This window comes from Globicephala melas, chromosome 8, assembly GCF_963455315.2.
Source record: "Globicephala melas chromosome 8, mGloMel1.2, whole genome shotgun sequence".
NCBI lineage: Eukaryota > Metazoa > Chordata > Mammalia > Artiodactyla > Delphinidae > Globicephala > Globicephala melas.
In genome coordinates this window covers 48,614,562-48,686,479 of record NC_083321.1, presented here as the reverse complement: position 1 = coordinate 48,686,479, position 71,918 = coordinate 48,614,562, and the positions used below count along the sequence as shown (strand labels likewise).

The following is a 71,918-nucleotide window of genomic DNA, read 5'->3' as shown; positions in this document are numbered from 1 at the left end:
ATAGGAATAAAAAATCCTCACATATCCTATGATTTAGTTAAGTGACTTGTCTAAGCTTTTGTTTAGTGATTGGCTCTCCAGGTCTTCATGTGAATGTCTCTGCAGGGTCGAAGGCAGAGGCAGGTTCTAGGCTGGAAATGTCTTAGGAGAGTTTGGACAGAGCTTTCTGAAGAACAGTACACCTTAACAACCAGGGAGCAATTGTGCTTGTATCTTGATCTGGGTAGTGGCCATGAGGGTGTGTCCTTATGCTCACTTTATAAAACTTTATCAACTATACACCTTCTGTGCATTTTACACAGTATATATTGATATGTTATACTTCAATCAAAAAGTTAACCAAAAAATAAGCTTCAAGGTGCTGAATGAGTAAGATATGGGGATCACCTTCCTCCCCACAAATACATTAAAAAATACATCTACATGTGGAACAACTACAGAACACCTACTGAACACTGGGAGAAGACCTCAGACTTCCCAAAAGGCAAGAAACTCCCCACGTACCTGGCCGTGTGGCTCACAGGGTCTTGGTGATCTGGTTGAGTGTCAGATCTGAGCCTCTGAAGTGGGAGAGCCAAGTTCAGGACATTGGTCCACCAGAGACCTTGCAGCCCCTCATAATATCAATCGGTGAGAGCTCTCCCAGAGATCTCAATCTCAACACAAAGACCCAGCTCCACTCAACGACCAGCAAGCTAGAGTGCTGGATACCCCATGCCAAACAACTAGCAAGACAGGAGCACAACCCCACCCATTAGCAGAGAGGCTGCCTAAAATCATAATAAGTCCACAGACACTCCCAAACACACCACTGGAAGCAGTCCTGCCCACCAGAAAGACAAGATCCAGCCGCATCCATCAGAACACATGCACCAGTCCCCTCCACCAGGAAGCCTACACAACCCATGGAACCAACATAACCCAATTGGGGCAGACACCAAAAACAACGGGAACTAAGAACTTGCAGCCTGCAAAAATGAGACCCCAAACAGAGTAAGTTAAGCAAAATGAGAAGACAGAGAAATATGCAGCAGATGAAGGAGCAAGGTAAAAGCCCAAGAGACCAAACAAATGAACAGGAAATAGGCAGTCTACCTGAAAAAGAATTCAGAGTAATGATACTAAGATGATCCAAAATCTTGGAAATAGAATGGAGAAAATACAAGGAACATTTAACAAGGATCTAGAAGAACTAAGGAGCAAACAAACAATGATGAACAATATAATAAATGAAATTTAAAAATCTCTAGAAGGAATCAATAGCAGAATAACAGAGGCAGAAGAACGGATAAGTGACCTGGAAGATAAAATAGTGGAAATAACTACTGCAGAGCACAATAAAGAAAAAAGAATGAAAAAAATTGAGGACAGTCTCAGAGACCTCTGCGACAATATTAAACTCACCAACATTCAAATTATAGAGGTCAGAGAAGAAGAGAAAGAGAAAGGGACTGAGAAAATATTTGAAGAGATTATAGTTAAAAGCTTCCCTAATATGGGAAAGGAAATAATCAATCAAATCCAGGAAGTGCAGAGAGTCCCATACAGAATAAATCCAAGAAGAAACATGCCAAGACACATATTAATCAAACTATCAAAAATTAAATAGAAAGAACAAATATTAAAAGCAGCAAGGGAAAATGCAACAAATAACGAACAAGGGAATTCCCATAAGGCGAACAGCTGATCTTTCAGCAGAAACTCTGCAAGCCAGAAGGGTGTGGCAGGACATATTTAAAATGATGAAAGGGAAAAACCTACAATGAAGGCTACTCTACCTAGCAAGGATCTCATTCAGAAATTAAAACCTTTACAGACAAGCAAAAGCTAAAAGAATTCAGCACCACAAAACCAGTTTTACAACAAACGCTAAATGAACTTCTCTAGGCAGGAAATACAGGGGAAGGACAAGACCTACAATAACAAACCCAAAACAATTAAGAAAATGGTAATAGGAACATACATATTGATAATTACCTTAAATGTAAATGGATTAAATGCTCCAACCAAAAGACACAGACTGGCTGAACGGACACAAAAACAAGACCTGTATATATGCTGTCCACAAGAGACCCACTTCAGACCTAGGGACACATACAGAGTGAAAGTGAGGGGATGGAAAAAGATGCAAAAGGAAATCAAAAGAAAACTGGAGTAGCAATTCTCATGTCAGACAAAATACTTTAAAATAAACACCATTACAAGAGACAAAGACAGACACTACATAATGATCAAGGTATCAATCTAAGAAGAAGATATAACAATTGTAAATATTTATGCACCCAACACAGGAGCACCTCAATACATAAGGGAAATTCTAACAGCTGTAAAAGGGGAAATTGACAGTAACACAATAATAGTAGGGGACTTTAACACCCTACTTTCACCAATGACAGATCATCCAAAATGAAAATAAATAAGGAAACACAAGCTTTAAATAACACATTAAACAAGATGGGCTTAGTTAATATTTATGGGACATTCCATCCAAAAACAACAGAATACACTTTCTTCTCAAGTGCTCATGGACCATTCTCCAGGATAGATCATATCTTGGGCCACAAATAAAGCTTTCGTAAATGTAAGAAAATTGAAATCATATCAAGTATCTTTTCCAACCACAACACTATGAGACTAGATATCAACTACAGGAAAAAAAAAACTGTAAAAAATACAAACACATGGAGGCTAAACAATACACTACTAAGTAACTAAGAGATCACTGAAGATATCAAAGAGGAAATCAAAATATACCTAGAAACAAATGACAATGAAAACATGATGACCCAAAACCTATGGGATGCAGCAAAAGCAGTTCTAAGAGGGAAGTTTATAGCAATACAACCCTACCTCAAGAAACAACTCAAATAAACAAACTAACCTTACACCTAAAACAATTAGAGAAAAAAGAACAAAAAAAAAACCCAAAGTTAGCAGAAGGAAAGAAATCATAAAGATCAGATCAGAAATAAATGAAAAAGAATTGAAGGAAATGATAACAAAGATCAATAAAACTAAAAGCTGGTTCTTTGAGAAGGTAAACAAAACAGATAAGCCATAAACAAAATGGATAAGCCATTAGGCAGACTTATCAAGAAAAAAGGGGAGAAGACTCAAATCAGTTGAATTAGAAATGAAAAAGGAGAAGTAACAACTGACACTAAAGAAATACATAGGATCATGAGAGATTACTACAAGCAACTATATACCAATAAAATGGACAACCTGGAAGAAATGGACATTTTCTTAGAAAAGCACAACCTACAGAGACTGAACCAGGAAGAAATAGAAAATATAAACAGACCAATCACAAGCACTGAAGTTGAAACTGTGATTAAAAATCTTCCAACAAACAAAAGCCCATGATCATATGGATTCACAGGCAAATTCTATCAAACATTTAGAGAAGATCTAACACCTATCCTTCTCAAACTCTTCCAAAATATAGTAGAGGGAGGAACACACCCAAACTCATTCTACAAGGCCACCGTCAGCCTGACACCAAAACCACACAAAGATGTCACAAAGGAAGAAAACTACAGGCCAATATCACTGTTGAATATAGATGCAAAAATCCTCAACAAAGGGACTTCCCTGGTGGCACAGTGGTTGAGAATCCACCTGCCAAGGCAGGGAACATGGGTTCAAGCCCTTGTCCGGGAAGATCCCACATGCTGTGGAGCAACTAAGCCCATGCGCCACAACTACTAAGCCTGTGCTCTAGAGCCCGCAAGCCACAACTACTGAGCTCACGTGCCACAGCTACTGAAGCCCGTGCACCTAGAGCCCATGCTCCACAACAAGAGAAGCGACTGCAGTCAGAAGCCCAACACCGCAACGAAGAGTAGCCCCTGCTCGCCGCAACAAGAGAAAGCCCATGTGCAGCAACGAAGACCCAATGCAGCCATAAGTAAATAAATAACTAAATAAAATTTACAAAAATAAATCTTCATCAAAATACTAGCAAACAGAATCCAACAGCACATTAAAAGGATCATACACCATGATCAAGTGGGGTTTTTCCCAGGAATGCGAGGATTCTTCAATATACGCAAATCAATCAATGTGATAAACCACATTAACAAATTGAAGGAGAAAAACCATATGATCATCTCAATAGATGCAGAAAAAGCTTTCGACAAAATTCTTCACTGATTTATGATAAAAACCCTCCAGAAAGTAGGCATAGAGGGAACTTACCTCAACATAATAAAGGCCATGTATGACAAACCCACAGCCAACATCATCCTCAATGGTGAAAAACTGAAACCATTTCCACTGAGATCAGGAAAAAGACAAGGCTGCCCACTCTCACCACTATTATTCAACATAGTTTTGGAAGTTTTAGCCACAGCAATCAGAGAAGAAAAAGAAATAAAAGGAATCCAACTTGGAAAGGAAGAAGTAAACTGTCACTGTTTGCAGATGACATGATACTATTCATAGAGAATCTTAAAGATGCTACCAGAAAACTAGTAGAGCTAATCAATGAATTTGGTAAAGTAGCAGGATACAAAATTAATGCACAGAAATCTCTGGCATTCCTATACACTAATGATAAAATATCTGAAAGAGAAATTAAGGAAACACTCCCATTTACCACTGCAACAAAAAGAATAAAATATCTAGAAATAAACTACCTAAGGAGACAAAAGACCTGTATGCAGAAAACTATAAGACAGTGATGAAAGAAATTAAAGATGATACCAACAGATGGAGAGATATACCATGTTCTTGGATTGGAAGAATCAACATTGTGAAAATGACTATAATACACAAAGCAATCTACAGTTTCAGTGCAATCCCTATCAAACTACCAATGAAAGGCATTTTTCACAGAACTAGAACAAGAAATTTCACAATTTGTATGGAAACACAAAAGACCCTGAATAACCAAAGCAATCTTGAGAAAGAAAAACAGAGCTGTGGAATCAGGCTGCCTGGACCTCAGACTATGCTACAGAGCTACAGTAGTCAAGACAGTATGGTACTGGCACAAAAACAGAAATATAGATCAATGGAACAGGATAGAAAGCCAAGAGATAAACCCACGCACCTATGGTCAATTAATCTATGACAAAGGAGGCAAGGATATACAATGGAGAAAGGACAGTCTCTTCAATAAGTGGTGCTGGGAAAACTGGACAGGTACATGTAAAAGAATGAAATTAGAACACTCCCTAACACTATACACAAAAATAAACTCGAAATGGATTAGAGACCTAAATGTAAGACCGGACACTATCAAACTCTTAGAGGAAAACATAGGAAGAACATTCCTTGACATAAATCACAGCAAGATCTTTTTTGATCCACCTCCTAGAGTAATGGAAATAAAAACAAAAATAAACAAGGGGGACCTAATGACACTTATAAGCTTTTGCACAGCAAAGGAAACCGTAAACAAGACCAAAAGACAACCCTCAGAATGGGAGAAGATATTTGCAAATGAATCAATGGACAAAGGATTAAGCTCCAAAATATATAAACAGCTCATGCAGCTCAATATTAAAATAACGAACAACCTAATCCAAAAATGGGCAGAAGACCTAAATAGGCATTTCTCCAAAGAAGATATACAGATTGCCAGCAAACACATGAAAGGATGCTCAACATCACTAATCATTAGAGAAATGCAAATCAAAACCACACACCGGTCACAATGGCCATCATCAAAAAATCTACAAACAATAAATGCTGGAGAGGGTGTGGAGAAAAGGGAACCCTCTTGCACTGTTGGTGGGAATGTAAATTGATACAGCCACTATGGAGAACAGTATGGAGGTTCCTTAAAAAGCTAAAACTAGAACTACCATACAACCCAGCAATCCCACTACTGGGCATATACATGGAGAAAAATCATAATTCAAAAAAGAGTAATGTATCACAATGTTCATTGCAGCTCTATTTACAATAGCCAGGACATGTAAGCAACTTAAGTGTCCATCATCGGATGAATGGATAAAGAAGATGTGGCACATATATACAATGGAATATTACTCAGCCATAAAAAGAAAGGAAATTGAGTTATTTGTAGTGAGATGGATGGACCTAGAGTCTGTCATACAGAGTGAAGTAAGTCAGAGACAGAAAAACAAATACTGTATGCTAACACATATATATGGAATCTAAGGAAAAAAATGGTCATGGAGAATCTAGGGGCAAGATGGGAATAAAGACACAGACCTACTAGAGAATGGACTTGAGGATATGGGGAGGGGGAAGGGTAAGCTGTGACAAAGTGAGAGAGTGGCATGGACATATATACATTACCAAACGTAAAATAGATAGCTAATGGGAAGCAGCCGCATAGCACAGGGAGATCAGCTCGGTGATTTGTGACCACCTAGAGGGGTGGGATAGGGAGGGTTTGAGGGAGGGAGACGCAAGAGGGAAGAGATATGGGAACAGATGTATATGTATAACTGATTCACTTTATTATAAAACAGAAAGTAACACATCATTGTAAAGCAATTATACACCAATAAAGTTGTTAAAAGAAAAAAAAGATGTGGCACATATATACAATGGAATATTACTGAGCCACAAAAAGAAACGAAATTGAGTTATTTGTAGTGAGATGGATGGACCTAGAGTCTGTCATACAGAGTGAAGTGAGACAGAGAAAAACAAATACTGTATGCTAACACATATATATGGAATATATTAAAAAAGAAAAAGGTTCTGAAGAACCTAGGGGCAGGACAGGAATAAAGACGCAGACGTAGAGAGTCGACTTGAGGACACGGGAAGGGGGAAGGGTAAGCTGCAAGGAAGTGAGAGAGTGGCATGGACGTATATACACTACCATATATAAAATGCATAGCTAGTGGGAAGCAGCCGTATAGTACAGGGAGATCAGCTCTGTGCTTCGTGACCACATAGATGGGTGGGATAGGGAGGGTGGGAGGGAGACACAAGAAGAAGGGGTTATGGGGTTATATGTATACGTATAGCTGCTTCACTTTGTGATATGGCAGAAACTAATACACCATTGTAAAGCAATTATACTCCAATAAAGATGTTAAAAAAATTTTAACCAAAAAAAATGAGAGACCAAGTAGTAATGTTAAATGTTTGGGATAGGTCAAGTAAAATAAAGAATGAAAAGAAAACGCTGGATTGGCAGCATGTTATTGATGGAGATCATCGTTGGTCTTAGCAAGAAAATTTTTAGTAGCAATAGACTGAAGAGTGAAAAAGAAAAAAAAAAAGACCAACCAAACTGTCCAGTCATTTGAAAGCACTAATAAGATATGTAAACCTTTAGCAGTGCTAATCGAGAAGAAAAAGGAATGAGGGGGAAAAAATGAGGGGGAAAAAAAATCTCTCAAGAGAATGAAAGGTATGACTAGTTACAACTTGCGAGGGCTAGAGAGAGGAGGGATGGGCAGGCACCGGCTGAGACTGCCCTCAGAAGAAACGTGATTTTATACAGGGCAGAGATGCAGAGAGGAAGATCTTGGATCAGAGGTGAGTGGGGGGAGGAGGCATTCTGGTTCCTTAGACTCTTCTTCGACTTTTTAAGGAATGATGCTTAACCCTGAGTTTGTGGCATTCAGGAAACACACAGTTGTCTTAAGGATATATATGTTTTCACTCTGCACTATCATTCTACTTCAAAAAGTTTTCCCGCATCTTCTCATGACCTATCACTGAAGATGTTTCACTCATCACAGCAAGGTCCTCTGACCATCAAACAGAGCTCGTTAGTTTATTCAGTCTGTTCCGTTATAAGGCATTTCTTATGTTTAGGGTTTTTTTTGTTTGTTTCAATAAAGACCACAGATTGTAATCATATCCCAGAAATTTGGCTTTTTAGAAAACTTCTGAGGACTCTCATCAAGGCTGCTTTGGTACCTGGGTGTGGCGTCAATTAGTGGTAGGCTCTCCAGGGGTAAATGGAAGGGGCAAATGTATGTCACTTGATTAGCATTGAGAACCAGGTAAATTTTTGTCTCATCCTTGGTTAAAAGAGAAAATGCTACTGTAGCTGATGGGATTCTGTGGCCAGTACTCCATCAATCTGATCTACTCAATTTTTTAGGGAGGAGCCAGGCCTGATGAGAAATCCAAGAAGGGTCAAGTGAAGGCAGTGTCCAAGGATATGGAAAGTTCTTAGCCTTAAAAAACTCCTGACTGAGGGGAGGGACGGGGTGATAATTAATAGCATGCTAGTCTCCAGGCTTGGCAAATAAGCACTCTTCATTTAAGATTGCCTGGACACCTGGGAAACAGTTCTCGGGCTATATATGACTATCGTAAAGTCAACATAGTCACACAATTGGTGTGGTGACCCACTAGCTGGAGGCCTTGAGAGATGCAATATTAGGGAAGTGAGAGATTGAAGAAGGAGAAGATGCACAATGTGACATGTTCAATCTCACAAAGTTTCATTCAACAATTATTAAATATTAGGAACTGAACATACAAAAATAAAAGAAAAACTCTTTCCTTTGTTTTCTCATTCATTCATTCAACTGTTTGCTATAATGAGTACACATATCTTCTTTTAATGGACTTGTGCACCACAGCTATGGGTGCACACAGTTGGTATAAGGTATAAGGCCATGAACAAGACACATATGATTGAATACAATAAAGTCACAGGTAGAGTATTGGAATTGTCAATTTAGGTCCCTCAGAGGTCAGCATGGATGAGAGTCCATAAAAGCTCTGAAGGTACCTAATTTAGTTTCCGCATGGGATGGGGCAGGAGGCAGAGAAGGCTTCCTGAAGGACGTAACTCATGATATTTGAACGATGAACAGAAGTTAGTAAGGCACAGTACTGAGGAGGATGGAAGGTGGAGCAGGAAAACTTTGTCAGATGTCACTTCCTTAATCCTGTGGTCCACTGAGTTAAGAATACCACCAGGCTCTCCTAACACCATAGCTGGGAACAAGTCTTACAGGATTGCATCCTTTTACATCATTTTATATATTAACAGGAAAGCAGTCTCATCTGTGATGCTGGGGCCACCCTACAACCATACAATGGAACCCCCTGCCACCTTGTCCTGGTGGGTATTCCAGGTTTGCAATCTTCACATCTTTGGCTGGTTACCTCACTGAACATCATGTATACCATAGCCCTGTTAGAAAACACCCTCATAGTGACTGTAATTTGGATGGATTCCACCCTACAAGAGCCCATGTACTGCTCCCTGTATATTCTGGCTGCTGTGGACATTGTTATGGCCTCCTCGGTAGTGCCCAAGATGGTGAGCATTTTCTCCTTAGGAGACAGCTTCATCAACTTTAATGCTTGTTTCACTCAGATGTATTTTGTCCATGCAGCCACAGCTGTGGAGACAGGGCTGCTACTGGCCATGGCTTTTTGCTATGTGGCCATCTGTAAGCCCCTGCACTACAAGAGAATTCTCACACCTCAAGTGATACTGGGAATGAATGTGATCATCACCATCAGAGCTATCATATTCATGACTCCATTGAGTTGGATGGTGAGTCATCTGCCTTTCTGTGGCTCCAATGTGGTTCTCCATTCCTACTGTGAGCACATAGCTGTGGCCAAGTTGGCATATGCCCACCCCATGCCCAGTAGTCTCTACAGCTTGATTGGTTCCATTACTGTGAAAACCCACAGAACCTCCATTACTGTGGGTTCTGATGTGGCCTTTATCGCTGCCTCCTATAACTTGATTCTTCAGGCAGTATTTGGTCTCTCCGCAAAGAATGCTCAGTTGAAAGCATTAAGCACATGCGGCTCCCATGTCGGGGTTATGGCTCTGTACTACCTACCTGGGATGGCATCCATCTATGTGGCCTGGCTAGGGAAGGACACAGTGCCTTTGCACATCCAGGTGCTGGTAGCTGACTTGTACCTGATCATCCCACCAACCTCAAACCCCATCATCTATGCCCTGAGAACCAAACAAATAAGGGAGCGAACATGGAGCTTGCTGACGCACTGCCTCTTTAACCACTCCAACCTGGGTTCACGAACACAAAGTCTGTTCAGACCTTGAGCATTCCAGCCAAGTTCAAAGATGCCTGAGAGGTCTGTGGAGCTGGTTTGGTTCACCTGGTACCTGGTACTTCTAAGATGAAGCTGTAAAGGGTAACTTTGCCTAACTTTTCAATTTTTAGCAAGGATATAAAAGAAATAATTTTCTGACAGTGGTTTTATGGTTTCAATTAACTAGTATCTGAATCAGACGTAAGTTTGGGAAGAGAATATAGATTTGGGATTTTCCCTTCCTGACCTACACTTCCAACTTAGTATCCTACCAGTCCCTCTGCAGAAGAAACCAACTGTTAGGTACCCCTATACCTGACTGATTTTCTCACAACTGTTCATCTCCTTATGTTATTATATGGAAGCTACTGTTAATATATGTGACCCTGACCTCTGGCCCATTGATGAGTCCACTCAACTTGGGTCATGTGCTCACACCTGGACCAGAGTCTGTCTCCAGTCAAAATGGATCCCAGTTTATCTGAGGAGATACAAACTTGGGGTCACTGATGGTGGCCATTTTCCAACACACGAACTTGGAAAGAGAAATCTGTTCCACAGCAAGAGAAACAGATTAGCAAAATGGGATGAAGAAACTGAGTCTCTGGTTCCAATTCATTTTGAACACCTAGGTACACCCCTGTTATTAAGTTCTGTAAGATATACCTCTATAGCCTTTTAATATCCCCACTATTGTTAAGCTAGTTGTAATCAGTATACTAATCACCAGCTTTTTGTTTCTAAGCCACAGAAGCTAAAGCAACGTGAGTTTGGTTTTGACATCTATCTCTTTGCTTCTTAGTCCTGCCTGTGTAACTAAACTGTAAGATACAAAATAGAGGGATCAAATATAACACAGGTCTTTCTTCTTTTGGACATCTCTAAGGAGGTATGCTCTGGGATAAAAAGTTAATAGAGAACAATAATAATAATGAAGTTGAAATATCACCACTCTTTCCAGGTCATCAGATAATTCATTGGTTTTTGTTTTTATTTTTCCCCTTTCAGAAAGTCTTAAACTGAATAATCAGTATATGTTAAAAGAAAGAGATTTTATATGTAAGAGATACATATATTTGACCCTGGTATATTTGAAAATCTTAAGATAATTTCCCAGTAAGTGTTGACAGCAAGTTATTGTATTTGAGTCTTAATATCTCCTTTCTACTGATGAGGAAACAACACTAATTCATAGAGGATATTGAAGATAAAATAATGAATGGAAAGCACATAAAACAATACCTGAATTACTGTATATACTTTAAAAATATACCCAGTAAATTTCTAATTCCATAATTTTAAAGGGTAGCCCTAGGCACTATTGAAACTGTATTCCTGCGTAGATCAGCATTCATGTAGTAACTGTTCCAGAGGGATCTCATGCTTAACAACTTAGCATCCATACTCTTTGCTAATATTGATATTTACCTACCTAGAATGTATTCTATTTCTGAATATCAGAGAAGTAGGAATCAACCTCTCAAGATCAGATAACAATGCACTGAGTTCCCAAAGAGTAGAAAAAAGAAACTCTCCTTCAACCCCATAACATAAAACCAAATCAAGATCGTGAGATGGTTAAGCGTATTTGATAAGATTTCAATTTAGTCACACTATTCTTTCTCTACAAGCAACCCAATGATTTGGCTATGCCCATTTAATCAACGAGTTATCAGACGCATTAAAGCATCTGATGGAAAGTGACAAAGGGATAGTCCAGCCTGCATTCAAAACAGAAATTTCTTTTCGGCATTTCAATCAGAAGCCTGCCCTGCCAGCTTTGTGTTTCATTCACGCCAGTACTCACTGAAACTAGCTGAGACCCACCGTTGGTACTCAAATATTGAACTTCATACTTCCCAAAATGGACTGGTTCTCTGCCATGGCTGCCCCAAACAGAAAAACCTGCGCTTCTCCCAATATATTCAGATACGACCCCTGCCCAGCACGTGAAGCAACGTGTTCTCATTTAACTAGAGCCTGGGAGCAACAGTGGACTCTGTTAGGATTCTTGAGATTACAGCCAATCCTCCTTGGAAAAAAGAGAGATTGGATTTCCTGTGGGGAGTTGCTACCCCAAGGTTTGCCCGCTGTATCCACCTTTCGCAGGACCCAAGCATTTTACCCTTTGAATAGCCTTTCCCCTCAAGGCTCAGGCATTGCACCCCTTGGTTTCTTTGCCAGCAAAACAAGGATGGGCAAAGTTCACCCCTGCCTTGTAGTGAATTATCACACCAAGTTGGAGGTACAACCCTAGGCATTCCAGGGAGCGGTGCAGGCACTCTGCCCTCCACATGGCTACCTGCCTTGTCCCCTTCAGGACCACTTTTGTAATTAGCCATCAAATCAGTTTCTGAACAGGACTGTAATTAAATAACATCCAGTCTTTCATGCCCCTATGAGGCAAGAAGATCTTATTTTCGTTTTGATTCTAGGTATATGAATGAAAGTTCCCTCACTTAAATATGTAGACATGCACACACACACACACACACACACACAATGCTAGACTTGGGCTACAATGGTGAAGCAGACAAATAAGGTTCTTGTTCTTAGAAAGGAAGTGTAAGCAACTACCCTAGAGAAAAGGATTTTCATACACTTAAGACCTTTTATCTTTTTGCCTGGTCTTAAAAATCAGACATTATGATAACACATAATATATTTAACCTTGTAATTCTTTTAACAAGTAATCACAGCACCCAAATCAGCTTATAAATGTAAAAACAAAAACAAAAACCCAAAGAGCACATTACAAATAATGCCATTCCACTCCTTAATTCATTCTAGGTTTGAATGAATTTATCACCTAATAATTCTCTTTTTTAGGAAACTTCCAAGATTTGGCCTAATAAAACCACAGAAAAGAACACTGATGCAGTTCCTAGACTCTCTGTTAAGTTTCCATGGACATAGCTGGAAGCACTTCCTAAAGATCTATTTCTCAAGTCTATACACACTTCCCCAGGGAGTCCCCGTGCCCTGCCCTGCTCCCCTACACACACAAAGATATATGGTCCCTCTAATGTAGGTCTGTTCAACCCTTTGCCAATACCAGGTCTGTGACTTACCAGTTCATTTCCCTCCAGGCGGATGATAGCAAGTTCTCCCCTTCTACTGCTAACGCTCAAGGAGCAACTTGGAAGCATGGTGGGAGGAATGAGTTCATTTCTCCACTTTGGCCTGTCTCACCTCCTTCATATGTGAACCACCAACACAATTAAGGTGGAAAGACAATTTTTGCTATTCTTTATTACAGGAATGATTTTGCTTCTGCCTGTACCTAACCTAGGATCTACTTTGCTGCCCAATCCTAACTCAACAGTCACTACTTTCAAGCTTAGACTACATCAGAGGTTGTGTTACACAGCATCACAGTGACAATACATAATGTATATATTGTAGCCCCTCACAACAGGCAAAACCCATAGTTCTCATATGCTTGCTTTACAGTTTGTTTCCAGCACAATCATTCCCACATCACACTTTTAAGACCGGTAATGAATTATTTTCGTCACACACAACAATCACTCTGAAGGGCCAATAGCCCAGATATACAGTCTTAATTCCCTTTCATTAGCATATATGGCTTTTTCTGCCTAGTCCTATTCTTCCTCCCCACACCTCCCTCCTGCTTTATTCCTTCTGTCACAGATTTAGGGAAGAGAAAGGCAGAATATTTACCAGAACCATGAAGATTCCCTTGGTGACAAACAAAGATCCAAACTTTAGCCCAATGAGCTTGTGGGTGAGCCTTCCTTTCAGTGCATTTGTTTTACTTTTGTCTTTGTATTATTTCCATTCTCTACCCTAATGTCACAGTCCCTGTTCTAACCCAAAGACAAACACATATAATAGACGCTCAATATATTACCGTGGCCCGGAGTTGGCCAGGGCATGGGTATCTTTTGGTCTAAAAGGACAGGACTGTCAGGAGAGGCCCTAAGAAGCTAAGGCAGTGCTGCAAAGATGCTGTAAAAAGGTGAGATGGGAAGGTTGCCACCACAGGCAAAATTCATGGCTTGCCTTCCCTGTCCCTGAGAAAGGAACAAAAGTACGGGATGGAACTGAGATCTTCACAACAATCCTGCGAGGTAGGAGAGTATGCAGTTACTATACCCATTTTCCCATTGAGGACACTTAAAATCTTTCAAACATTGGGGTGTTTCAGACCTGAATGTAATGAATGATATGCAGACATGTGACCTGAGAAGTGAGTTTGTCAGTCTGGTTTCATTTGAATGTGAGAAATACTTTATGATCTATACACTCTTCTTTCCATCAGCTTTGTTAGAAATAACTGACTGCGCTAAGGCCATTTCAGTCTCTTCATCCATGAAGTGAAAATAGAAACAAGGCGCACAGGTTTTCCGATTCTGACATTTAGAGAAAAGGGCAGGACCAGGACACAGCTCTCATTACAGTCTGAGATTAGTGACTTGCCCAGCTTGTGCTCAGAGAGGAGATGGCCACTGGGGCGGTCTGGGCAATTGGTGATGCATTTCTCTAGCTGGGAGGTCAGAGAGTTGGGGTGAAATATGGGTGCTCAGAGGCACCTCAGTACACCTCAGGTGAAGCATCCTCCTGCTGCTATCAGCACAGCAACCAGCTCTGGACACGGACAGTATTCTTCTGGCTTGTCGGTAAACCTGACCCAATGGGTTTCCTGAAGATCGGATCTAATTCATCACCCTCACTGAATTATGGCACTGACAGGGACGGGGAAGAGGGGCGTGACCTGCAGAAAGCACTATCCTGGTCCTTAGAGCCGCTGTGATCCTCACCAAAAGCCTTGTCATACTTCCCGCGGGGGTGCGATGCTCCTTTTGCCGAGCCTCAGCTTTTTAACATGAGTGGTTTAGTGGGAGACTGGCCCGGTAGCGACACACCACTGGGTCAGGCAGAGGAATCCCTGGGTTCCAGGCTCAGCTCAGTTCCAGGGGACACTCATCAGGGGCAGGGTCCTCCAAGACCCCTGCGGGCCAGGCGACATTCCAAGGCCTCTGGGTAAAATGGTGGCTCTCTTAGTCGTCCCCGTCCAGGGAGCAGATGGCCAGGGGAGCGGTGTTGTTGGCTCCGATGCTGTAGCAAGGACTGAAATAGGGCAGGAGGCGCCCAGGGAAGGGATAGTGGGGGAAAGTGAAAATGTGGGAGCCGCTGTCAGTCACGTTGTAGAAGGAGATATCATGGGCCTCATAATCCAGGAAGACTCCCACCCGGCGGGGAGGGACGGGCAAGGACAGGAGTGGGTATTCGTCGGTGCCTGCCCGGTACTCATCGCCCTTCCTCAGCCTGATCACCCAGAATCCGTAGTGGGGGGATAAATAGACCACCTCCTTCCGGTCTACATTTTCCTTACACACTCCCAGGCCCCATTCAGACCTGTCTCCCACCTCCACCTCCCAGTAGTGCCGACCCGAGGAGATGCACTGACTGCCCAGGACGATATTGTAGCGGTAAAATCTCTCAGGATTGTCGGGCAGCTTCTGCTTGGTGTCTCCATAGCGCACGCATTTTCTGTCCTCAGACACGATGAGGCGAGAATAAGCAGTGTCTGGATCCAGCCGCACATCCGCTAGGGAAAAAGATCCTGGTTGGTACCCTGACACAGAGCGAGGGGGCCTGGGCGAGGTCTCTGCGATAGATACAGCCAGCGATTTCCTCAGTGGCGGGTGGGCGATGGGCATCCAGAGGGCACTGAGCCATTTCATTTCTCCGGGAGGGGTCCCGCCCCCCGCTCATCACAATCCCGCCGAGCGTTCATTACCTGCATACGTCTTCAGGATCTCTCTGAGCCCCAGCACACGGCAGTCCGTCTTCAGCTCCAGCGAGACTGGTTCTGGTCTCTGCAGGCTCCAAGACTTGCTCCTGATAGAGAGGGGTAGGCCTTGGGGCCAGAAGTCCTGGCTCTGCCACACGGGCCTTCCCTTAGTACAGGGAAGGGGGCTTGGCCAGGGACGGGGTCAGCGAGGTGCCCCTCCCCAGCGATACCAGGCAGAGCAGAGATGTGATGATTATTTGACTGAGCTGAACGGCTTGTGGCACAGAGAGAATATTCACATACCTAGGCCATGGGAAGGGTTAGGTGTGAATCTGACACTGGGAGAGGAAGAGGTGTACTGCAGAGGAGAAGGGCCCATATGCAGACTCAGAGCACCGATGCTACTGGAGACAGCTGCAGTCTTCTCCCCTCCTTGGGCCATCTACTTGAAACCATACATTATAGCTCTACCTGAAACTCTTATTGGTAATGCTTGAAATGAATTTGGCCAAGCACAAAGAAGAAAAAAGAAAGATGCTGAAAGCTTCCTTAGCCAATACAATGGAAGGGGCAGAAGATTACGAACCAGCACCCACTTTTCTGTAGGTACTTGGTCTACGTTCCTTCCCCACTTCTGGCTCTGGCCAGGACCCACTTTCTCTTACAGGGCTGTCGAGGGGCTCCAGAGATGGAAACATACCTGTTTAAGACTTCCTGAATACCCTAGAAGGAGAAAAAGATATGCAGCACATGAGTATGCCCCATTCCTTGGAGGGACCAGACAGACACAGAGCTGTAGGAGGGAGTTTCTCCGAGGGAAGGGGAAGGCAGAGAGCAAAGCTGGAGAGAAGGCGTGTAGAGGGAGCGGGAGAGAAGCCTACAGGAGGCAGGCAGGGCAGGCTGAGCCCTGGCTTCACTGGCCAACTTCGGGCTCCATCTCAACTCTCTGGCCAGAGGGAGGGACGGGTATGATGTGAGGGCCGCCTAGACAATGTCCCTCTAGGAGGCCATGAGGTCATCCACCCAACCAGGGGTAGGGGAACAGCCGGCCTTAGCAGCGGGTATACGGAATCCATATCTGGCAGGCTGAGTGCTGACAGGTCCCACTGAAGACGAGGTCCCCCCTCTCCTACAGTCCCAGGCCACCCTCAGCTCTTGCTCAGACTTCCCAGGAAAGCCTGCCCCTCACCTGCAGCATCCAGCGGACAGGCCTCTGAGACCTTTCTTCCAGCTCTGCGATCATCCTCCACAGGACCCGGCTCTGCTGGATGAGTGCGTTGTGACTCACCCCCAGTTTCTGCGTGGTCTCCCCTTCCTCCTGCTCCAGGCTGGCCAGAGCGGCGGCGGCCTCTACTTCCAGCCGCCGACCTGGTGGCTGTTTTTTCTTTAGTAATCGCCGGTACTTCTCAAACTCCCATATGATGCTCTGCTTTCGGGTTTCCACCTGTATCTGTAAAGCCAAGATCAGAAATCAGCACGGATACTGGTCGTGTAAGGGCCACCCAGGATTGAGGACGCTGGTATGTGCACACACACACGCACTCTGGAATGTCCTGGTACCAACTGTGTGCCAGGCACTGTAGAGGCACAGACAAAGGATATGATTTTTCCTAACTTCCTGTTCCCACAGCTCCAGTACATGCTCCTCAGTCCCTATTACTAACTCTTGTTGACCCCAGGAGGGCCCAGGATATTACCTTTGCACTATATATTCCAGACTATTTTCCATTTTCAGAATAATATATTCTATTTTCAGAATAATGACCAGGCAGTGTAACAACTACACTGTCAGATGACTTTGCTTCTTACTGGTATTGTATCAATTCTATATGCTGTTTTAGACTGATTCAGTGTTACCTTCCATCGATCACAAGTTCTGATAGTTTGATATTTGTGGGCCTTGAGTTTATTTCTGAAGTGATTTTCCACTATTTTAATAACTTAACTTTTAGTAAATATGCTTTAGCTGAGGAAAGAGAAACAGAAGCTATGCTTTACTAAGCATTATACAAGTCATGCCTCTGTGAGCTAAAGCATATGTAAGGTGTGTACTTTTCCTTTCTCACATATGAGGAGAGCCCAGAAGTTATCTCTACATCACATTCAAGAAACTGGAAGTGAGTGGTCCCAAGGCCAGCTGAAGGCCACACACCTAGTAGAGAAAGCGGGCATGAGGACCCCAGGCTCTCTGACCTCAAACCCCACATTCTGCCTCACAGAGATGAGGAAGGTGCCATGGGCCAGCTTCAGGACAACACAGGGACCACACGTCTGTGCCTCCTTTCCCCAGGGGGCAACTTGCCTTCCAGTTTGCAGTTCGTTTCCTCTCACCAACTTCCAGCTTCCAGGCCTCTTCTTGCTCTTTCCTCAGATGTTCCAAAGCCTCATGGAGTTTCCACTGAAGGAGACAAAAACCTCATGAGGACACCTCGGGCAGCCTGGGTGGATAGCCAGGCTTCCTAGCATTGGTAGGTGATGGGAAAACAAGCATCCCTCAGGGGGTGGGCCAGAATGCATGCTGGGAGAAAAGGGAACACCACAGAGGGAGCAGATTCCTGCCCAGATTACATCCAAGGTCTCTCAATCTGAGAATCATTTCAACTCCCACAGTCTCTAAGTTTCTGTAAAGCAGAAGAAAAGGTCCATTTCCAACCTGGCCAGAAAACTATCTCGGACTTTTCCTATCCATGCCTCTTTTTATCCTTATCTGCTTTGTTATCCTACAGCCTCCTAAACCTTGTTATTCAAAGTGTGGTCCACGTGTGTCAGCAGCATCAACATCACCTGGGAGCTTGTTAGCAATGCAGGATCTTGGGCTTCACCCCAGACCTCCTGAATTTTAGCAAGACCCTTGTGTGGTTCATATGCACCCTAAAGATAAGAAGTACCATCCTAGACTCTAATGCAAGAGATGACTACTGGGAAGCATAGAGTAATCTCATAATAATATGGACCATTTTATTAAAGATGTACCAACAAAACTGAGGCTTAGAGAGTGACCTACGCAAAGTCACTCATCTAGTAAATGGTTGGGCTGGGATTTAACCCAGCTCTTTAACTCTTATGCCTATGGTATACTGCCTCCCTATTCTAATACTTGCAAAACAAAATAAATAAATACTTTTAATTTTTCAGAAATTCTTTTTGCATAGGAAAACAGCTAATTCAGGGGATTCATCTTACAATTTTACCTTCTAATCTCAACTTCAAGAAAGAGAATTAAGACCAGTACAGGATCAATGGATCACAGAATCATTGGGATAGTGATTCCAATAAAGATATGTCAGCATGGACATCTACGGAAAATATAAGAAGTTAGAAGTTGATAGGATAGCTATAAAAAAGGAGCAGTGGGTGTCAGAGATGGCTCCCCCTATTGCCCCCAATAAATAGAAGGTAAGGAGAAGAGAAAGCACAGTGGCTGAAGAGTAAGAAGGCCTTTGATCTTCCTTTAATTAACTTAAGTCAGAAGGGTCCCTACAACATTAGATTAGACAATCTCACTCAATCCTAAATGACTCAGCCACGGTCCCTTCTAGCTCTAAAACCAATGATCATGATCTCAAATTTCTAAGCCTTTGTTTTGTCTATAAAATGAGGAGTTTAAAGTGACTCACCTGATGTTCAATGATTATCTGTGGCATTGCTAGGAGGAGTTTGCACGTTCTGATAGGTACAGACTTGACCACCTCATCCAAGGCGCCCAGAACCCCAACTAGACCAAAATGGTCTCCCTCAAATTCTTAGTAAGGAAAGCAAGTTTGGGTTAGGCATTAAACCTGTTGGGACTGGGGTGAGGTGTGAAAGTGGGAAAGAAGGAAGTCAAAGGAGGTCACAAACGTAAGGAGAGGTACAGCTCACGGGTCCCTGGGATCTGGGGGTGCGAGAAGCCAAAGGAATCAGCTCTCATTTTGTCTCTGGGGTCCCTGGTCAAGTTCTTGATCTACAGATAGCCAAGTGAAGGGCAGGGGAGAGACTGGGGGGAGCTGGCCTTAATCTCCCACCTTATAATCCCAGGCGACATCCTCCATGGGCACGACACTGTGGGCCTCGTGCTCGGGGGACCGGCCACAGGCCTCGCACACGATCAGGCCATCCTCTTTGCAGAACATCTTTAGCTGCTCCTCGTGGGTCTCGCACACGTCGCCCTTCAGCCCCATTCCTGGATGCAGCCCTAGCCGTCGGACTTTTTCTACAACGTTGGCCAGCTGCCAATTAGGCCGCAGGTTCCTTGGCTGGACGGGAGCCCGGCAGAGGGGACACGAGTAACCCCAGTTCTGGGATTCTCCTGGGACCTCCCAGAGTCCAGAGAGACAGTTGTGGCAGAAGCTGTGGCCACAGTCGATGCTCACGGGCTCTTTCAGGAAGGTCATGCAGATGGGACAGGCCACTTCTTCTACAACGGCTTCCACCAATGCTGCAGGATCCATGGCTCCTGTCACACCCTCCTCAGAATATGAATAAAACCAGGCGGAGCCACTGAAGGCTGAGAAGAAGGAAAGAAACCCAAATAAGGGATAAAAGAGCAGAAGAGCAGAGGGATAGGTAAAAGGGATAAGTAGTGACTGAAAAAAATAACTTCCTCTTTTGGATCCTTTATGAACCCTGTTTAATAAGCTCTGGCCTTCCCAACTGAATCCACTGGGTCACGTTTCTCACGCCACGGAAGGGACATCTGGGGATGCCTGAATGTTGGGATGCTGGGAATTCTCAGTTCCCATTCACCTGGTCATCTCTGACCCTCCTGTGGGTTCGCTCGCCAGCCCATTCTCACTCCACCTCCATTGTGCTCTCGAAATCAGCACTGTTTCTCTTGAACTTTGTGTGGTTTCACTCTCCAAAATAAGGCCAGAAATACCCACCTTCCTCACTCTCTAGGATGTTTCTATGTATATTTATGTATGTCAAGGTGCAGAAAAGGTAATATGCCAGAAGCCCATGGCCTATATGCTCAATTTGTTTTCTTGTGTTGCACACTGAAGTGTAAGGTATAAGGGAACCAGCAACTCTCCCCAGTCCTGTAAACCTCTGCCCACTTCTCCAGCACTAACAACCGCTAAGATGCCAAGACACTCTCCTCAGTGATACATTAGAAGCAGATATGGACAAACAGCCCTTGGAAGATAAAAACAAAGGTCATCTGATGATAATTAAACCCATATTGATGAATCCACTACTCCAGCAAGAAACCTGAGATTTCTGCTAGGGCCATATGCGGGCACAGAACTTGAATGACCAATGGCAGGCTCTTGGTACAGTTGACAATGTTTATTTGTTCACCATGCAAGTCTGTGTTACCAGTTAGTCTATAAAGGGAAAAGCCCTGATGGTCTTAGTCATCATTGTATCCTTAGGACCTAAAAAGTGCCTGTCATGCAGTTATTGCTGAATAAGCATTTGCTGAAGGAATAAATGAGCTAGACACAGAAAACAGTTCTAAAACCCAAAATGCTTTTATAATTAAGTTAGGGAGTTGAGAGCATATTATACATTAATAATAAAAGCGAGCACTCCTTGAGTACACTATATGCCAGGCACTCTTCTGAGCATTTTACATGGATTGGCTCAATGTATTTCAAAACCCTAAGTAGAAACCATTATTCTACCCTCCCCTCATTTAGCAGATGCTTGGTCCTGGGCTCTGCCATTCTATCTTGGGCAAAGTACTTAACCTCTCCAGCTGCAAAGTATAATAAAAATTCAAGAGGAGAGAGAAATCACTGTGGTTTAATGGTAGTCCTGTGAGGTTTCCTGAAGGAAGTGGGGCAGTAGGTAGATTTTGCAGAACTGTCTGTTACAGGTCATCAGCAGGTCCTGCCTTCTCACTGGCCTCCCTGTCTCTTACTTTTCCTCCTCCCACTGTCACTACCAAACTGTAGGACCAATATCCTAAAACCTTGTTTTACTAAATCACTAACCTACTGAAGAGCCTATCCTGGTTCCCCAGCCCTCAGTCCAAGAAGCTCTCTCTTCACCCTGAAACAGCCCAGTCAAAGGAGGAACTTCCACATTTTCTCGCAGACCCCATGTCCATTCATTCCACCCACTTGGATTCCTGCTGTCCTCCCAGCTTGAAATGACTTCTCCAAATTCCTGCTCTTAATGTCATTTGACACATATGTGTTTATTGTCTTACTTCCCACAGTAGAAGTTTCATGAGGATACTGACATACTCTATTTTGTTCACGACCATATCCCTAAGGCCAGAAACAGTGCTCAAATATTTCTGAATACAGAGTATTAAATGTAAATGTTAAGGTCTAGCTGATAGTAGGCTGGATATGGACGAAATGTCAATATCCTCATCTACCACCACGGAGGGGCCCCAAGAACTACTACCTAAGGCTGACACAACAGAGGCTGATATCTATGATTTAAAGCTACAGAGATTAACAAAGAATTGAAAATAGCTACTGAAAAACTGAGAAGATGGTGGAGAAGGGAAGTGAGGTAAAGAAATATCAAAATGATTAATCAAGAAATGCGATGGAAGCACATTATTTAGATTTAGTAGGGTCATGAAAAGCTCTAAACATGAACAAGTTAAATGTAGTGGCCTCTGCAAAAGAGGATTTAGGGGCGGGCATCTATTGCCTTATTGTTTTGTTTTCATGATACACAGATTACTTTGACAAAACTTTAATTATTAAACATTTAATTGCTTCAATCGTGCATTTGGCACAGTGGGAAGCCTTCTAGGAAAGACATTTGCGGGGGGTGGGGGGGGGCGAAGCCGGGAAGAGACTCGAGAGGAGGGGCCAAAGTGGGAAGTGAGGAGGCGGTGACCTCCGGGGTTCGGGAGGAGAGAGGGGGAGGGTAACCTCCGGGCCACAGGACGCCGGGCAGGGCCCGAGGGTCCCGGGCGGGTGGGGGCAGAGTGAGGCTGACGGCCTGCAGGACCTCTGAAGAGGCACCACTGTCTACCCACCTCCCTTCTCAGCCGGGAGTAGCGCCCCGAGGCTGAAACCAAACGTGGAGACGCCCGCTTGGTTCCCACGGCCGAGTGTCCGCAGCTTCCGAACCGACTGGCCCAGCCAGCCCGGCACTTACCGCCGGCTCGGAGACCTAGGCCTCAGCAGCACCCAGCTCCTTGGTTTCTCCTGCAGGATTCCGAGGCCCCGCCCACAGGGCCGGAGCCAATGAGCTCGCCGGCGGCATCTTTGTGGGAGCAGCCAATCACAGACAGGGAACAGGACACCCCTAGCCAATCGGAGGAGGGGACAGGGCCCCGCACACCTCTTGGCCGGACGGCGTATTTTCTCTTCGGTTTTTCTGGCCTCTTCCCCCACTCAGAACCCTCTAAACTGTAAGAGGGCCCAGGAGCCAGTCGAGGACGGGTCGAAGGGGTGAGGCCCTTGGATAAAGCCCCTCGGGCCATGCAGTAACAGAGGCCTAGCTGGCCCTCGGCTCAAAGAACCCCTTGCGCCTCACGCTTACGCTCTGGATGACTAGTGGCTCTTCAGAGCGAACCTTGTTCCTTCCGGGTCGTAGCCCCGGACCTAATGCTGTTCCTTTGCCAGTTTTCCACGTTAAACTCAGCAGCCTATGAGATCAGCCATGTCTGATTCTGAGACCCAATTTAGTGCGGGGCTGGGCACTGATAATGCAGTGGACTTTGCACTTTCCTGCAAGATGAGCGACCTCTCCTGGCTCCAGGCTGCAGATGGTGGTTTCTCATAAAAAACCCTGGGTTTTCTTGGCAAGCTCTTATCCTTCAGTACTTCAGCAGGCAGTCTCTCATCACTATTGCCACATCCCCCCCTTCAGAGTTAGAAGCAGATGGTGGGAACTGGCGGAGGAGAAGTGGAATTCCTCGTCTGAAACTGCTATACAAATTGGAAAAAAATTTTAAACGAGCGGTGTTCGTCCCTCGCCTAAACACACAGACATGTGCACACGCAAAGTCATACTTAAGGCAGTGATTTCGGTTTTTCTTTGTAGTCTCTGCACCTTGTCCTTTTCCTGATACTTCAGTGTTTACTGAATAAGCAAATAAAGGCACATCCTGCCTGTGTGGAAAATAACCGGGAAATCCTCCAACTGAAGCCCAGTTCCAAATGATTTTCTTGTTGGGACTGATACTCTTTGGTTCTTCATGCCAATGTCAGGGCTCAGGCCATGGTTGAAATTCTGAAGGGTGAGGCCCAGAAAATTCCTGAAACAAATGGGACCATGAGCAAAAAAAGAAGAAAAGAGGTAGCTGAGGTCTGAGCTGTACCCTGTGTCTCACCTGGATCTGTAGGCACGGCTGCCTAACAGAGTAGTAAATGGATTAATCGGAACAAGCCACTTTAAACATTTATTGAGCATTCACTTTTTGCACTTTGTGCTGGATGCTGGAATTACAACCATAGGCCACAGACTGTTTAAGGAACTCAAAATCAAGTTAGTTGTACAGTGAGCCCTTAAATATTGCAGGGGCCACCTGTACAGTCAAAAATATGCATATAACTTTTGACTCCCCCAAACCTTAACTGCTAGTAGCCTACAGTTGGCCTGAAATCTTACCAATAACATAAAACAGTCGATTAATACATATTTTGTTTGTATTATATGCTTATAATAAAGTAAACTAGAGAAAAAACGTTAGCAAGAAAATTATAAGGAAGAGAAAATGCATTTACTATACTGTACTATATCAACATCATAACTTTACATCTTCTGTTTAAAAGATGAATCACCAGTCTATCAGTACATACATCAATATTGTCTTATACAAAACACTGTAGATGTTATAGATATTATTAACACTAGACATAAAAAATGAAAAGATAATGTGAAAAAGAAATTAATATTTGTAGTTATAATAATTCATGCATTGATAACAAAGAAGCAACAATATGATTGCTTTGTGGTAGCCTATATAATTGATATGATTGTTTCACCGTAGCCTAGCCTATACACTAATGAAGGAATCATTATAAAATTTTTATGGCATTCAGTATTATAGTCATATTAATAATATAGTATTGGAAACACTTTCATTTTTTAAAAAACAACTTAAATGTGATGATAGGCTGATATACAATTTCTCCATTTATGAGACAGACAGGTATATTGTATGATAATGTAATTCTTTGAAAGCGAAGTTGTAAATCAGTAAGAAAATTAACACATTAATTTTATATTAAATATCACTCACCTTATGCCTATGTAAGGATAGACTAGTATCTACATATAATTTATGCATTCATGACATACCTAACTTTTTCTTACTTTTTCAATATTTCCAGGCTACATGGTTCATCTGTGAGATTTTTCAAATTGTTGCAAATCTCCAAAACATTTTCTGATATATTTATTGAAAAACATCTGCATATAAGTGGACCCACACAATTCAAACCTGTGTTGTTCAAGGGTCGATTGCACTTCTCTGGAGCTTCTGTGAAGTTAAAGCAGTTAAAGGGGAGATCTTTTTCATTTGTAACTTGGCAATTTGTCCATAACTATGATTGACTCTCAAGGACCCTGGCAAAAGGGCACCTTAGTATTCCTGGGGGCGGGGGTTTGAGTTCCCGAGGAGAAAGCTGGACAGAGCACTTTTGAAGATACATCAGTGCAGTGCATAAGCACAGCAGCTCTTCTTCCTGGCCTCCATCAGGGTGCTTTGTTTGCTGTGAGAGGCAGACAGCTGTGTCCAGGTGAGGCTCTGTCTTGGATATAGCCCATGACTGTAACTACAGATTCCAACCCTCTGCCTGAATCCAAGATGGACCAGGACAACAAGTTGAGTGGCTAACTGTGGGATGAGCTCTCTCTGTGCTAAGGGAGAGGAGTGGCAGAGAATGGAGTCCCAGCTTCCCATGGTGATAACCTGCTTGATAATACACACTTTATTGACTTCCTTTCCTTCCATTTCTCACTTCTCAACACTCCTGATATTTCATCCTGGGATCACCTCCCAGATAAGCTACTTGAAATCAGATCCATGTTTCCAGTTTGTTTCTGGGACATCCACACTAAGACAAGTCAGATTATTTGCTAAGACAATTCTTAAATAATTTCTCCATGTTATCATAGTAATTATGAAAGTGTGATATTGGTGCAGGGTACCACTGGGCCAATGAATAGAAAAAAAAGCCCAGAAGCACACCCGTTCATATATGGCCAGTTGTTCTATGACAAAGGTAGTACTATAGAGCAATGAGGAAAGAAGGATATTTTTAATAAATGGTACTGGCGACACCAAATATCCATATGGAAAAGAATGAAACACGAACCCTAACCTCATATCACTCACATATGGATTGTAGCTATAACTATAAAAGTCAAAGCAATTAAACTTCCCGAAGTAATTTAAAAGAATATTTTCATGACCTCAGGTAGAGATTGATTCCTTAATGCCAGCAAATTCATCCATAAATATTTATTGAGTGCCTGCTATGTAACAGGCACTCTTTCAAGTGATCGAAATATATCAGTGAACAAAACAGAAAAATGCTTTTGTGGAGCTTACATGCTAGCTGGTATATTTTGGCATTACTTTAGCTGTCTAGATGCATACAGGATAGTTTATTTTTTATTGGAATTCAGAAATTTCATCTGAAATTAAGTATACATCTTTTATTTTATGAATGAGTGAGCATGTTGTATCTTAAGACAGGTTTTGGGCTTTTGGAAATTTTCTCCTAGTTATTTCCTTGATTGTTGATTTTACTCCATCTGCTCCATCCCCTCCTTCCTTTCCTTCTGGAATGCCTGTATTTTCCCCTCCACGTCTCTTACTTTTTCTTGCCCAAGTCTGTATATTTGCTGAAAAAGCAAAGAACTGTGCATGGCCAACTCAAGAGATTCTCCTAGAATGTTGTGCAGAAAGACAAAGGATACTCTGTTTCTATTCGGTGATTTGGTTTTGTTGTTGTTATTGTTGTTGTGTTTTACACCTTAGGGATTAAGGGATTCAAGAAAATACTCCTATCTCTTCCCACTCTTGGTTAAGAACCAACCAAGATTTCCCCATAAGATTTGCACACTCTGTTTTATTGTTATTATTTCAAATAATTCTTAATTTCTTGCACATTGCTTTTATTCAGTAGCAATCTGTTCATGTTTTAACGCAACAGGATTTTCTCAGCTCTCACTGATGCTATGGATTTTTTTTTTTTTTTCTAAATTCTCCCAGTTCTGCCCTGTTTCCTGCTGGGCATTTGATCTGTTTTCTCATATTTGTTCCCTTTCTTCAAGCTCTGATATTTTCCACATTACTTGCTTCCTTTGTTTGCTCATGGTTATGAGAGATGATTTGATAAGTCACTGTTCTTAGCTGATGCAGGTTCTCATGGAGTTCTGCCTCCTTCTCAGTGAACATTAGATTGGGCGTCATCTTAGGAAGGTTATAAGGAACGGCACAGGTCAGCTGGCCAGCCCATACTCTTAAGTAAGCTAAGACCCATGGAGACATGAGGCAGAGCTCTTTCCACAGGGGCCAAATACTGGAGGCTCCGAAGTGAGGGTCTCTCAGCATGGTTTCATGAAAGCTTTCCTTCAAGGTAGGTTAGTTGCCTTCCACCTTACTCTGTACAGACTCATAGGAATCCCAAATTTTAGAAACAACTTTTGCTTTCTTTTGTGTGACAGGATTGTAGATTCTTACTGAATTTTATTTTATTTGAATTTTTTGACACACAAAATTAGAATCGAAGATGTGTTGCCATATTCCCAGAACCCTCCTGAGTGCAATGTTGAATCTTTTCTTCTTCTTCTTTCTTTCTTTCTTTGGCTGCGTTGGGTCTTCGTTGCTGTGCGCGGGCTTTCTCTAGTTGCGGTGAGTGAGGCTACTCTTCGTTTCGGTGCATGGGCTTGTCATTTCTCATTGCGGTGTCTTCTCTTGTTACGGAGCACAGGATCTAGGCACACGGGCTTTAGTAGTTGTGTCACGCAGGCTCAGTTGTTGTGGCTTGTGAGCTCTAGAGCGCAAGCTCAGTAGTCGTGGCGCACAGGCTTAGTTGCTCCACAGCATGTGGGATCTTCCCAGACCAGGGCTCAAACCTGTGTCTGCTGCATCAGCCGGCGGATTCTAAACCACTGCGCCACCAGGGAAGTCCTCTTGTTATTATTTTATAATGGGCTTCCTTTTTGCTACATAGCCTTGTATGGTCCCAAGATAGATAGATAGAAATATCAGGTGCAATCCTAGCACTGAGGATACAGTGATGATCAAGATATTCCTTGCTATCACTTGAGTTTGAGTTGAACAGGCATAATAACAAAAGAAACAATCAGTAAAATAAAAAGACAACTTATGGAACAGGAAAAAATATTTGCAAATCATCTATCTGATGAGAGTAATATCCAAAATATATAAGGAACTCATACTACTCAATAGCAAAAAACAAAAACAATCCCATTAAAAAGAACTTGGGCAAAGGACTTAAAACACATTTTTTCCCAAGAAAATATACAAATGGACAACAAGTAATGAAAAGGTGCTCAACATCACTAGTCATAAGGAGATGCAATGAGATTATACCTTACATCTATTGGGTTGGCTATTATCAAAAAGACAAGAGATCAGTGTTGACAGGATGTGAAGAAAAGAAACCCTTGTGTACTGTTAGTGGGAATGTACATTAGTACAGCCACGATGGAAAACAGCATTGAGGTTTCTCAAAGATTAAAAAAGAAATAGAATTACCATATGATCCAGAAGTACCACTTCTGGGTATATATCTGAAGAAAATAAAATACTATCTGAAAAAGCTATCTGCACCGCCACATTCATAGCAGCATTATTTACAATAGCTAAGAAATGAAAACCACCTAAATGTCCACTGATGAATGAATAAAGCAAATGGACTTTCATTTCTATTCATTGGCCCAATTTTCTACCTTACACCAATATCACGCTTTCATAATTACTATAGCTTTATAATAAGTCTTGATATTTGATATAGCAAGTCTTCCCACATTGGTCCAATTCTTTAAGAGTGTTGTGGTTATTTTCAGCAATTTACATTTCACTATAAATTTTTAATTAAACTTATCAAGTTCTACAAAATGACCTGTTAGGATATTAATGAGATTGCATTGAATCTGTAGAAAAATTAGGGGAGATAATTAAATTCTTCAATTAAATTCTTAATATTATTGAGTCTTCCAATAAAAGAACATAGTTTATTCTTCCATTATTTAGATCTTCTTCAGTTTCTCTTAGGGATTCCTTCTGGTTTCCGTGTAGAAGTTTCTCTATATCCTTTACTGGATTTATTCTTAGATATATGACTTTTCTCTCCTATTGTAAATGCTGTTTTAATAAAAGCATGTCTATTTTATAAAGAAATACAGTGGAATTTTGTATATTGACTTTGTAATTTGCAATCTCTTTGTACTTATTAATTCTAATTATTTATCAATGGATTCTTTTGGATTTTTATACATATTCAGTCACTAATCCACAAATAATGATTATATTCGGTTGGCCAAAAAGTTCGTTTGGGTTTTCCATAACAGTTTATGGAAAAACCCAAACGAACTTTTTGGCCAACTCAATATAATTTTTTTCTAACTCTCATGCTATATATTTCTTTTTCTTGCCTTAATACAAGTTATTAATGTAAAGAATCATTTCTAAAGCCATATTCTCTTTCATGAAGGCTGTCTGTGGCTTTGTATGGCCATGTCCATCAGTGTTTCCTAGCAAAAAACAAGGGAATTATTCATCTGCAAAAGGAATTTGGATACCCTTGGAAACAAGAGAACATTTTCTTACAGGAAAGATTTCCTTGTAGAAACAGTACCTACAGTGGAATCTAAGAATAGTTAATATGTAGAGGAGGGAAACAAAGAGGTTGACTATTCCAGCCAAAGCAAGTGCTTGGAAGTGGGTGCAAGAAAAGAGAACTTTCATTTGAGGAACTGAAAGAATGCCAGTGTAGGACCATATTGAGGGACAGCTGGTGGGTCATGATATGGAGCTGGGGAATTATTTTCAGCAAGTTCATATAACTGAGCATCTCCTATGACAAGAATTTGAGTATATCCCTGGCCAGAAGTCTCCATTATTGGCTGGACCTTTTAACACTCTGTTTATGCTGAATGATTTTTTCCTTATTTCTTGTGAAAAATATTGAAACAAAAATATAGGGATATACTATTATTTTAAAAGTTCACCTTATGCAGTAAGATACTATTCTTGTGACTGTAACAAGTGAAAAAATGCTTGAAAAATTCCCATGAAAAATCTTCATTCAAAAATTGTGCCAACTTGGTGCTTGATGTTCCTAATAAAAATTTAAGGGGACCGGCCCATTAGACATGACTCAATTGAAGTAACTGAATTGTGAGTTATGAGTGAACATCAATAAGAGGACCAATAATTTCTGTATTAAGAGTGAATGAAAGAAGTCTATGTAAACCTCCCCTATTAAACGTACACATCAGTGTCCATCCCCCGCTATAAAAATAGGAGGATATGCTCTGTTTGGAACTATGAAGAATAATTAATCTCATAACATTAAAGTCTTTAAGTGAAACAAAGGGAAAAAAAGTAAAGTGATTACATCAAGATTAGGACCCAGAATAGATCTTCCTAAGGAAGGTTGTTTAAACAGATATCTGAAAGCTAAGAATTAAGAAAAACAGGAAGTAAGATGAGTATTTTTACCATGGGGAAAAACATATGCGAAAGCTGAAGGGTGAGAGAAAGCATGGTACATTGAAGCAGGGGGATAATTTCAGTGTGCCTGCTACTTGGCATGCAAAAAGGGAGGTAGAATGGTTGAAGATAGGGTGGAAATGTGCACTGAGATTGCACAAGAAGGTTTAAGAATTGGGTTATGGAGTGTGAACTTCAACTTTTCATTCTAAAGTCAATGGGGAAATGCTATGAACTGATTTGTGTTTGGAAGATCACACTGGCCACAGTGTGGACAGTGAATTGGTAGGAAAGATCTTCAATGAGGCTGACCAGTGAACAAGTTATTCTGATGGTCTAGGCAAGAGATTATCTTGGTTAGGAGGCAAAGGGGATGGAGAAAAATAATCTGATTCATGAGATATCCAGGATGTAAATTAAAGAGAACTTGGTGACTGATTGGATGGGATCAGAGAGAGGTAAGAGAGAGGGAGAAGGCAGAGATGAAGGCTTCTAGGTTCCTGGCTGGGGCAACAGAGTCATTTCTGTGACAGGGAACAAAAAATACAGATTGGGGGCAGAGACTGCAGATCAGAGATAATGAACTTAGTTGGAGGCACTGAGTTTGAGGTACCTGAAGGATGCTTAAATAGTGATGTCCAATAGACATTACCATGTCTGGAGTTCAGGATATTGGTTTTGCCTGTTTGGGTGATGCTATGGGAGCAATTACAATTTCTCATGGTCACTATATAGAGGGGGAAGGACAGAGGGTTTACCTGGGTCACAGCGTTAATGAACTCCTCTAGGAATATGAGAAATAAAGGACAGGGAGCCTCTCTACTAACTTCATCCTGTTGACATTTACTTGTGTTTAAGCTCCAAAACACAAATTTTAAAACTCTCCTTAGAGCTATCAATTCTTCATGTATTGCCCATTTCACTCCTTCTCTTCACGTACAAACTTCTCAAAATAGTGGTCTACATCCACTTTCTCCATTTCTTCCCAACTCACTCACTCCTCACTCTGCTGCATTCAGGACTCCACTCATACCAACACACCTCAACAGTTCTTCCCAAGGTAACCAGTGGCTTTTTATTTTCAGTCCTCATACTATTTGATCTCTAAGCAGCCTTCTGCACTGCTGTCCACTCTTCCCCCTCAATGTATTTTCTTCCTTTGGCTGTTGTAGCACTATCTCAACTGGATTTCCTTCTATTTCATTGGCCCTTCCAGTTGTTTTGAGCAATAATAATGAACACAGTAATTTACTGGAGAATTGCTAGTATCTCATTTTATTTTTCACATCAAACTGAGGCTAAGGATGGTATGTGATTGAGCCCAGATTTGGACATAAGTCTGTTTCCTGATAGAGCCCCACATTTAAACAACCATTCTACACTGTCTCATTTGGGGGCGGGGGGCAGGAGAGCTATTATTAGCAGCCCGAGGGATAAAGAGTTGGCTTATTAGGGAGAGGGGTGTGAGCTAAGGAGCAGCCGTAGTGCAGTGGCAGGAGCTCACATTCAAGGTAAGTTAGGTCCTCGGTTCATCAACCTCAGTCAGTGCCCAAGTAGCCACGAGGCTGCAATTCGCCTACATTACCATAAGGTAAGCGAGAGGCAGTGCCTGAGCACAGGGCTGGATCCCCTAGGATAGTGCCTCTGAGAGTGAGCAGGCGTATTCACGTCTGTGTGCTTTTAGGTGTGCGCCCACGCCTCCATTCCAGTAGCTCCTTTCTTCCAGTGCAGGTTATCCCTCACCTCCACTGCATTACCCTTACCTCTAGTCTCCTAAGGTGGCCTTAGACTAGTAACAGAATGCAGCCCCCCAGGGTAGGAGTCTGGGTTCAGATTTACTTGAGCACCTGAGCGGAGCGGTGCTCCCAGGGAGCCTGGCGTAGTGCACTGTTCATCATCCCTCACGCTCCTTAGGGCCCCCAGGGAAGCTATATAAGGGCAGCTGCCTGGGGCGGAAGCATTGTTGGTGAGTGTGCCAGGCTTAGCCCAGGGTGGGAAGGAAAGGAAAGGGGAGGGGAGACCACAGAGTGGTCTGTGTAGAGAAAGGAAATTGACCTTGGGGTGTTCTGTGCTCCCCAGGGAGGGTAGTGGAGGAAGGAGGATGTGCTTGTGGATACCACAGAGCACTGGTGACAACACAGACTGATTTTCTTTTCATGTCTCAGCTGTATCTGGTTTCCATGTCACAGCCCAGCCAAGCACAATCTGGGACTGACTCTCATGTGGGCCTTGAGAGATCCCAATGAAAGACTATATTCCTTTCTTTGCTGGGGGCTAGAAATGATAGTCTTTCTTCACTCCTTTCTCCCTACCTCCCAGAAGACCAGAAAGCTTTTCCCAAATTGTTCTGATTAAAAAAAAAAAAATCACCTGGAGAGAAAGGATTTATTGTTTTTTAAACCAGATTTCTGGACCCTTTCCCGGGAAAACCTTATTCTCTGGGCCTGGAGTAGGACCTGGAGAGATAGTGTTTTCAATAACCACTTCAGATGATTCTATCAAGGAATTTTGAGAAATGGTACTCAGGCTGAAACACAAACCTATCTCTTGAAATCTAGGCTCAGACTGACCCCCTGCTTCCCATCCTAAAATCAGATTAGAGTGAGTCTTAAAGGCAACCACAGACTGAACTTCAAACTCTGAACTCAGACAGACCCTAACCCTAACATGCACTAGAAAAGCTGGGATCTGGAAGGATCTGTGCAAGCCTGGCAGTTCTGTTGTGGAAGTAGCCAAGAGCAGTGTCTGTGGTCAGAAACATCAGCTCTGGAAATGAAGAGCTGTTGCACATGTGTTCTGAGTGGGCTTCATACACTGAGATTAATGGGACCCCCAGGGAGGTATTAGAGCAGAAGGAGGCTGGAGTTCAGAATTACCAGAAGTACTTAGTCTTTGTTTGCTGCCCTCACTGTTTCAGTGTCCTTTCCTAATAAGTCCTTTCTCTCCTCTGAGCCATGACTGAGTGATTTCTCCTTTTCCCTTTCATAGACCCTGGACTTGGGATGCAGAAACCTTGATTCTTGATTCCTGCCATGGCCACACCAAATGGAACTCTGGTCTACCCAGCATACTTCCTGCTGGTGGGCATCCCTGGCCTGGGGCCTGGGACCTAATGTCCACTTTTGGCTGGTTTTCTCACTGTGTTGGCCACCCTGGGCAACCTGGCCATTGTCCTCATCATCCGTGTGGAAAGGTGCCTTCATGAGCCCATGTACCTCTTCCTGGCTGTGCTTTCTAGCATTGACCTAGTCCTCTCCTCAATTCTTATGCCCAAGATGGCCAGCCTCTTCCTGACGGGCCGAGTTCAACGTCTGTCTGGCCCAGCTGTTCCTTATCCATGCTCTGTCAGCCGTGAGTCAGCTGTCCCGCTGGCCATGGCGTTTGACTACGTTGTGACCACCTGCCACCCACTGCGGCATGCTTCTGTGCTCACAGGGCCTACGGTCACCACGGTCACCAAGATCTTACTAGCTGCCCTGACCAGAGGATTTGTATTCTTCTTCCCCCTGCCCTTCATCCTGAAGCAGTTGTCATACTGCCAAACACACACTGTCACACACTCCTTCTGTCTGCCCCAAGATATTATGAAGCTGTCCTGTACTGACACCACGGTCAGTGTGGTGTACAGGCTCTTCATCATCCTTGCGGTCATGGACGTTGACTCTCTCTTCCCGGGCTTCTCCTGTATCCTCATTCTGAGGGCAGTGTTGGAGCTGTCCTCTCGGGGGGCAGCACTCAAGGCTTTCAACACCTGCATCTCCCATCTCTGTGCTGTGCTGGTCTTCTATGTGCCCCTCATCAGGCTCTCGGTGGTACACAGGCTGGGTGGCCCCACTTCCCTTCTCCGTGTGATTACGGCTAATATCTATCTACTACTACCACCCATGGTTAACCCTATAGTCTATGGAGCCAAAACCAAGGAGATTCATTCACAGGGCCTCCATACATTCTTATAGGACGGCAGGTGAGCAGGATAATCTCTTCAGTGTCCTCAGTCTCTACCAAAGATGGCAGGATTTGGGTCCTGTTGAACATCTTGGTGACTGGCACATCCAACCCACTGGGATGTCTGCTCCCAGCTACTTAAATAGACCTTGAATTTCTGTCTCCAGGAATGTGTCAATACAGAAAGACTTACGACAGTTTGGACAGGTTATCCTGGTGAATGATCACCCTAGTCTCTCTGCTATGGTGGCCTTGCTGTATTCCTCTCTCCCAACTAGAAAATACACCCAGTACTGACATGAGAAGGCTGTAAATGACATACCTCAGGATTCATTCCAGTCTTGATATATGATTTTAATTATTTTGCTTCCATGTATCCATGTCAATGAATCTGTGTTAGCTATAAAGCTTCTTTCTTGGACCCCAAAGTGGTTACACAGCCATTTTTAGGGGTTAATGAAGGTATTTGGGTGATAGTAATTGGAGGGAGGGAGACGGTAGCAAACGAAGAAACAGCTCACATGAAATGTTACTTTTCTGTATGCATGTGAGTGTATTTATGTGGAATCTGCCAATGTCAATGTCATCTATGTGGTTCTATTGGAGACTGTTTTTCCTAAAGGGTGATGTTTACCCTGGTTGTGGCTGTGAGCATGTGTGTTTATGTGACTATATGTATTTTTAGTGTGTGCGTGTCAGTACATAGAACATGTGCCAGTTGTGTTTTGGTCTGTGTGATAGTTGTGTCCTGGTGTGTATACACTTCATAAATAATGTCTCTGTACGTTTATTATGTCTATGTGGCCTCTGTTAGTTGGTATGTGATGTGCATCTATGTGAGAATGATGGACAATATCTTTATGTGTATCTGATGAGAATGCTGCCTCTTTTTTCCTTCATATCTGTAATATGTAAATGTACAATGTTACATATTCATAACAATGTGGAATATATAATATGCATGAGTGTGTGGAATGTGTAGTGTTGGGATGCTGTGCCTTTTGGCATGTGTGGTGTTTACCTTTGGGCGTATATCTGTTGTGCATCTTATTTGTGATATGAAATCCATTTGTGTAATATATATGTCTTTAGTCATATGTCGGTGGAATATAATGTCTGAAGGATATGTGAAAAAAAAGATATGTGTACAAGAGGGTGTGTGTGTGTATGATTTGTTTGTGATTATTGTGTTTTAGGGAGTATTTCCTTTGTGCACTGGGTATAGATTATATGACACAAGATGGGTATAACTTCTGTGTTCCTGGGCACTGATTGAAGAATGTGTGTATATATCAGGATGGAGGTAGGAAATTGAAATAATTTCCATATTTGGGAGCCATGACTCAAAGAGGCCCAGTTTCTTGGCTTGGGCTCAGCCTGGGATTATGTTTCAGTCTCTGGGACTGATAGAAAAGCACAGTGGTTATCTTCTCAATAGGCAGACCATACCTTCTTCATCCTGACCACAAGGATTTCAGGTGCTTCTGTGACTTCTTCCCTTCTTTCCTCCCACCCTTCTGGAGGCACTGATCTCCCTAAATTGCTGGCCTTCAGTAGCAAATCACATATCTTCCCCTCTCCCTTGGCTTTCTTGCTAATCTACTAAACATGTTTAGGTGTCCTTGATAGTAGGGAGTTTCTTTTAATCCCTTTGGGGAATCAGTGAACGAGGATGGGGGTTGGGTGTGAAGGAGAGTAATAGGAGACATTGTGAAGACTCTGTCACCACCCCCCCAGGGGTCTCGCCCCCCCCCCCCCCACGTAGACTCACTTAACTTCCAGCTCTTGAAATTTGTTAGGTCAAAAACGTTCACATTGAAGAATTATAGGTAGAGAACAATGTACGCTCATTTGAGGCAGAAGGAAGAACACTGAAGTACGACTTATAAGGTTAAAGTCCTGGAAATATCATAAAGTGACATACTGCATTACCTCTCTGGATTTTGTTTCCTCTTCCGTATAATGAGAAACTACAATAGCAGTGATGTTGCAAAGCTTAAACCCTATGAATATTCTTTGTAGACTTCAAAGTGTTGTAAATATGCAAGAAATGATCATATTCATGGTTGTCTCACTGTACAGCTTTAGGAAACATTGTCCGCACCATGGTCCACGTGAATGGTGCTCCCGTATTGTGCAGTGCATCACCAGTTTTGCCACATGTGGCTGTCCTGACTTATTGTTATTAAAACAACTCTTTGTCTCTTAATAAAGTGTTTTCACAAAGCTTCAGACAAGTTGACATTTATTTTCCTGTGCTGGTGTCTGATTTACAAATGATGTTCAAATTTACAAATGAAATTCAAAGACAGCACAACCTTGCCAAGAAATTCCTTTAGACATGGTAGATAACTGTATTAGGAAAAGAGACATTGTGGGGTTGGAATTAGATGCAGTAGACGTTAGGATCACTAGCTTTAATATTTGGGCAAGTTACTTAGCCTACTGCACCTCAGTAATTTTTGGAAACTCTAAGTGCTGTAAAAAGGAGATATAATGTAACTCTGGTTGGGTGGTTGTGGGGATTAAATAGGATAATAGGTGTGAAAACACATGGAAAATAGAAAGTAATCAATACACATTGGTGGCAACGGTTTTAATAATAAAACTGATAAAATGAGATATGTTTATTGCATTACAGGGAATTTTCAAAGCACAGCAGACTTCACCTTTCATAACAACCTGTTGTGTCAAGGCCAGGAGCTAGTCCCTTATCCAGGTTGCAGTATCACTGGCTTTAGATTAACTCATGGCCTTCTTTCTCAGGAGATCTTGGGAAATCTCTGTTCCTCCAGAATCTCTTTACTTGGATAACTGGGGGTGACTGGGGTCATTGCTGCTTGTTGGAAAAGTCGGCTAACTGCCAGACTAAATTAAGGGCTTCCCCTAGGCTCCCGCAGAGTCTGTTTCCCTCTGTCATAAAACTTAAAGCTTTGCATTCCAACTGGATGTTTATCCCTCTGTCATAGAGCTTAAATAGTTTTATGATAGCTGTCTGTTTATCTTCCATCACAGAACTGAAATATCCATATACATAGTTGTCTGTCTCCCTTGAGGACAACACTAGTTTTCTTTGTCTCTGGGGCCTGACATATAATGTGCTCAATGGCTCTTTGGCTGGGACCCCTTGGAGAGAAGGAGAGGGTGAGTGAGTTCCGGTTTACCTAAGATAAATAAATTGACTTATCCCTCCCCAGCCCTCCCATTCCCCACCCCATCCACGCTCATCTCTTTTTCCTGTCTCTATAAATTATAGTCCTTAGTTTGACCTGTGCTCCTTTATAAAGTCAACAAAGTACTTTCCCCACCCATTAATGATCAATTATGATCTAAACCCAACATTATCCTATAGATAATATTTGGTTAATTATTCCCCACTATGGAGGCAGGATCCTTCTGTAATCTCTACTCAACGCCCTGTGAATCTTGAAGTTTTCCAGTCTGGCTGGTGGAAACAGTCACTCTCCTTGGCCCTGTGTGAACACTGGGTGGTGGTGCTACCTCTCATCTTTCCAGGTGGCTCTGTCCCAGCTTTAGGTAGTTTGTTCACGTGCATGTGGGCTCAGTACTCAGCTGGAATCTTGCAGAGGGCCCTCTACATGTCTCTGGAGTTCTTTCTCTGTGTAGATCTCTCACCTCCAATACCTGGTCTTCAAACTCTAGCTAGCTGGAGCTTCCTGGACTCTCAGCTCCACGGCCCTAACTTAAGGTGTCCTCTGGATTCTGCCTGGGTTCTCCTACCCTGGCCTGCAGCAGGGAACCTCTCTCAAGGCAGTAAGTTGGGGAAACCCCAGGTTCACCTCATTTGTTTCCCAGGCTGCAGGGCTCATTGTCCTTCATTGCCTGATATCCAGTATCTTGCAAAGTATTGTTTTATGTATATTGTCCATTTTAGGTTCCTTCAGGTAGACGTTACTTCCTGTTATTCTGTCTTGGCCAGAAGTAGAAGTCCCTAGGGTATCACTTTTTAAGTCTTCACATCGTCTAAGTCTATGGGAGGTTAAAGGAGGCAGCAGAGATGGCTCCAGGGTGATGGCAGTGAATGTCAGGCTGCAGGTTTACAGGTACTTGGAGATCAGGTAATCACTAGTTTTGATGCGGTCTGAGTCGGAATGGCCTGATTTGACATTGTCTAATTTTACATAGTCTAAATCAGCATGCACTGTGTTGTGAATTTAAACTTGTAGTTGTGAAACTGATGAGTAAAACATAAGGAGAAACCAACTAAAATTTACTTTGCTTTATTAATAGACTTTTTAAAAACATTTAAATATGCGAGGTATTTCGTTTCACATTCAAACTGTTCCCTAACTCTCTAAAATGTCCTCTCACTATTTTTGCCCTTAAGAGAAAAACAGATGTCTTATATGGCTGGGGTTGGAGGTAAGGGAGGGTTAAGGAAACCACGTCCTCCTTCCTCAACAAGAAGTTCAGGAACTCAAGGCCAGGGAGTGGAAGGCAGAGGCATGGTCCCCAGGGATCCCTGTTATGCATTAGCTAGAGACAGTCCCCAGAGCCTGGGGGACAAAGAAGACGCAGCCCTAGAGCTCTGGGGAAAGGCAGGTGGGTCCATTGGGATCCAGGCCCAGCAAGGACCCAAGCGGCACCACCAATGGAAAGAAGGTCAGGGAAAGCTTCAGGAAGGCGATGAGTTGGCACTTAATCTTGGGGTTCCCCTGAAAGTACACCCTGCTTTTCCTCTGGCTGAGTTTGATAAGCCTGGTAAGAAACTTGGAGAAAACTCCTCGCAAAGGCCATGGCCACACACATGAGTTTCTTCTAGTTTTTCCTCACCCATTCACTCTGTCTAACTTCACATGGGAACTGGCAGAAATATCCCAGCTGGCACAGGGCCCATCTGGGGAGGATTCTAGAGACCCCTCTACCCACTGCCCCTCCTTCCCCGTACTCCAAGCACACCTTCCCAGAACACAGAAGCCAAGAAGGACACCAGCCCCACAGCTGGCTACAAGTGGTACCTGCTGATAGACCCTCTGGCAGCACCCTGCCCCCCAGCAGGGAGAAGCCAAAGGAGGGAGGAGGTATGACAGAATAAAAAAGTCTGATGTGGGAGACTCAAAGGAGGGGGCGGAGACAGAGAGGGCTGCCCTTCAGTGCAGCCTGCCAGACTGCTTCTGGAAGAGTCCTGGAGAAAAGGGCACACGTTCCTTCAGCGCAGTTGAGGTGAATGCAGGAGACTGGGGGTGAGTCCGGGTGTGTGGGTTTCTTGCAGCTAGGGGTCCCTCATTAGCCCTGCTGAGTGAATGAGAAACCAGGCCTGGAAGAACCAGAAGTCCAGGGGTAGGACCGGGGATGTAAAGGAGGTCCCTGACTCAAAGGACAGACAGACTTAGCAATTTCTATGTTCGTGTGGTGAAGGGAAGCATGGGTGGTGTTGGATGCTTCCTCGGCAGTTTTCAAGAAATTTTCTAGTGATCGGTTTACTGGGGTGCCCATGTAGAGCCTGGCGGGAATTGGCCTAAATGAAAGTGATGGGGGCAGAGAACAGATGGGGCTGGGACTGAGCTAGAGTTTGATTGGGGTTCAGTGTGAGAACACAGCCAGTCCCACTCAGGTCGTTAGTGTGGTCAAAGCTCACTTTGTGATCAGGGGTCAGACCATAGCTCTGTTTGGGTTGTGGGCTCTGAATGGGGTCCAGGCTCACGTTGTACTTTGCATCAGGAGTCGGGCTGTGGCTGAGACGGAGACTTAGCAATCTTCCCGGGGCTCTGATCCTGACCCTGTCTGTGTCTAGGATCAGGGTTCAGTCTTCAGCCCATTTAAACAGTGGATTTTGTGTCCCTACTGCGACTGCCCCTGCCTTGCACTCGTTTAACCTCCCACCCCCCTCTTCCCACTGAACCACTTGCAGCTTTTCAAACAGCGTGTGTTCTCTTTCTCTCTGGGTCTTTGCGTTCGCCAGAATGCACTTTTGAAAACAAATTAGGTCAGGTCTATTGCTTAAATTCCCCCAAGTCACTCAGAATTAAATCAAAGCTCCTTGCCATGTCCTGCAAGCCCCTACACGATCTGGCCCCTGCCCTCCTCTCTGACCTCATCTCTTACAACTCTCCTGTGCTCTTGATACATGGGCCACCTTGACCTTCTTCCTTCTGGGAACCCCCAAAGCAGAAGACCTTTTTCTCTTGCCTCCTCTGCCTGAAACACTCTTTGCCTCGATCTTAGAATGGCTGGTGTTTTCTCATGACCCAGCTCTCAGCTCATATATCACTGCCTCAGAGAGGCCTTCACTGACCTGCTTCTCACATAAGGGTGCCTCGCCTCTGTCCTTTTCTATCCATCACTCTGTCTTACCTTCAGTGCACTTACCTTTACCTGAAATGTTCTTGCTTATTTCTTTACCTTCTGTTATGGCTCTCCCAGTGCTTGAGCTCCATGAGAGCAGTGATCTTTGCTGTTTTATCCACTGTTTTATCTCCAGGTTTGGGCACATAGTAGGCGCTCAATGTGTTTTGTCATCTCACTGAATGCTGCTGTCCCCACGCCCTCAACCCTGCCAGCTTAACTGTGACTGGCCCTGCAAGTCTTGGCTCAGATGTCACCTCCTCAGGGAAGCCCTCTGAGCCTGATGACTTGGTGAGCTATTGTCTGCTTTGTTCCTGAGGCTCTTGTCCTTACCCCTGTCCTAGCATTTATCACACACAACATGTTATGATAGCTGCATATTTGTCTTAATGTCTCCCCACCACTGGAGGGCTGAACCATGACTTGTTTACTCTGTATTTCAGTATCTCCAGTGCTTAGCACGGAGTCTGGCGTAGTCATTCAGTCAATAATTTTGGGAAAAAAAAAAAAGAAATCAGTGTACCAATCAAAGTCCCAGATCAGGCTTTTCCACCGCATGTAGGCAACACTCAGAGAAGCCTAGAAGGGCCCTGATAACTAGGTCAAATTTTGAAGGTGTGTGGGAATCTTTTTGGCTCTGGTTCTACCTGGGAAATGGATCAGCAGGGCCCTGGACCCCTGGAGCTTGCCTGGGGGTGATTTTGGAGGGCCAGGCTGACTTGAGTGAGGAGAGTGGGAGTGGGAACCTCACACTGCTTTTTGTGAGTCAGAAATTGCAATCTCTCATCTTTCCAATCTCCTCGCGGCCATTCTAAAAAGAATGGCCAAGGCCCTATAAGGGTTCATCTGCATTATCAAATCCAAGCAAGGTATGAGGGACAGAAGATGCAGATGATTTGGGGTGGATATGATTCTGGGGCCAGCACCCTCATGGAGTGTTAAGAGAAGGGCTCCCTCTCCATGAACTGAGTGATGAGCTCTGATCATCCTTGCCAGCCACAGCATCACCCCTGAGGTCTGCCTTCCCTCTCTGGGCCTGGGAGTAAGAGCCAGGGGTTCCCAGGTGTTCCTGGGCTTCCCTCCAAGGACATTTTCTTCCAGGTGTTCCCATAGAGGCTGGCAGGGGCACAAGAGGCCCCTACCCCACTGCTCTCGGCATGGAACATTCTGTGTGTTTAGCCACTGAACCTAAGTGGGGAGACCTGGTCAGGTGTCCTGAGTCTTAGAGAGGCCTTCTGGACCAAATTTTGGATTCTTTGGAGATTAACATTGAAATAATCCTTAAAAACCATTGGTTTATTCAAAAGGAAACTGGGAAAGGGGCAGGGCAGTAGCTTGGCCTATTGGAAAGCACATGGATTTGAAGCTGAGAGCTCTAACTAACCCTCAACATCCTTATCTGTCAAATGGGATTAATGTTACCTGCCTGACAGTTTGATGAGAGGCCTCTATTGTTTAAGAAAGTACTCAGTAGAGGATAAACTTTTTTACTTTCCACTGTGGGCCCTTCCCAAGTCACAGCCAGAGGAGTTGAGGCTGAAAAGGGGAGAGCACCCAAGTCCCAGTCCAGGAGGTTCCTCTTTATTGCCCTCTTGGTTTCCCTTCCAAGAGTCTAGCTGGGCCAGGTGTCCTACTTACCAAGCCCTTCTTCTACCCTGCCTCTTGGGCAGATTTTATTTGTTTTCAGAAGTTGCAACACAAAGCCGGTTAAAGGGAAAATGTACAGGTGTTGGAATTGAACAGTCTAGGTCAAATATCTCTTTTACCGGTCAGCTACTAAACCCTGGGAATATTATTTAACTTCTTGGGGACTCAGTTTTTACACCTATAATGTAGAAATGATACATAGAAGTCCTATTATGCAGAATTGCTCCTGGGTTAGATAATATTTATATAGTGTCTGGCATTCTGTAGGTATTCAGTGATTTCTGTTATAATCCTAAAAACAATAGAATCAATGCTGGCAGTGACCTCATTGTTCTTATGGGTCTGTAACCCTGACAGCTTTTCCACACGTGCCTGAGATGGAAGGCATTCAGAGAGCTCTGGGAAAGAATGTGAGGATGGGCTGGTATGGGGGCTGCGAGGGCACTGGGGGACAGAGTCCTAGAGGCTAGGGGGAAGGAATGGGGAGGATTGAAGGCCTCAATGTAGATTTCTATTCTGTATCACTGGAGGCTCCTGATGCCCCATCCTCAAGAAAGGTCTAAGATGTTCTTCACAGTTCTCCAATAAACTTCCTGAGACTTGCTAAAATAGTGTGACTTTTCAGAGAAAATCTCAAGCACAAGGCTACTCCCTGGGGGTTAAGGCAGTGCAGGCTTTCTAATAAAGAAAAAGACCCCTCTCTTTGTTTATTTTTCCTTGATTATGTTTTGTTTTCAAAATAGAGTGATTTAGCTCCAGTTTCCTTCAGAGCTTCCAAATGTTATCTGGGTGTGTGCTATGGTTCTAATTGCTAAAAGCTGCTCAGGCTGGTAGTCAGCTGGCAGGACTGTGGGAGATGAGGGTGCTTCAGGGCTGGACAGTCTGAAGGGTGATGCTTGGGTCCTCCGGTTGGCTCCCCTCTCTCTTCCTTCATTTCTCTCCCGCTGCCGCCTTCTGAGGTCCATCCTGATTTGACCTCCAGTGAGAACTGCCCACTTCGTGCTGTGGAGGTGCCTCCCTTCCAGGCCGGCTGAATCTCAGTGCTTCAGCTTTGTGTTTCAGTAGCTTCATCTCAGTGCTTAGTCTTTGCCATTGTGAGAGACTGGCTGCTAGTTAGTGTGTGTGTGCGTATAAGTGTGTGCTTGAGGCGAAGTGGCAGTTAAGGTGACAGATGGAAGGGGGATAAAAAGTTTTTGGAAACTTCAGACATTTTCAGAGATCTTATTCCCCATTTTTATGGAAATATGAAAAAAAGTGCTTTGTACCCTGTGATGCTGTTTTATGACATCTTTTGACATTCCTGACCTCATTAATTTTGCAGCAACACAATGAGGTTATTAATGTCCTCTGCGTTTACTTAGACCCGAGACTCTCATTTCCAGTCCCAGGGTTCTGCTCAACACGTCACTTTACCCTCCTAGGTAATAGGGTTGAATGTGCCAACCCATGATTCTTCCGCAGTATGTTTCCTAAGGCAGCACATTTTTATCCTGGGAATTGCCCAGCTTTACCTTGTCTGTCCATGTAAAATTTCTGGATGGTATTGATATCTGACCCTCTGGAGCACTAGAGCCTTTTTGCTAATGTCTCCAGTCAGGGATCCTAGGTCACCCCCTCTCTTGGGCACAGACTATGCTGCATGCCCACTTTGCATTTATTTAGAGCCAAGGCTTTGCACTTGCCCTGTTCTCCACATGCCCATTCTCATGCCCTCTGGCTCCCTGGGTAAGAAAGGTCTTTTCTGTTTGACTCTAAAGTTTCTTGTTCTGAACTTATGACCACCATGCCCTAACCGTCCAAACAGTCTTCATTTCTTCTCAAAAATCTCTGTAGTTCAGACAAATGGCAGTCTTTCTTACCCCTTGGCTGTGCTACCCTTGTTAGACACTTATTGAGGAATTCTTCTTTTGATAAAACTCCTTTTATAATATAATGTTTATTTTCAACCAACAGTAACTAAACACTAATTAATCAATATGATAGGGTCCCTGACATTAAGGAATTAATAATTTAGTGGGAAATAAACATAGCAATAATTCCAGTTCAGGATGGTAAATGCATAAAAAGAGACCTAAACAAATTTCTTTGGGAGTACAGAGCAGGAAACATTTAATCATACCCAAGGGAAAGAGGCTTAAGAAAGTGCATAGGAAAGAGACAGTAAACCAGGATGTGGAAGATAAGATTTTGCCCAGTGGGAACTTAAGGAGGGAGATCTGGGAGGGCCATGACAAAGGGAAGAGAAGTAAAAAAGACAAGTAGACACAGAGGCATGGGATCAATGCTACATTTATGAAATGGCATGTATTCCAGCGTGTCTGGAGCATAGGGACCATGGTGAGGAGTGGTGAGAGAGAAACTAGGGCCGAATGCTGAAAGACAGAGCTTTGTCCCACCTTAGTAGTTTAGTCTTTATTTCAGAATTAATTTGGAGCTTACAAAGGTATTTTTTAAACAATAAATGGTGACCTGATTTCATGTGGGTAGAAGATTATTGGGCTTGTGCCGATGACAAAGTTAACACTAGGGTCATGGCCATGAGAATCAGGGTATTTAGCTCATGTGTCTGTTTAGGCCACCTTAAGAGAAAAAAAGAAACACTACAGGAAAACAGTTAACAACAACAGATATAATTTTTTGCATATTTACTTTGTTCCAGGCATTGTGTTAAAAGCATTACACTCATCTCATTTAACCCTCACCTTGACTTCTATTAGGCAGTGACTGTTATCCTCATTTTAACAATAAAGAAACTGAGGCTTAGAGAGGTTAAATGATTTGCCCCAGATCACACAGCTAACAAAGTTGTTGACTGGGATTCGAATCCAGGATCGATTTCAGAGCTCATACTCTTAACATTAAGCTATACAATACTGCCTCTGGAAGACTTTGATCTTCAGACATGGAGAGTTTGATGTGCTTGAGAGACAACTCAGTGGACTCTTTTAGTGACTAGAATTATGGATCTGATCACAAAAGATAATTCAGGCCTTCCCAAGTAGATTTGGGAATCAATAGTTTATACGTAAATAATGGGTTTACTGAAGGAGATGAGATGGCCCGGGGAGAGTGTATATAGAGAGAAGAGATCTGAGGATAAAATTCTGAGAGCATTATCATTTAAAAGTACGCTTAAGGGTCAAGTGGAGGAGGCTGAACACCCAGAAAGAACCAAGAACTAGTAATCAGAGAGAGATGAGGAGAAGCAGAAGGAACAAGGAGAAATTTTAAGAAGGAAGGAACTGATCACAGTGTCATATGCTACGGAGAGGTCAGTACAGAAGATTTAAGTGACACGGAAGACTTTGGCCTCTTAGCCTGAAGTTCTTGGTTAAGCATGGCTCCTTATATTTTCTCCCTCCAGTTGTTTGAACTCTGTCACTCTCTGTTCTAAAACTCATGCTCCCAGTGTCTTCTCCTTTGTGTCTGAGGGACCCTCTGGGTGACAGCTCAACAGTGGAACAAAGACCATCAACACATCCTGAGCCCAGTGAATAGTGTAAGCCCCTCCTGATGCTGCCCATGAACACTTCTGTGCATTCAACTGCTGTCTGGTAGCCCGTGCAGAAGCCCCTACCCCAGTTGTCAAGGGCCAGATCTTAAGAACCTAACCCTTCTTTTATTCTTACCAAGATAAAATTATCTTAAATATACCCTAGCGATAAGTGTCACTATTTTCCTAATGGGAAGAGGAGACAGCTCTCTCTCTCTCTCTCTCTCTCTATATATATATATATATATGTATAGAGAGAGAGAGAGAGAGAGAGAGAGAGAGAATACGTACACATATATAGTGTGTGTAACTACAATTATATAATCTAATAAATAGTAGGAGCATGTGAACATTTGTGAATGGAGGAAAGGAAAAAAGGGAGGAAGTTAGTTAACTCTGTAGTTGTTTCAACAGAGAGATATGATCTGAGAAAACTCAAATCTGACATTTCCCACCTCAGCAATCTGTACTTATATCCATCACTTTCATAGCCAGATTCAAGGATATTGGAACCCTGGTATAGGATTGATTGTTCCTCCAGTGCTTTTAATGCCATCATCTTTCAGGTTTAGTCCTCTGTGTCAGTCCCACTCTCTTAAGCCTGGTGGGTCCCCTAGAAACAGAGCTTGAGGTAGAAATTCTTGTTTAAAGGGTATATTGTCATGAGAAGATGAGTGAGGGTAATAGGATAGAGCAGGGAAAGAAAATTATGTGAGGCTGTGGTCTCAGTTGGAGACCAGCTTCAGCTTTGGTTCCTCAAGAAGCTCTGAAGCACACATTACATCACAGCTTTGGTCCCACCTGAAGACAAGAAGGCTGGCCTTTTGTATCTTTGTGTTAGGCACTCATTGACTTCTAGATGTGCTCTGGTGGGGATAACATAACTTCCTGGGTGAAGTGCCTCTCATTTGATCAAGGAAATTTTCTGAAGAAAGGGAGAACTCTGAGCCTTTAGTACTCAACACTCACTGCAAATGGGATATAGATGCATTGGCTTGGTGAAGGGAATCTGAGTGGGACACCATTGGCGTTCATTGCAGTCATTGTCCCTTTTATGATATAAACTGGGCAGTCTGAACAAGTGTAAGACTTCGGGTGGACATTTGGGCAAGAGTGAAATGTATAGTTAGAGTTCAGGATGAAGTTAGTGTCTTTTATTTTAATTAAATTAAGCGTTATCATAATAAAATAGGTGTATGAAGTTTTACATTAAGTTTGAAATAACAACTAGAGTTAAGTCTTCGGTTATTGTTAAAGATAGAATTAAGGCTAGAATTGGTGAGATCATTAGGATTAGTGATAAGGTTAGATTTCAGCATTAATCTATGTTACTAGAGTATTGCTACGTTGGACTGGGATTAGTCTTAAAGATAGTCCAATGATATAATTAGAATTACAGTGGGTATTAAGCATAGGGGAGCATAAGGTAGGATAAGATAGAAGTGATGGGAATTTTTATCATCTAAGTCTAATGTGTACTTAGTCAATAACCTATCCTTGGTGAACTAAAAGATTTAAAATGCTTAGAATTTTTACTTTAGTATTTCATTTGTTTTCAGAATTAACTTCAGAGGTGGGGTTAGTAAGAAAGACTGGATGAATGCTCATTTGGGCCTTGAGTTATGAAGGATAGTTAGGCTGAGTTTAGAATAGAATCAGAGTTTGGTTAGGCAATGAAGTTAGAGTTCTGGTCAGAGAACAGGACATCAGGGTGGAGGAAAAGAAAAATGGCAGTGGAATTCTGGAGGATCTGACAATGGCTTATATTTGTATTCCAGCCTCTACCTGCCTGGCATCGGTCTCAGCTCAGCGTCTTCACTATGGTGGATCCCAGTGGCAACGAATCCAGTGCCACATATTTCATTCTAATAGGCCTGCCAGGATTGGAAGAAGCTCAGTTCTGGTTGGCCTTCCCATTGTGCTCCCTCTACTTTATCGCTGTGCTAGGTAACTTGACAATCATCTACATTGTGTGGACGGAGCATAGCCTACACGAACCCATGTATATCTTTCTTTGCATGCTTTCTGGCCTTGATGTCCTCATCTCCACCTCATCCATGCCCAAAATGATGGCCATCTTCTGGTTCAATTCCACTACCATACAGTTTGATGCTTGCCTGCTACAGATGTTTGCCATCCACTCCTTATCTGGCATGGAGTCCACGGTGCTGCTGGCCATGGCCTTTGACCGCTATGTGGCAATCTGCCACCCACTACGCCATGCCACTGTGCTAACATTGCCTCGTGTTACCAAGATCGGCATGGCTGCTGTGGTACGGGGTGTTGCACTTATGGCACCCCTGCCTTTCTTCATCAAACATCTGCCCTTCTGCCGCTCCAATATCCTTTCCCATTCCTACTGCCTACACCAAGATGTCATGAAGCTGGCCTGTGCTGACATCCGCGTCAATATCATCTATGGCCTCATTGTCATCATCTCTGCCATTGGCCTGGACTCACTTCTCATCTCCTTGTCGTATCTGCTTATCCTCAAGACTGTGTTGGGCTTGACACATGAAGCCCAGGCAAAGGCATTTGGTACTTGTGTCTCTCATGTGTGTGCTGTTTTCATATTCTATGTCCCTTTCATTGGGTTGTCTATGGTGCATCGGTTTGACAAGCGGCATGACTCCCTCCTTCCTGTCATCATGGCCAACACCTATCTGCTTGTTCCTCCCGTGCTCAACCCTATCGTGTATGGAGTGAAGACAAAGGAGATCCGGCAGCGTATCCTTCGTCTTTTGCATGTGACCACCCACACTTCGGATCCCTAGGTGTCAGGAATCAAACTTCTTTTTCACAGGAGGTCCTTCAATTCAGATTTTAATATCAACAATTTGGAAGACAGTATTAGGAAAAAAATTCTTAATGAAAGCACAACTGATCCTTCAAAGATGAAACTGATTGGAGAATCTCCATCTGAGTAGGGGCAGCAGAACTGTATACTCCCAATCCTTATTTTTCAATATTATTTTATCCTTTAGTTCTTTGAGGTAGTCATGGTTGGAGGATTATTACTTCCTACTTAACCATTCAGTCCAATTCTCAAGTCCAAAAAATTCATATGGTTGCTTGCACTGATAGTTTATAGCATTCTGAGATAAGGGTGATATTTCTAAAAGACATTTACCAAAGGCTTAAGCAAGGCAAAAATAAAATAAATACAAGAATATAATACAATTAGATAATCTGGCTTAAAACCATGATTTCGTCTTCAGAATCCCCTACAATTTTGGATCTTAGGAAAGGAGACATACCTGGATTTCCCTCTTCAAAATGACCACAGAGAAAAAATAATTTCTTTTCTTCTGAGTAGCAATCCTTAAGAAAAGATTGAAAGTAAATTCACAAACCATTATATTTATCTACATTAATGAAAGATGATACACTGTATTCTGAGCATTTTCATAGACTGTGAAAATTTTTCCTTAATTTCCAATTTTCTTATCAATCTTTTGATTTAGGCAGGAATATGATTAGTTACCCCCATTGTACCAGTGGGGGAACTGATGTTCAATGAGATCACGCAGGCTCAAAAAAATTCTTTTGATGCCCAATCCCATATTGTGAGGAGGGAATATTAGACTAGTGGGATAGTGAGTTAGACATTCCAGAGTCTTGCATTTTCTAGTGGAGGTATTTAAGTTCCTTTCTCACTCATCCAGTATTGTATTTAGGAATTTCCTGTTAATGTTACTGATGGCTTTAATCTCAATAGTTCCTGGCCTATTTGCCATTGTACTTGTGTAGTAGCAACAGGAGTATGTTTGGGTAATTCCCAAACAGTGGCTAGTTTGGGAAATAGTATAATTAACAGTAGGGACATTCACTGGATATCTGGAGAGACACTACATGGAGAAATGCAGCTGAGAAAACCTAGAAGCTCATGGCAGAAAGAGCAGGGTTGGTTATAGACCAGGGAGTCAAGAGCAGGAAGTATTGTGAGACTGAGTAGGGCCAGTGGCCCGGGTGGCTAGCCAGGAAGCAAGGCTAAGTCAAACGTAGGTCCACAGAAAGTGAATAGAGTATATAAGTGAACACCATGTATTCCCAGGGCTCTGAGCTACCCTTCAGGGAATGCCCACAGCATCAAAGCTCAGAGATCAAGACCATAGGAGAGCTCGGTAAAGACTGCATCCCTGATAGCTGTACTTAGCATGAGTATGGTTCCAGAGGCCCACCCAGGAGCCCTACAAGCCAAGCACAGCACTCCCAGAAGAAGCAGAATGGGAAGGAGGGGTGTGGGCACCATAGGAGTACAGTAGGAATGAATGGGAGAGGAATGAGATCTCCATCCAAAAGAGAGGTAGGTAAGTGAGAGAAGCAGGTAGTATAGTAGAGAGCATGGCACATGGCCGGCCAGACTTTTCCAGCTATAGCTAGTAGCACAGGACTACTTGGTACAGAGGATATGGAAAGAGCATATCTAATTTCTTGGACTGGAATCCAGAAGATGAGAATTGTGAGCAGTATGGAATCTGCTATGCCCAGGTGAGTGATGGCCAGCAGAGCATGGGGCATAAACTAGAGTCAGTGCTGGCTTTGGTCACTTTGAACTGTTTGGAGGGTCATCCCAGTTCCTGATAGTGCCTTGACATTGAAATTGAAAGAAAGAAACAGAATGAAAGAGAGAGAAGAGGGAGAAAGAGACAGATTTTTTTCATATTAGGAAACCAGTATATGATCACTGTAAACAAAAATCTTAGACACTCTGAAAATATAAAAGAAATAAAAATATAATAAAAACTCCAATAAACTTGTCACCTTAAAAAAACTATTGTTGGCGTTTTGGTGTTTATTCTTCCAGATTTTTAATAAGTGTTTGTGTACATGTTTCTGTATGCACACATGATGAATGTGTGTACCTGTATTATATTGTCTGAAATCCCATTGGAGACATAGATAGGTGGATAATAAAGAGATAAATCAGACAGACACATATAGTTTTCTTTTCCTGGGGATGCTGCCACTATCTTAGATTTCAAAAAGGATTCCAAGTTTATGATAGTTTGTATGCTCAGGATAAAGTTTCACGGTTTTGATCCGAAATGGATTAACCATTTGGTGAATGTAAATACAAACACACATCCACACACACATCCACAACCACATCACCACCACCACCACCTTCGTGTGTTTCTCAATAAGTACTAAATGCCAGATACAGAGACAAAACTATATCCGGTCATTTACTTCATAAATACTTACTGGGTCATCCAGAAGAGCCTGGAGTTAAGAACTAGGATAAGAGGAAAAGGCTGCCTCTTGTAGGAGATTTGGCTAGAAGTTAGGGTATGTTTAAAGACCTTCATCATATACGTTTTACATGGGCATCATTTTACCGTCCCCATTTCCTTTATTTGGATATTCTCGTCTCTGGCCCCACCATCTCAGCTATTGGACCTTTGTTGGGCCCTAGAGAAGTCTGCATAATATGGAATTTCAGTCTGCAAGTCCCTTATTCATTTTTTTTAGGTTTTACCTAGAAATGATTTGTAAACATGTCTTGTGTTCTCAATTCTGACTAGCTATTCTCTAGTCAAGATACTCCCCTGTTGCCTGGACACTTGTCAAAACCTCCACACTGGTCTCCTTGCCTTAAACATCTTTTGCATCAGTCCTAAATCCCACATAGCTTACAGGAGTTTTTCCAAACACAACTCTGATTAACTTCCCTGCTTAAAAATCATCAGAGATCTTTTATTACTTCCCATAAAAATTTGCACTTCTCAGAATGACAGTAGCCTCCTTTCCCCTTTTATACCTGTTCCCATCTTACTTTTCCAGTATAATATCTCTAATTTTTCCACATACCATATTATTCAGCTACTTTACTTGGTGTCTCTCATTGATTTTATGTACTTTTAAAGCCTCTGTTTCACTCTATTTCTGTTGTCTGATTTGATTTTTGCCATTTTTCTTTTTAGTAACACATTATTAAATGAAGCTGTTTATGATTTGTCAGGCCAAAAGAAGTATTCCCTCTTCAATGTTCCCAGACTTCTTGAAAGACCTTTAGAACTGGACCATTTCCAGTTCAGAAAGGTTTGAGTGAGACCTCTGAGTTGTATCTATTTAAGATAATAAGGTATCTTATATCACTCCTTTAATTACATTGAGATAAGACTCTCTTGGATGCAATAGACATACATGTGAAGAGTCATTGCCTTCCACTATGTCTGGCCGCCTTCTTTTTTTTTTTTTGGCCTTCTTGACATAGGCAGATCTGAACTTGGGAAAGGATTATATTATAACATTGGTTTAGGCTTTCAGAGTTGATACTCATTGTTCATCTCTTAAACAAAGTACTTTCAAACTTCTTGTCCACTCCCCTGGCAACTCAGCTTTTCATCTTAGATTTGATCCAAAGGGAATGAAGCTGATGCAGAACTTGCCATTTCCCTTCCTAAGGGAGCCAACAAGGATGTAGGGTTTTTAACTCTAACAAAGTTGAAGAATGAGGGTGTGGATAATCTGGAGCAGATCTGAAATGGGGTTATAGAAGAGGATGCAATTGTCAGTGTCAGACTTCATTATGGAATCTGTCAAGCAAGGGGGTCTCTTGGAGAAAAGGACATTCCCGAGAGGGGTTATAAGAAGAGTTAGCGCTGAGGTGGGTGGTACCATATCACATGATCAACACATTTATTTATTCACTTATTCAATAAAACTTCATGAAAAAATTAAAAATGCCTTTTTCATGTGTTTTTGCCCTAGATTTTCCTCTTTGTTAATTCATAATTTGCCTAGAAAAACCCTATATATTTTTTCAAGATGAAATAAAAACATTCTCCCCTTTGTAGAGGTTTGTCCGATCTTTCCAGGACAGTTCTGGCAAGAACGGATTTGCAGTCCCCAGTAATCTCTTGCACTGAACTTTATTATGGTATGTATAAGTCTACAGTCTAATTGTGTATTTACATGCCTTTATCCTGGCACAAGATTGTGAGTTTCTATAAAGAAATGACCATATTTAACATATTTCTCAGTCTTTAATCCACAGCATTGCTTCTAGTACAAAGTAAATGGTGAACATCCATTTGTATCGTGAAGAAGCCTGATGGTCTTCCCACTGTATTAGCATAGACTAGGAATTTTCAGTGTTTGCTGAGGGTAGCAGGTTCCTATGAGGCTATAGAAAGTGTCTTTTTTGATACCCAGACCCTGCGATATTTCATAATTACATCAGCCTTGGTATTTCCCCCTCAGGACCCTGAGCATGGCCTCCCTGATGGGCTGGGACTTGACATTGTAGATGATGGGGTTGAGCACAGGGGGCACCAGCAGATACACATAGGCAACAAAGGCATGTACAATGGGGAGCATGTGCCTCCCAAAATGGTGGATCATGGACATGGTGATACCTGGAATAAAGAAGACAAAGACAGCCAGGATATGGGAGACACAGGTGTTGAGGGCCCAATGAGCTCCCTGGGAGAGGCCAGCCCTAGGACCGTGGGCAGGATGAGAGTGTAGGATAGGACAATGAGCAGGGAATCTATGCCCCCAGGGGACAGTACCACATAGAACCCATAGAGGATGTTTATGGTAATGTCAGCACAGGCTCTTCTCATCACGTCAGGATGGAAACAGAATGAATGGGATAAGAGGGTCTTATTAGGGCAGAAGTTCAGACATTTAAGTAGGAATGGTCCTGGGAAGAGAGACAGGGTAGCACAGGCCACAATGGCCAGCGCCATCCTGATGATGACATTGTTTGTGAGGACAGCTGCATAGCGCAGGGGGTTGGAGATGGCCACAAAGTGGTCAAATGACATGGCCAGGAGCACTGAGGACTCCACCATGGAGAAAGAGTGGAGGAAGAACATTTGGACCAAGCAAGCATTGAAGCCAATGAGCTAATGGTCAAACGAGAACACAGCCAGGGTGGTGGGCATTGTGGACAGGGTGAGGCCCACAACGGTGACCACCAGTATGGACAGGAAGTAGTACATGGGCTGGTGCAGTTTGGGGGTCCTCCTCACAGCCAAGAGGATCAGGCAGTTTCCAGTGAGGGCTCGGCTGCTCTGTACATGGAGGAGAAGGGGATGGAGATCCAGCCATGAACAACCTCCAGCCCTGGAATGCCAATCATCAGGAAAGCAGGTGGCTGGAAGAAGGAGATGTTGCCAAAGGACCAGGAAGGGAGCATCCTTGTGGGATAGAAGAGGTCTCCAGAAAGATGTGATCTCTTCAATCTGGGTAGACACTTAGAGAATCCAGGATGATAGGAAAGAAAAATCTAGTATTGAGTCCCAATTCTAAAAATCAATTCTATAACTGGTTATACTATTCACCAATATGTTTAAAACCTAATAATGATAACAATTTAAATCTTCACTGACTCCCTATTATATTATATTTCATATACTATGCTAATGCATTTACCTAGATTCTCTCACTTTATTATAAAAATCATAAATTTCTTTTTAAGGCTGTTCCCTCTCAGCCACAGTACTGGGCCCTAAGAGTCATGTCACTATTACATAATCTTATCTATCCTGCAAAAGTTCATCATCCTTAACATTGAGCTCTGGTATGACTGACGAAATGAAATTTCTCTGCAGGAAACAGTGATTAGAGTTCAGAGAAACTGGTCATTGTCTACTTGTTGGCCAGATTGAGGATGTGTTATTTCCATGTGCATAGGGAGAAAAGGAGAATACCTGTTTGGAGAGAGATAAGGATCATTGAATCAGATATGCAGAAAGAGACAAAGATGAGAGTTCCTGTAGTCCCATAGAAAGAGTGTCTGAAAGAGTGAGAAGCTGCTTTTTTTCCCCCATGAAGATGGCTTTGCACTTCCTGAAACCACTTCCTAAGGTCACATGTTTTTCTTGCTCTTGACTTTTGTATGATACATTTTTGAGTATAATAAATTGATTTGCACTTAAGCATTTTTGACTGAATTTCTCCATCTCAGAATCAACAGAGACTTTGGACAAGGCCGTCTTCCCCCTCCTATTATACAGATGAGGAAACTGAGACTCAACTCTAGTGGCTGACTTCTGAATGAACGGCTCATATATTGTAGTCCTGGATGTTGAATCTGAGTCTCTCTCATTCCAAATCCAATATTCTTTTCTGTGACCTCTTCTTTAAATGAGACAAAGTATGTGAAAAATTGTCTTAAATGCAAAGCACCACAGACATGATTTTTGTTGTTATTGTCTAACATGTTGTATATCTCTAAATCTTTCACTGTATATTATTCCTTTAATCTTCACGATTATCCTGTGATGTAGACCCCGAAGGGATTACTATCCCTACTTTAGGGATGATGTAACTGAGGCTCAGGGAAGAGACTGGTTTATGTTACTCCCTTGCTTAACACCCTTCAATCATTCCCCAGTGCACTCTGATAAAATGCTTGTGATATGATGACATATGATGATATTGACCCATCATTTTTTTAAAAAAAATTTTATTGGAGTATAGTTGATTTACAATGTTATGTTAGTTTCAGGTGTACAGCAAAGTGAATCAGTTATACATATACATATGTCCACTCTTTTTTTTTTTTTTTTGGATTCTTTTCCCATATAAGCTATTACAGAGTATTGAGTAGAGTTCCCTGTGCTATTAGGGTTCTTATTAGTTATCTATTTTATATACAGTAGTGCGTATATGTCAGTGCCAATCTCCCAGTTTATCCCTCCCAACCCCTACCATCTTGTATCTGCCTAACTCTCCACGCTTATCACGTAACGGACTAACGCTTGCTCAGTATTCTTTAACGACACTGACCTTATTTCAGTTTATTAAAAAAGCCAAGTTAGTTCTTCACTTTGGGGCTTTCCTGTTCATCCAATATCCCTCTCTTTGCTTTTCTCATGGCTGGCTCCTCAGTCTTTAGATCTTAAATATCATTTTCCCAGAGACCATTTGCGATGACTCTCACTAAGTAGGTGCCCAGAGCCCATTATCCTTACCCCACACGTTCTTAATTTCCTTTATACCATTCTACACATTTTATAATTTTATGATTGCTTCTTTCCTTGAAATCTTTTGTTCTCTCTTGCTAGACTGTATGAGCCATGAATAGAGCAGCCATATGGTTTTATTTGCTGACACATAGCTCTTGCATAGTGCAGTGCCTGGCACAGAGCAGATTCTCAAATATTTGCTTGTTTGAATAAATAAATGACAGAATCAATAATCAAACTACAAACTCATGGAAGAGAGGAAATAAAAGAAAATTTCTGTTTCCTTATCCTCCAGATACTAGGATCAGTGGTTGATTTTGAAGAAGAGTGTGGTTGAGGTCTTTCCAGACAATAATGCGTCATAGAATCAGAAACACATTTGATTTATGGATGACTGGGCATAGAAGAAATTTCCAATGAAGTGTTTGGTTAAATGTCTGAAAAAATGAATTCATAACAGGTCAACAATGAATCTCAGGTATTTGGGTCTATCCATACTCTGCTTTGAGAAGTGTGATGGGGGCTCTCACAGACACTATGTGTACTTACAATCTTACCATTGGATGATCTGCTTAGAATTAAAGATAATGGATGTCTTTTCATCAACTCATTCTATCTGCCCAATATGCCTTACATCTGTGCTCTCCTTCTCATTTTTCAGCCCCTAATTCAATTGCTCATAATCTCATCATTTCTCTTATGGTTTTCTTAGGGTGGCTGCTTGGCTGGTATCATTTCTCTCCACCACTCCCCTCCTCTTGCAGATTTCTTGAACTGCTTTAATCAGCTCAATTTTCCTAAGGCACCGTATTGAAATTGGCATATCCCTGCTCCACTGAACTTCTTAATCATTCTCTAGGCCAGTCCATCAGTGCATTCAGCTGGAGCTCTGTACTGTCACTTGGATGTATATTCCTTCAAGGCTCTAGCATCTCTGGGGCAACTGCAAGGGCAGAGACCCTTGGTTTTCTTTCCATGGTTTGTAATTTCTGGAGTAAAACTATCATACAGCATGAAACAGATATGATGCATTTCAACTTATTTTAATGTAGAGAATTAGAGAAGAGATTTCTGGACCCAGCTATGCCACTATATCATTGAGTTGTGCTGGTTATATAAGACACATATTAGAAAGTAGTCAAGTTTTGATGAACAATGAATTCCCTCAACTCTGAAACAACATCGTGAGACAGATGTTTCTCCATGTATATCAGTGAAGACACTGAGGCTTGGAGAAGTCAAGTGTCTAGTGGGGAGAGAGCGTAGAATGATCTAATCTTGGTTCTGTTTGCCACAAAATACCTTGTTCTTCCAAATCTGTTTCTCACAGATTGCACCCTGGTGCCAGGCTTACTAAAAATTTGTCAGTTTCTCCTTATGGTGCTCAATTTCCTCACCTGTAAAAGGGAACTGGACTAGATTATCCATCTTTCTAATTCTGGCATTCTATGATTGCAAGATCCAGTGGTCCTAAAATAGAGTTATTTTTTAATTTCCCACCTCTTTACTTTATTCTGTTTTTTTCCCCTCCTCTAAATACCCTTCCCCTAAGGTTTTCTTGCCCCTAACCTTTTGTTTTTGCTAAACAACCCTCCCCCACGCCCAACTATTTCTTTCTTCCCTGCTGTTTGTTCATTCATGTCTCTTAGAGACCCCATTCAATCATTCCGTCACTTACATGGTAATTTCTGCTTTCTCTCTCCTCTCAGCTAGCTTGAGCCTCCCAAGAACAGTAATTCTGATTTATATTGATAAGGCTCCATTCAGCACAATGTATGGTATATCTTGGGAATTTGGTTGTTTTGATGAATGAATGAATGAAAATTTTACTAGAGAGATTTGCAGACTATGCTTGTGTGTTGCCAAGCATGAACATTTCTCTTTTTCTAGAATGGCAGCCCAGAAAAGATTTTGCATCCTCAACCATTACCAATTCAGATCATCAATATAGGTGTCATTCTTAGAAATAAAGTCTGGGACTCTGAGCCCTTCTCTGAGCTAATCAGAAGCCTCAGCAAGAGACTCTCCTTGATCTCTCCCTCATGCAGAATATGAAACTACCATTGAGGATACTCAATACCCTCTGTGTCCATATTTCTCTGCTACCTCTGCCTTCTGTCATTTATTTCTATTTGACTCTTGTTTTGGAGGAGGAGAGGAGGAGGTAAAAGAGGTGCCCTCCAGGACTCTGGGCATAGAGAAGGGTCTGAGTCTCAGTCCTGGCTACTCACCCTGGCTGCTTCCCCAGGCTGTTTTGTTGTACCATATCCTATAGAAGCCCAGGAAGACCCTGCAGCCAAGACACTCCCCTTTTATGCTGCTGCAGGGAAATGCAGCCCATCTCCAGGGACATCAAGCTTTGTGTCACAGAGAAATTACTCTCTGCTGAGCTTCACCCCTGGGATGGGAACATGTGATGAGAGGGTAAGGAAGATGGAGGAGGCTGAAGGGAGCTCTCAGGAGAAAGGAAAACCCAGGGAGATTAGAGGCATGAGCCATCAGAACTCTCGGGAATGTAGAGACTCTGGTTATCTAGCCCAGCCCTCTCTAAGACACGCTTTCAAAAGGTTCACTGACATGCTTCAGTGACCCATCTGTACTGTTCACCTCATTTTTAAAAAGAGTATCTTTCTATTTTCTGGAAAGAGGCAGAGTTAGCCAACATGGGGGTAAGACTACTTGTGACTAATAACTAGATGGAACCCTCAGTAGGTCATGAGAAAAGAAGCAATGCCTATGTCACAGAAGGAAAGATGCTTTTCACCAAAAGGGCTTTTAAGAACTGAAGGAACATGATGTTTGGACATGGATATTGAGATAACTAACCAAGGTTTTGGAAACCAGGAAGTGGTAAGTACTCTGAATACCCTCGTAAGACATATACACATCACAGAGTGGGAGATAAAGTCCTCAAACATTAGGCCGCCTGACACATCAGTGAAGTTCTTATAGGTTTAGTGTTCTGTGTCCTGTCAGCATACCTTCTCCAAGGCAAAAGGCATGTTATTGCACCTTGTCCTTCCTGCTGTCAGCAAAGAGGCACAGCACCTGTTAGTCTTCCTTGGATTTTAGAGAGAGCACATATACCCTTAGGAATAATTCAACAGGTGTGTAGCAGGCTGTCAGTTTTGAGAGGGCCTAGAACAAGAGAGGCTTTGCAGCAAGTGATGCAAAAATCTATGTCACTTGGGCCATATAACTTGGTAAAACCATGATGCCTGTTGTATCTGTGGTAAATAAATATGTGTGAAGTCTCCATAAAGCCCTAATAGGAGAGGTGCAGCACAGACTCCTAGGATTCTGGAGCAAGGCCATGCTGTCTCCAGCAGAGTCTTCTCTGTTCAAAAGACAGGTATAGGAATGTTACTGGACCCTAATAGGAATTAAACACTTGATCATGGGACATCAAGTGACTATGTGACTAAAATTGCCTATTTTAAATGGCTATTGTCAGGCCTACTCATGTCGTAAGGGTGAGTACGGACAGTACTATGAATTATACTGGTACAAGTTTAGCAGGCACAAGTGAGTTACATAAACATGTAGCCTAGACTTCCTGTTACCTGTCTCTTTTGCATCAATGCCTCTTCCTCAGCTGTACCTACAGTCTCATGGGGATTTCCCTATGTCTAACTGATGGAGGAGGAAGTAAGCTGGGCCTGATTCACGGCTGGAGTGGCCTAATATGTAGGTAGAAGTAAAACAAATAGTGCTGCCTCACTACAGTTTTATTCAGAGGTGGTCCTGTAGAATAGTGAGGAGGCCTGAAAGAAGAAATATTGGAAGATGGAAAACAAAAAAGTCTGGGGAAGATATGTGAATGGCTATATGAGAATGTAACTAAAATGTGCAAATCTATGTCTCACATTAATGCTCACCAGAGAGTCTCCATCCTAAAGGAAGCGCTGAACAACCAGGTAAACAGGATGACAGGATGACACATCCAGTGCCCAACAAGCTTCTGTCCCTCCTCACCCCAGTGCCTGCATGATGGGCCCTTATATCGAGTGACCAGGGTGACAGAGATGGAGGTAAGCAACAGTCCAGTGAAATAAACTCCCTTTCCCCAAGGCAAATCTAGTTACTGCCACTGATGAATGTCTGACTTGTTAACATTAGATGCCAACACAAATAAATTGCTTATAAAGGTGGCACCTTCCTTAAGGAAAAGGTCTGGGTTGCTTGCTGTTGGGTAAGAAGTCTGACCATGAAAGGGTGGAATCTAGAATGGGTGGTAAAAGAGGGAAATTATGAATATTAATTTTACCTTGGGACCAGTCAGAGTAATGGGACCTCTAGATTGTTCCTCTGTAGATTTGGTCATAAATCTTTTTCCTTTCCTTCTCTTTCTGAAATTGCCACCACCATGAAGGATGAGTGATGGATGCAGTTAACTTAGTGTAAACCTGTGATCCGAGTGATGCCAGGTGAAGAGTGTGGTGTACACCGAGCACCCCTCCCATAACCCTCAGCACTCACTTTTCTATCCCGACAGCATCCTCCTGCATCCCAATTATGAGTCCCCACTTGGAGGGTTTCTTTCCGTCACACAGGGGCAGACATGAAGTGCTAGGAAACAGCTTTCAGCCAATGACAAACGGGAGGGTAAATATCTCACCTTCCTGGCTCCACAGTGGTGATAACTCTGCAGCATATTCTACACTGTGTTTCCAAATTACTCCTTGGGTTTCACCCCTTTTATTCACAGAGGTAACACGTTCAATCACTCACCCTTACTGGTTTGCTTACTTCTCTCTCTCTCTATTTTAACAATACTTCCTGGAAAGACCTCTTGAATAAACTACTTGTAATTAAGTCTTGTCTCAAAATTTGCTTCTGGGAGAAATCAACCTAAGAGTCTTACATACAGTCCTACGAGTTTTAGACTTTAGGAAGAAGGCATTTTCCAAACTGTGTACCATTTAACTTCTCAATTTTCCTCTTCTTATCTCCACCTTGATTTCCTCTGTCTAAGAGTAGTCCCCCAAACTTTGACCAATGGTCACGGGGATATTTTCTTTAAATTTCATCACAAACTATAAAAAATAGGGGAAGAAATGAAACTTTAGGAACTATATTTGCTTAAAGAAATGTACTTTATTTTGGATTTCAAGAACCTTGTTATTTCTTTTCCTCATTTTATTATCTTATCCCTCTTGTAGTGGAATGAAGGAAGTATTATTATCCCTATATTTCAAATGCAGAAACTAATACTCTGACTTGAGAAAGTGTTTTTCAAAAGAACACAGGGAAGAAAATAATATCAAGGTCAGTACTAGAGTCTAAGTCTTCTGATGTCTAGTCTAATATTCTTTCCATCGGTTCACAGCCTTTTTCAACTTAATAAAAAACTCTAAAGTTTCAGCAGACCTAGAATACTGAGTTCTCTTCTGGGTGTGGTTCTGCCCTTTTAGTCTTTGGAAAATTCACTCTGGCAAATCATCACCAAGCACAAATTCTCTGCTGGGCCTTTACTTCTAGGAGACAAATAAGAAAAAAAAAAGTCCTTGATATGGGAGTCACTGTAATTTCATTATCACTAGAATATAAAGTAGAAGATAGTAAGTGCTGTATAAACATACAAAGATTCCTTTAAGATCTCACTTCAAAATCCCATTTGCTCTTTATAGTGGAGCATGACCCACTGGAAGCAGCACCATACTTGTACCCAGGAAGAGACCCAACTCCCTTTGCATATACTATATTTTTAAAAGTTCTGCTTGCTTGAGCCCTGCCTTCTACTCCAGCCTCATCTTTTGCCACTTCTCTTCTCTAATCACACTAAACCATTTGTTCTTCTAAGAAAGCAAACTTGCTGTTTCCTCCATTTGCAGTATCCTCTCCTACTCTTTCTCCACTTGCCCCAAACTACTCCGTATTCCCGCATCAGCATAATATACTCTATTTTTCAAAGGATCTAGCCCAGACAGAGCCTCCAGAAAACTCATAAACTGGACAGTTCTACTGGTTTTTTTTTTCTTACACATCCCTGTGCTTACCCTGCATCAATAACTTATTACTTGTTATCATAGCTGCCTACTTATTTTTCTCTTTACTCAAATAGGCAATGAGGTTCTCAAAGGCAAAAATTTGAGTCTGGTTCATTTCTGAGATCTCAGAAATTAGCCAGAGATCAAACATTGGTTCTGATGAATAAATGAGTGATTAATACAATAACAACAAGAGAAAACTTTTATTGGTATTTACTATATGTTGTACATTACGTTCCACACCTTGATCCTTATAACAACATTATAAGATAAACACTATAATAGTCCCATTGTAGAGAAAGCCAAAGCACACTGAGGTAAATAACTTGCTCCTCTGCTTACCCAGAATTCTGCACAAACCTTTAACAATGAGCTTATTACACTGTATTAAACACTTTCTTATTTGGGCCTTTTTTTTTTTTTTGCTGCATTGGGTCTTCGTTGCTGCCCGTAGGCTTTCTCTAGTTGTGGTGAGCGGAGGCTACTCTTCGTTGCAGTGCATGGGCTTCTCATTGCAGTGGCTTCTCTTGTTGCAGAGCACAGGCTCTAGGCATGCAGGCTTCAGTAGCTGTGGCACATGGGCTCAGTATGGTGCCTTGCGGGCTCTAGAGCGCAGGCTCAGTAGTTGTGGTGCACAGGCTTATTTGCTTCGCGGCATGTGGGATCTTTCTGGACCAGGGATCGAACCCATGTCCCCTGTATTGGCAGGCGGATTCTTTTTTTTTTTTTTTTTAACATCTTTATTGGGGTATAATTGCTTTACAATGGTGTGTTAGTTTCTGCTTTATAACAAAGTGAATCAGTCATACATAAACATATGTTCCCATATGTCTTCCCTGTTGCGTCTCCCTCCCTCCCACCCTCCCCATCCCACCCCTCCAGGCTGTCACAAAGCACCGAGCCAATATCCCTGTGCCATGCGGCTGCTTCCCACTAGCTATCTACCTTACTGCGTTTGTTAGTGTGTATATGCCCATGACTCTCTCTCGCCCTGTCACAGCTCACCCTTCCCCCTGGCAGGCGGATTCTTAACCACTGTGCCACCAGGGAAGTCCCCCTTGGGTATTTTTCATATATATTCAAAGGTGAGATATTTGAAGGGCAAGACCATTTATAAATCATTTCTGTGTTCCTGGTACTTAACATAGGACCTGAAAGAAGTTAGCATTGAGAAAATATATGTGAAATAAGTGAGAGACTAAATAAATGAAAGTCTCTCATAATTATCTATTATTTTTTTTCCCAGATGCCCAAAAGGAAACTATGGGTGGGACTTGATCTATCCAGAAGTTTATTTTTTTGGCTTACCAAACTCTTTTCAGGGTCCCAATCCTGCAGGCATCCTGCATCATCAACTCTGACATTTCCCCCTCAGGACCCTGAGCATGGCCTCCCTGATGGGCTTGGACTTGACATTGTAGATGATGGGGTTGAGCACAGGGGGCACCAGCAGATACACATAGGCAACAAAGGCATGAACAATGGGGAGCATGTGCCTCCCAAAATGGTGGATCATGGACATGGTGATACCTGGAATAAAGAAGACAAAGATGGCCAGGATATGGGAGACACAGGTGTTGAGGGCCCGATGAGCTCCCTGGAAGAGGCCAGCCCCAGGACCGTGGGCAGGATGAGAGTGTAGGATAGGACAATGAGCAGGGAATCTATGCCCCCAGGGGACAGTACCACATAGAACCCATAGAGGATGTTTATGGTGATGTGAGCACAGGCTCTTCTCATCACGTCAGGATGGAAACAGAATGAATGGGATAAGAGGGTCTTATTAGGGCAGAAGTTCAGACATTTAAGTAGGAATGGCACTGGGAAGAGAGACAGGGTAGCACAGGCCAGCCCCATCCTGATGATGACATTGTTTGTGAGGACAGCTGCATAGCACAGGGGGTTGGAGATGGCCACAAAGCAGTCAAAAGATATGGCCAGGAGCACTGAGAACTCCACCACAGAGAAGTGGAGGAAGAACATCTGGCCCAGACAGGCATTGAAGCTGATGAGCCGATGGTCAAACCAGAGCCCAGCCAGCGTGGTGGGCATTGTGGACAAGGTGAGGCCCACACCGATGAGGGCCAGCATAGACAGGAAGTAGTACATGGGCTGGTACAGGCTGGGGGTCCTCCTCACAGCCAAGAGGATCAGGCAGTTTCCAGTGAGGGCCGCAGTGAACATGGGGGAGAAGGGGATGGAGATCCAGCCATGAATGGCCTCCAGCCCTGATGCCAATCATTCAGAAAGCAGATGGCTGGAAGAAGAAGATGTTGGCAAAGGACTGGGAAGGGAGCATCCTTGGGGCACAGATGAGTTCTTCAGAAAGAGGGGACCTCTTCAATCTGGGCAGAAAAATAAGACAAGACAAAAGCATTGGGAAAACACCAGCTCTGATATTAGGTGACATGGGTTCACACACAACAGCAAATATGAAATGTGAAAGAGATTGAAAAATGTACTCCATCTAAAAGCAAACTAGAGAATAAGTATAATTTAAACCCACTGACTACAAAAGTAGCATTTCATACGTGAAATGCTGATCTCTTCACATATTGAAGAAAGCAGTGCTTTCTTTAAAAATGTGAGATGATCGTAAAGAGTCTAATAAAAAATGATCTATTTTTAAACAAGAAGCAGTGGCCTCATGGAAATAAATTTCAAACATACTGTGGAAGCCTGAAGGGTTGACAGCATGGGCTTATTATAACTGTTTTTCTTGGATTTTCTTTTAAATCTCAATATAAAACAAAACAAGTAAATAAGCAAACAAAAAACTCTTTAAAGGTAGGTTAATAAAAGAATATAAGGGAAACAGCCTCACAAATATCTTTTAGCAGAGATGAAAAATCCACCAAAAATAGGTCAGAGAACTACAAGGGGCTTTAGTCTGAATCCTGCGGTCTACAGTTATGTCATATCTAGCCAACATAATAAACTCACTCTGAAAGTAGGACTGACCTCTCTTTTTTTCTTTATTTTAGGAGGGTGACAAGCATTGTCCCTCTGGAGCAGAGGATTGTGCATATTCTGGTAGAAGCCTTTTAAAGAAAATGCAGTGAAGTAAAGTTGCTGACAGTGTAGTTCTGGAGTCCTCCATCCCTTCTCTCTCAGACACTATTTCTAAGCAACATCAAAACCTGATGGAACTCATTCCATTCAAAAACAAATAAACAGAGAAGTTCCAACACAGAACTTGTGCAGACATATTTTGTAAACAATTATAAGGGATAAAACAAGTTAAAGATATGTAAAAATACTCTTTGAGATAAGGAATTATTCAAAAGAGAGAGGAAAATTCTTTATAAAATTTTTTGAAATAAAGAAATCATGAACCAAATTAATTTTTTTGATATTAGAGTATAAAATGGGTTGATAATAAATAAGGAAAATGAATACCAGATGCCGAGAGAACTTGACACTTCCCCTCATCTACTCTCTCTCTGCAGAGACTACGAGGGACAGCTCTCCCTGGAAATGTGGACTGGGATTCCACTTCTTCTCTGAGTTGTAAGCTTCCTGACCCTCAGGAAGGTAGCCTCCTTCAGCCCCTCTTTTCAAGATGGCACTACTGTCTCCTATTGTTCAAGACTGGTTATGTCTCTTTCTTCTGCCTGACTTCCAGACCTTTCCCACTGTTACCTCCACCTGGATGGTCGAGGATGAGGTGCTGGTGGCCACCCATCCTGGAAGTGGAGAAGAGGGTGTGTTGAGGGTCCAGGTTACTCAACCTGGCTGTTGTCCCCAGCTGTTCTGCCACTCCACATCCTGCAAGAGCCCAGGATGTCTTTGGGATGTTTAGCTGCAGTGCCTATCTCCAGGGAAGGCCAGGCTTGAGCCACAGAGGAGTCACTCCACTCAGGTCCCTGAGGAGTGAACAAGTTCAGGCTAGCTTTTGGAACCAGGAAGTGGTTGGAGGAGCCAAACAATAAGGGGGAAAATGAGACAGACTCATAGAGTCTACAATACCCCACCAAGTTTGAATGATCTTCAAAGACTATCTGCTTCAACAGCCCATTTGCATTTGAAATCCTTCCAAGACAACATTCCTGAAGACAGCCTCCTCTTAGCCAGGCCCCAGGACGAATCTGGCAGGAGCAGCCAGTTTTTGTAGAGGGTGGGGGCTATGGAGTGGTGTGTTGGGAGCCTAGTAGTGTTGGCCTAACCCAGGCAGGGGGAATCAGGGAAGCCTTCCTAGAGCAAGTGGGGAGAGGGCAGACTTCTGAAAGACCCACAGACCCTGTTCTAAACTCTCAGGTCTCATTCTGGGACAGACTCCAAGACTCTAGGCTTGTAGCTCCAGGCTGGAGCTAGCACAGACTCTGCTCACACTCCTATCCTGGGGCTGACCTGCTGAATCCAACAGGTTCAAAAAGGAGGGAACTTAGTGGAAAGTATATGAACTGCAGAGCCATTAAGAACTGGTTCAGTGCTTCCCTGGTGGCGCAGTGGTTAAGAACCCCCCTGCCAATGCAGGAGACACAGGTTCAAGCCCTGGTCCGGGAAGATCCCACATGCCACGGAGCAACTAAGCCCGTGCGCCACAACTACTGAGCCCGTGTGCCTAAAGCCCATGCTCTGCAACAAGAGAAGCCACCGCAATGAGAAGCCTGCGCACAGCAATGAAGACCCAACACAGCCAGAAAGAAAGAAAGAACTGGTTCAATTTCTTCTCTGTTTCTTGCTCAGTTTCTCACCACATACAAGTTCTATGTCCCTTCTTTCTCACTTTCTTGAGAGCTCTACTCCAAAATAGCTCTGACCTCAGCTTTTTCCTATATCAATTTGGACTACACTCATTCACCTGGAGCTGCTTTCTATGAAAACATTTCACTTTTCTCCTCTTTGATTTTGGCTGCACTCTCCCATCTGAACTGGGCCCAGTCTGTCTCCCTTTCTCCTCCAGAGGTGATCAGTAAACTTAGGAAAAATTACTTAACTTTGAAATCTTACATCCAAACAAAGTCATGGTCACTAACCTGAGCTGAGACTTTAGCAGTACTCCATAATTTTCCTTTCAGTTTTTAAATTGTCACCATTCTTCTCAAGCTATTTATCCAACCTGCCATCTTACTCTCCGTAGCTAATTTGTTACTGTTCCTAACTTCACAGTGAGAAACAAAGGCCATCAAGTGTGCCATCTCTAAGAGTCTTGCCCAGCCCATCTGCTCTCTTACCTGCTTCCACTCCTACAGCCACACCCTGCCAGAGAGACCACTCTAAAGCATGTGTGTTTCATGTCAACCCCATCTCCATCATTTTAACCACTTCTTTTTTGGCTGCCCATCACTTACAGCAAAAAATTCTGAATGCCATAGCAGAACCTAAGACACTTCAAGATTTTTTAAAAAATCTTTTTGAGCAGTTGTAGATTCATAAGCAGTTGTAAGACTTAATACAGAGATCCCATGTATCCTTCACTCAATTCCCCCAAAATTAATATCTTGCAAAACAATAGTATAATATCAAAATAAAGATATCGACATTGTTACAGTCATGATACTTAAAATTTCCATCATCACAAGGCTCCCTCATTTTTTTCTTTTATGGCCATGCCCACTTCCCTCCGTCCCCATCCCCTTTTTAATCCCTAGCAATCACTAGTGTGTTCTTTATCTCTATAATTTTGTCAATGCAAGACTGTTATATAAATGAAGTGATACAGTATATAATCTTTTGGGATTTTTTTCTCACTCAGCATAATTATCTGGAGATTTATCCAGCTTATTCCATGTATTAATAGTTCATGCCTTTTTAAAATTGAAGCATAATTGATTTATAATATTGTATTAGTTTCAGATGTCTGACATAGTGATTCGATATTTTTATACATTACAAAATGATTACCATGATAAATCTAGTTACCATCTGTCACCATACAATGTTATTGCAGTATTACTGACTATATTCCCTATGCTGTACATGACATCCTCATGGCTTATTTATTTATTTATTTTTGCCGTACGCGGGCCTCTCACTGTTGTGGCCTCTCCCGTTGCGAACACAGCCTCCGGATGTGCAGGCTCAGTGGCCATGGCTCACGGGCCTAGCTGCTCTGCGGCATGTGGGATCTTCCCAGACCGGGGCATGAACCCGTGTCCCCTGCATCGGCAGGCGGACTCTCAACCACTGTGCCACCAGGGAAGCCCGGCTTACTTATTTTATAACTACAAGTTTATACCTCTTAATCTCTCTTACTTATTTCACTCATCCCTCCACGCCTCTCCACTCTGGCAAGCACCAGTTTGTTCTCTGTATCTATGACTCTGTTTTTGTTTGTTTGTTTTGTTTTTTAGATTTCACATATAAGTGAAGTTATATAATATTTGTCTTTTTCTGTATGACTATTTCACTTAGCATGATATCCTCCAGCTCCATCCATGTTATTGCAAATGGCAAGACTTCGTTCTTTTTTATGGCTGAGTAATATTCCATTGTATATACCACATCTTCTTTATCCATTCATTTATCAATGGACACTTAGGCTGCTTCCATGTCTTTGTTATTGTAAATAATGCAGCAATGAACATAGGGGTGCATACATCTTTTCAAATAAGTGTTTTTGTTTTCTTCAGAATAAAAACACAGAAGTGGAATTGCTGGACCATTTGGTAGTTTTAATTTTAATTTTTTGAGTAACTCCCATACTGTTTTCCATAGTGGCTGCACCAATTTACATTCCCACAAACAGTGCAAGAGGGTTCCCTTTTCTACACATCTTTGTCAACAGTTGTTTTTTGTTGTTTTTGTTGATAGCCGTTCTGACTGGTGTTAAGTGGTGGCTCTTTGTGGTTTTGATTTGCTTTTCTCTGATTATTAGTGATGTTGAGCATCTTTTCATGTGTCTGTTGCCCATCTGTATTTCTTTTGAAAACTGTTTATTCAGGTTCTATGCCCATTTTTTAATAAGTTTGTTTGTTTGTTTTTATGTTGAGTGTATGAGTTCTTTGTATATTTTTTGATATTAGCCCATTATCAGTTACATCATTTGCAAATATCTTCTCACCATTAAGTAGGCTGCCTTTTGGGTTTGTTGATAGTTTCCTCTGATGTACAAAGGAAAGCTTTTTAGTTTGATGTAGTTTTATTTGTTTATTTTTGTTTTTATTGCCCTTGACTGAAAAGACATATCCAAAAATTATTCCTAAGACTTATGTCAAAGAATGTACTGCCTATGTTTCTTCTAGACATTTTATAGTTTTAGGTCTTACATTTAAGTCTTTAATCCATTTTGAGTTTATTTTTGTATATGGTGTGAGAAAGTAGTCCAGTATGATTCTTTTGCATACAGTTGTCCAGTTTTCCCAACACCATTTATTGAAGAGGCTGTCTTTTCTCCATTGTATAATCTTCCCTCCTTTGTCATAGATTAATTGCCCATTTAAGTGTGGGTTTATTTCTGGGCTCTCTATTTTGTTCTATGATCTATGTGTCTGTTTTTGTGCTGGTACCATACTGTTTTGATTACTGTAGCTTTGTAGTGTAATTTGAAATTAGGACATGTGATACCACCAGGTTTGTTCTTCTTTCTCAAGATTCTTTTAGTTATTGGGGGTCTTTTTTGTGTTTCCATACAAATTTTAGAATTATTTGTTCTAGTACTGTGAAAAATGCCACTGGCATTTTGATAGGAATTGTGTTGAATCTGTAAGTTGCCTTTGGTAGTATAGCCATTTTAACAATATTAATTCTTCCAATTCATGAACACATATATCTCCATTTGTTTGTCATCTTCAATTTCTTTCATCAGTCTTATAGTTTTCCAAGTAAAGGTCTGTTATTGTACTTCCTTGGTTAGATTTATTCCTAGGTTATTTTATTCTTTTTGATGTAATTGTAAGTGGGATTATTTCCTTAATTTCTGCTGGGACTCAGAGCATGGGGATTTTGTGTGTGCTCTTTAAGAGCAGAGTCTCTGTTTCCTACAGCCCTCTACCTCTCCCATATGCAAATCCCACTGGCCTTCAAAGCCAGATGTTCCAGGGTTTCATCTTTCTGATACAAGACCCCTGAACTGGAGAGCCCGATGTAGGACTTGGATATTTTTTTTCTTGGGGAGAACCTCTATTGTGATTATCCTTCTGTTTGTGCATTGCCTTCCCAGGGATGTGAGTCTTGACTACACTGTCTCTGCCCCTCCTACCCATCTTATTGAGGTTTCTTCTTTATATCTTTAGCTGTGGAAAATCTTTTCTGCTAGTCCTCAGGTCATTCTCATAAATAGTTGCTCTGTAAATAGTTGTAATTTTGGTCTACCCGTGGGAGGAATTAAGCTCAGGGTCTTCTTCCTACTCCATCATCTTCAATAGTTTATTCTTTTTAAATGACTAACAATATTGTAGGGCATGTTAAACTGTTTGCTTAACCATTCATCTGTTGAAGAACATATGTGTTGTTTCCAGTTTTGGGCTATTATTTTAAAGTTACTATAAACATTTGTGTACAAGCTTTCAGTGCAAATAATTCATTTCTCTGAGATCAATACCAGAGTGCAAATGCTCAGCCATATATCAGTTGCATGTTTAGTTTTTTTAGAAACTACCAAAATGTTTTTCAGAATGGCTGGCTATACCATTTCACATTTCATCAGCAGTGAATTAAGTATCCAATTTCCCCACATCCTTGTTAGTATTTGATGTTTTCATATTTGTAAAAACAGTTAGCCGTTCTAGCAGATGTGTGTTGATGTCTCACCATGGTTTTAATTTTCATTTCCTACTGTCTAATAACTTTGAACATCTTTTCATGTGTTTATTTGCATCTATGTATCTTTTCCCATGAAATATCACTTTATGTTTTTTGCCAATTTTTAATTAGAATTTTTTTCTAGTTGAATTTTAAGAGTTTTTTATATTCTAGATACTAGGCCTTTTTTGGATATATAATTTGCATACACATATTCTCACACTCCATATAGTGTCTTTTTATCCTTTTAACTGAGTCTTTGACATAACAGCAATTTTTATTTTTAGTGAAGCTTAATTTATCAGTTTTTCCTTAAATGAATTATGTTTTTGGTGTCAAGACTAAGAAGGCTTTGCCCTAAATCCTGAAGATTTTCTTTTATGTTTTTCTAAGAGTTTTACAGATTTATGCGTACATCTAAAAAGTTTTACATTTAGGTCAGTGATTGACTTTGAGTTAATTTATGAATGTATTGAGATCTAATTAACAAATAAAACTGCAATTTATTTAAAATGTACAATGTGATGATTATATATACATATACATTGTGAAAGAATTGGATTCCCACCATTCAGTTAATTAACAACTTAACTCAAATACGAATTTTTTTTTCACTGAGAACACTTAAGTTATACTTTCTTAGCAATTTTCAATTATACAATATAGTATTATTAACTACAGTCATCATGTTATACATTAGATCCTCAGAACTTACTCATTTTATAACTAAGAGTTTGTATTCTTTTACCAATGTTTTCCTATTTGCACCTCCCCTACCCCAGCCTCTGACAACCACCTTTCTACTCTCTGTTTCTTTGAGTTTGACTTTTTTTCATCTTGATTCCACATATAAGTGATAATGTGCCCTATTTGTCTATCTCTGTCTGAATTATTTCATTTAGCATAATTCCTTCCAGTTTCATCCATCTTGTCATAAATGTCAGGATTTCTTTCTTTTTAAAGGCTGAGTAACATTCCGTATATTTTATATATATATATATATATATATATATAATATGTATATGTAATATACATGTATATCACATTTTCTCTATCCAGTCATCCACTGACAGACACTTAGGTTGTTTCCATACATTGGCTATTGTGAATAATGCTGCAATCAATATGGGAGTGCAGATATCTCTTTGAGGTAATGCTTGCTTATGGCATTTTTATTTTTAATTTCTTGAGTGATCTCCATACTGTTTTCCATAGTGGCTGCACCAATTTACAGTCCCACTAACAGTGCACAAATGTTCCTTTTTCTCTACATCCTTGCCAACATTTGTTATCTCTTTTCTTTCGGATAATATCTGACATACACTACAATATCCACTATTGTTTATTTTTGTATCCTCCTCATTTTTTTTACAGAGCCTAGAACATTGTAAGTTATCCTCGAACGTTTAATGTTAAATGACATTAAAAAATAGGCATTGGGGGCTTCCCTGGTGGCGCAGTGGTTGAGAGTCTGCCTGCCAATGCAGGGGACACGGGTTCGTGCCCCGGTCCGGGAGGATCCCACATGCTGCGGAGCGGCTGGGCCCGTGAGCCATGGCCGCTGAGCCTGCACTCCGCAGGCCACAACAGTGAG

General features: G+C 42.3%; 4 protein-coding genes and 2 pseudogenes across 5 annotated transcripts; 3 read left to right on the top strand and 3 right to left on the bottom strand.

Annotated features, from left to right (window-relative positions):
* Positions 1-8,905: 8,905 nt before the first annotated feature.
* LOC115839493 (olfactory receptor 52I1-like) lies at positions 8,906-9,988 on the top strand. The gene is given in 2 exon segments (XM_030831197.2): positions 8,906-9,012; positions 9,015-9,988. Coding segments are annotated over 2 exon segments (1,017 nt in total). The 5' UTR covers positions 8,906-8,969.
* A 4,041-nt stretch (positions 9,989-14,029) lies between these two features.
* TRIM68 (tripartite motif containing 68) lies at positions 14,030-23,155 on the bottom strand. 2 transcript variants are annotated; one of them, XM_030831192.3, is made up of 7 exons: positions 22,790-23,155; positions 19,744-20,225; positions 18,042-18,137; positions 16,929-17,189; positions 16,440-16,462; positions 15,746-15,846; positions 14,030-15,553 (listed from the first exon to the last, which is right to left on the bottom strand). In XM_030831192.3, the coding sequence occupies exons 2-7, from the start codon at positions 20,167-20,169 to the stop codon at positions 15,003-15,005; spliced, it is 1,458 nt and encodes a 485-aa protein (XP_030687052.1). In that variant the 5' UTR covers positions 20,170-20,225; positions 22,790-23,155; the 3' UTR covers positions 14,030-15,002. The 2 variants fall into 2 exon arrangements, with proteins under 2 accessions (XP_030687052.1, XP_030687053.1); XM_030831193.2 differs by having other exon boundaries at positions 22,668-22,794.
* A 10,179-nt stretch (positions 23,156-33,334) lies between these two features.
* OR51D1 (olfactory receptor family 51 subfamily D member 1) lies at positions 33,335-34,288 on the top strand. The gene is given in 5 exon segments (XM_030831070.2): positions 33,335-33,430; positions 33,432-33,474; positions 33,477-33,630; positions 33,632-33,681; positions 33,684-34,288. Coding segments are annotated over 5 exon segments (948 nt in total).
* A 5,126-nt stretch (positions 34,289-39,414) lies between these two features.
* On the top strand, positions 39,415-48,762 carry LOC115839448 (olfactory receptor 51E1). The gene is made up of 2 exons (XM_060304447.1): positions 39,415-39,481; positions 47,502-48,762. Exon 2 carries the CDS (start codon positions 47,544-47,546, stop codon positions 48,495-48,497), a length of 954 nt encoding a protein of 317 aa, XP_060160430.1. The 5' UTR covers positions 39,415-39,481; positions 47,502-47,543; the 3' UTR covers positions 48,498-48,762.
* Positions 48,763-52,908: 4,146 nt separating this feature from the next.
* Positions 52,909-53,875, bottom strand: LOC115839450 (olfactory receptor 51I2-like; annotated as a pseudogene).
* Positions 53,876-62,990: 9,115 nt separating this feature from the next.
* Positions 62,991-63,986, bottom strand: LOC115839428 (olfactory receptor 51I2-like; annotated as a pseudogene).
* Between the last annotated feature and the right edge of the window lie 7,932 nt (positions 63,987-71,918).

Excerpts from the sequence above, each read along its gene's own strand:
- TRIM68 (XM_030831192.3), bottom strand. The coding sequence starts at position 20,169 with ATGGATCCTGCAGCATTGGTGGAAGCCGTTGTAGAAGAAGTGGCCTGT. Across the intron at positions 17,190-18,041 it reads AACGAACTGCAAACTGGAAG|ATACAGGTGGAAACCCGAAA; the intron begins GCAAGTTGCCCC and ends TTGGCTTTACAG. Across the intron at positions 15,554-15,745 it reads GATCCTGAAGACGTATGCAG|CGGATGTGCGGCTGGATCCA; the intron begins GTAATGAACGCT and ends CTTTTTCCCTAG.
- LOC115839448 (XM_060304447.1), top strand. The coding sequence starts at position 47,544 with ATGGTGGATCCCAGTGGCAACGAATCCAGTGCCACATATTTCATTCTA.